This window comes from Brassica rapa, chromosome A07, assembly GCF_000309985.2.
Source record: "Brassica rapa cultivar Chiifu-401-42 chromosome A07, CAAS_Brap_v3.01, whole genome shotgun sequence".
Taxonomy (NCBI): domain Eukaryota; kingdom Viridiplantae; phylum Streptophyta; class Magnoliopsida; order Brassicales; family Brassicaceae; genus Brassica; species Brassica rapa.
The window spans coordinates 9,134,620-9,196,133 of record NC_024801.2 but is presented as its reverse complement, the minus strand read 5'-3'; the positions used below and the strand labels follow the sequence as shown (position 1 = coordinate 9,196,133).

General features: G+C 35.6%; 10 protein-coding genes, 1 long non-coding RNA gene and 1 pseudogene across 20 annotated transcripts; 7 read left to right on the top strand and 5 right to left on the bottom strand.

Annotated features, from left to right (window-relative positions):
- Positions 1 to 5,142: 5,142 nt before the first annotated feature.
- Positions 5,143 to 7,734, top strand: LOC103828701 (UDP-glucuronate 4-epimerase 6). Its single transcript, XM_009104326.2, has 2 exons — positions 5,143 to 6,934; positions 7,542 to 7,734. Exon 1 carries the CDS (start codon positions 5,369 to 5,371, stop codon positions 6,731 to 6,733), a length of 1,365 nt encoding a protein of 454 aa, XP_009102574.1. The 5' UTR covers positions 5,143 to 5,368; the 3' UTR covers positions 6,734 to 6,934; positions 7,542 to 7,734.
- A 2,314-nt stretch (positions 7,735 to 10,048) lies between these two features.
- LOC103828699 (protein ECERIFERUM 26-like) lies at positions 10,049 to 13,372 on the top strand. Of its 2 annotated transcripts, XM_033274486.1 has the most exons (3): positions 10,049 to 10,184; positions 10,218 to 10,609; positions 12,344 to 13,372. In XM_033274486.1, exons 1-3 carry the CDS (start codon positions 10,175 to 10,177, stop codon positions 13,187 to 13,189), a joined length of 1,248 nt encoding a protein of 415 aa, XP_033130377.1. In that variant the 5' UTR covers positions 10,049 to 10,174; the 3' UTR covers positions 13,190 to 13,372. The 2 variants fall into 2 exon arrangements, with proteins under 2 accessions (XP_033130377.1, XP_009102573.1); XM_009104325.2 differs by having other exon boundaries at positions 10,160 to 10,609.
- A 775-nt stretch (positions 13,373 to 14,147) lies between these two features.
- On the bottom strand, positions 14,148 to 17,513 carry LOC103828698 (serine/arginine repetitive matrix protein 2). Of its 2 annotated transcripts, none has more exons than XM_009104323.3 (4): positions 16,703 to 17,513; positions 16,177 to 16,614; positions 15,543 to 16,068; positions 14,148 to 15,447 (listed from the first exon to the last, which is right to left on the bottom strand). In XM_009104323.3, exons 1-4 carry the CDS (start codon positions 17,253 to 17,255, stop codon positions 14,337 to 14,339), a joined length of 2,628 nt encoding a protein of 875 aa, XP_009102571.1. In that variant the 5' UTR covers positions 17,256 to 17,513; the 3' UTR covers positions 14,148 to 14,336. The 2 variants fall into 2 exon arrangements, with proteins under 2 accessions (XP_009102571.1, XP_009102572.1); XM_009104324.3 differs by having other exon boundaries at positions 15,543 to 16,056; positions 16,703 to 17,509.
- Positions 17,514 to 23,868: 6,355 nt separating this feature from the next.
- LOC117126823 lies at positions 23,869 to 25,242 on the bottom strand. The gene has a single exon (XM_033275948.1). It carries the CDS (start codon positions 25,240 to 25,242, stop codon positions 23,869 to 23,871), a length of 1,374 nt encoding a protein of 457 aa, XP_033131839.1.
- Positions 25,243 to 28,570: 3,328 nt separating this feature from the next.
- LOC103828696 (probable magnesium transporter NIPA1) lies at positions 28,571 to 31,265 on the top strand. Of its 6 annotated transcripts, none has more exons than XM_009104319.3 (9): positions 28,571 to 28,792; positions 29,440 to 29,626; positions 29,696 to 29,752; positions 29,843 to 29,933; positions 30,028 to 30,188; positions 30,270 to 30,397; positions 30,473 to 30,610; positions 30,684 to 30,776; positions 30,862 to 31,265. In XM_009104319.3, exons 2-9 carry the CDS (start codon positions 29,497 to 29,499, stop codon positions 31,066 to 31,068), a joined length of 1,005 nt encoding a protein of 334 aa, XP_009102567.1. In that variant the 5' UTR covers positions 28,571 to 28,792; positions 29,440 to 29,496; the 3' UTR covers positions 31,069 to 31,265. The 6 variants fall into 6 exon arrangements, with proteins under 6 accessions (XP_009102567.1, XP_033130387.1, XP_009102568.1 ...); XM_033274496.1 differs by lacking the exon at positions 28,571 to 28,792 and adding an exon at positions 28,832 to 28,989; XM_009104320.3 differs by lacking the exon at positions 28,571 to 28,792 and adding an exon at positions 28,864 to 29,094.
- On the bottom strand, positions 31,240 to 32,721 carry LOC103828697 (F-box/kelch-repeat protein At3g23880). The gene has a single exon (XM_009104322.3). It carries the CDS (start codon positions 32,461 to 32,463, stop codon positions 31,351 to 31,353), a length of 1,113 nt encoding a protein of 370 aa, XP_009102570.1. The 5' UTR covers positions 32,464 to 32,721; the 3' UTR covers positions 31,240 to 31,350.
- A 17-nt stretch (positions 32,722 to 32,738) lies between these two features.
- Positions 32,739 to 36,100, bottom strand: LOC103828695. 2 transcript variants are annotated; one of them, XM_009104316.3, is made up of 12 exons: positions 35,837 to 36,063; positions 35,657 to 35,765; positions 35,536 to 35,584; positions 35,362 to 35,463; positions 35,236 to 35,300; positions 35,043 to 35,123; positions 34,666 to 34,745; positions 34,376 to 34,592; positions 34,190 to 34,245; positions 33,510 to 33,638; positions 33,224 to 33,407; positions 32,739 to 33,086 (listed from the first exon to the last, which is right to left on the bottom strand). In XM_009104316.3, the coding sequence occupies exons 1-12, from the start codon at positions 35,884 to 35,886 to the stop codon at positions 32,961 to 32,963; spliced, it is 1,248 nt and encodes a 415-aa protein (XP_009102564.1). In that variant the 5' UTR covers positions 35,887 to 36,063; the 3' UTR covers positions 32,739 to 32,960. The 2 variants fall into 2 exon arrangements, with proteins under 2 accessions (XP_009102564.1, XP_033130383.1); XM_033274492.1 differs by having other exon boundaries at positions 32,808 to 33,086; positions 33,230 to 33,407; positions 35,837 to 36,100.
- A 7,117-nt stretch (positions 36,101 to 43,217) lies between these two features.
- Positions 43,218 to 45,517, top strand: LOC103828872 (annotated as a pseudogene).
- A 913-nt stretch (positions 45,518 to 46,430) lies between these two features.
- LOC108868969 lies at positions 46,431 to 47,713 on the bottom strand. Of its 2 annotated transcripts, none has more exons than XR_001955199.2 (5): positions 47,366 to 47,713; positions 47,211 to 47,255; positions 47,090 to 47,128; positions 46,760 to 46,996; positions 46,431 to 46,655 (listed from the first exon to the last, which is right to left on the bottom strand). It is a non-coding gene; the product is annotated as an uncharacterized LOC108868969 (long non-coding RNA). The 2 variants fall into 2 exon arrangements; XR_001955200.2 differs by having other exon boundaries at positions 46,760 to 46,828; positions 47,366 to 47,709.
- A 204-nt stretch (positions 47,714 to 47,917) lies between these two features.
- On the top strand, positions 47,918 to 53,725 carry LOC117126475. The gene is made up of 2 exons (XM_033274494.1): positions 47,918 to 53,286; positions 53,351 to 53,725. The coding sequence occupies exon 1, from the start codon at positions 48,170 to 48,172 to the stop codon at positions 49,286 to 49,288; it is 1,119 nt and encodes a 372-aa protein (XP_033130385.1). The 5' UTR covers positions 47,918 to 48,169; the 3' UTR covers positions 49,289 to 53,286; positions 53,351 to 53,725.
- On the top strand, positions 50,009 to 50,827 carry LOC103828870. Its single transcript, XM_009104509.1, has one exon. The coding sequence runs from the start codon at positions 50,009 to 50,011 to the stop codon at positions 50,825 to 50,827; it is 819 nt and encodes a 272-aa protein (XP_009102757.1).
- A 1,044-nt stretch (positions 53,726 to 54,769) lies between the features above and the next one.
- On the top strand, positions 54,770 to 60,981 carry LOC103828692 (bystin). Its single transcript, XM_033274507.1, has 6 exons — positions 54,770 to 55,802; positions 55,876 to 55,955; positions 56,034 to 56,081; positions 56,172 to 56,318; positions 56,395 to 56,467; positions 60,637 to 60,981. The coding sequence occupies exons 1-6, from the start codon at positions 55,611 to 55,613 to the stop codon at positions 60,766 to 60,768; spliced, it is 672 nt and encodes a 223-aa protein (XP_033130398.1). The 5' UTR covers positions 54,770 to 55,610; the 3' UTR covers positions 60,769 to 60,981.
- Positions 60,982 to 61,514: the final 533 nt, after the last annotated feature.

Sequence of the window (61,514 nt, the reverse complement as noted above, 5' to 3'; positions counted from 1 at the left end):
ATAAGACGTTTATTGAAAGAAGCTCACATTTGGATGGGTTTTTGGTTTATAATGGCAATGATAATTCGCTTATTAAAATTATTGGGTTTGCAATATGGTCATCTTATGATATCTTTGTTAACAGGATTGTATATATTAGCTCATCAAGTAAGGTTTCTTCACATCTGCTTATCTAGCCTGGAAAGGCTTTTTCAAATATTTTTTAATGAGAGTACTTAGTTGGAATTGTAGAGGCATGGGAAGCAATTGGACCATCAGTTATTTAAGGGAAATTTGGTATAAACATAAACCAGATTTTTTATTTTTATCAGAAACAAAGCAAGTTTCGGAGTTTGTTTAAAACTTTCAAGCACATATTGGATTCGATAATCTGGTTACAGTGGATCCAGTTGGGAGAAGTGGTGGATTAGCTCTATTTTATAACAATGAGTATCAGGTTAAGATTTTATATTCCAGTAACAGAATGATAGATGTGGAAGCGGTGGCTCTTGGAAAGGTAGTTTATTTAACTTTTGTGTATGGTGATCCAGTTCAAAAACTGAGGGAACAAGTGTGGGAAAGGTTAACTAGATATGGGCTCTCACGTTCTGAGCCTTGGTTCATTGTTGGCGATTTAAATGAGATCACTGGAAACCATGAGAAGGAGGGATGATCTTTGAGAAGCCCAGAATCTTTTATTCCTTTCAATAATATGATACGAAACAGTGGATTATTGGAGTTTCCGGCTCGGGGAAATAAAATGTCATGGCAAGGAAGAAGAGGAAAAGGAAAAGGAGCAGTGACGGTCAGATGTCGTCTAGATCGCGCTTTAGCAAACGAGGAGTGGCACACTCTATTTCCGTCCTCTTATACAGAATATTTAGGGATGGTGGCGTCTGATCATAGGCCGGTGGTGGCCTATTTAGAAGATAAAGTTTCAAGGAGGAAAGGGCAGTTTCGATTTGATAAGAGGTGGATTGGTCAAGAAGGACTAATGGAATCAATTACAATGGGCTGGTCAAACTATAGGGCAGGACAATCTGAAGGTATAGTGGCAAAAATTGGTAATTGTCGCCATGAAATTGCTAAATGGCGGAAAAATAATCCTCCTTATGGAAAGGAAAAAATAAATGATTTACAGAAAGCTCTCGAAGAGGTACAAACAGATAGTAATAGGTCACATGATGATATTTTGGAAGTATCCAGGAAGTTACAAGATGCATATAAGGATGAAGAGGAGTACTGGCATCAGAAAAGCAGGAATATGTGGCACTCATCTGGGGATCTTAACACAAAATTCTATCATGCTTTAACCAAGCAAAGGCGGGTACGTAATAGGATTGTGGGACTACATGATGCTGAGGGAAATTGGATCACAGGGGATAATGGGATGGAGAAAGTGGCAGTAGACTATTTCGAAGATCTATTTAGTACCACTTCGCCATCAGAGTTTGATAGTTTCCTTTCAGAGGTAACACCAGGTATCACACCTCAGATGAATCAACGATTGTTAAGAATAGCGACTGAAGCTGAGGTAAAAGAGGCTTTGTTTATGATGCATCCAGAGAAGGCGCCAGGTCCAGATGGTATGACTGCTCTTTTTTTCCAGCACTCTTGGCATATTATTAAAGATGATTTGGTTGATATGGTGAATAATTTTCTGGTTTCTGGAGATTTGGATCCAAGGATAAATATTACTAATATATGCATGATTCCAAAGACGGAAAGGCCCACCAGGATGACCGAGTTGAGACCAATTAGTCTTTGTAATGTGGGGTACAAGATTATTTTGAAGGTGTTGTGTCAGCGTTTGAAAATATGTCTCCCTTCTCTTATTTCGGAAACTCAATCAGCATTTGTTGCAAGACGTTTGATTTCTGATAATATTCTTATCGCTCAGGAAATGTTCCATGGATTGAGAACCAATAAGGCGTGTCAGGGAAAGTTTATGGCGATTAAAACGGATATGAGTAAAGCATATGATAGAGTGGAATGGGATTTTATCAAAGCCTTACTACAGAAGATGGGGTTTGATCTACACTGGATTAAGCTAATGATGGAGTGTATATCTTCGGTTCAATATCGGGTTCTATTAAATGGACAACCACGGGGACTCATTACTCCACATCGAGGCTTACGTCAAGGAGATCCTTTATCTCCTTATTTATTCATTCTTTGTACTGAGGCCTTAATTGCGAATATAAAAAAGGCAGAGAGAGGGCAACAACTAACGGGAATGAAGGTAGCTCGGGCATGTCCAGCAGTATCTCATTTACTATTTGCGGATGATAGCCTCTTTTTTTGTAAAGCTCAGGAAAAAGAATGCCAAACTATTCTCAGGATATTAAAGGAGTACGAGGCAGCATCAGGTCAACTTATAAATTTTGATAAGTCGTCCATTCAATTTGGCCACAAAATTGAGGAAACGGCCAGCCAGGAGTTAAGAAATATTTTGGGTATCCAGAATTTAGGAGGAATGGGATCTTACTTAGGTTTACCGGAAAATCTTGGAGGGTCCAAGATACAAGTTTTTGGCTTTGTTCAAGACCGACTAAATAACAGAGTTAATGGGTGGACTTTTAGGTTTTTCACTAAGGGAGGAAAGGAAGTGATTATTAAATCAGTGGTTACGGCATTACCAAATCACGTGATGTCTGTTTATCGTTTGCCTAAGGCAACCGTAAAAAAGCTAACGAGTGCGGTAGCACGATTTTGGTGGAGTCCAGGGGGAAGTACAAAAGGTATGCACTGGAAATCATGGGACAAAGTATGTGTAGATAAGGATGAAGGAGGTTTGGGGTTCAAAGATATCACGGATTTTAACACAGCGATGCTAGCTAAGCAGTTGTGGCGGCTAATAGAGAAGCCAAATACCTTATTTTCTCGTGTCTTCAAAGGTCGGTACTTTAGGAATGCCTCACCCCTGGAACCGATCCGTTCATATTCTCCGTCATATGGCTGGCGGAGTATAGTATCTGCTAGATCTCTGGTAAACAAAGGACTAATCAAACGGGTGGGATCAGGATCTTCTATCTCTGTATGGAACGATCCCTGGCTCCCAACCACTCGCCCGAGACCAGCCAATAAAAATCAACACAATTTCTACCCAGACCTTACAGTGGATTCCCTCATTAATACCACTTCGCGAACTTGGAACTTACAGGTACTTAGGGATTTGGTGGATCCGCAGGATGTGAAAATTATAGAAAGTATACCACTGAGCAGGACTCAGATGTTAGACAAAGATGGATGGCACTTCACAAAAAATGAAAAATATACAGTTAAATCTGGATATCAGGCAGAACGAGTTTATCCAGACAAGATAAGACCACCATTACTCATTGGACCTACCGTCGATATACTAAAGGCTTTCTGTTGGAAAATAAGGTGTCCTCCAAAATTAAAACATTTTCTTTGGCAATTGGTGACCGGATGTATAGCAGTTAAGAAGAATCTGCATGCAAGAGGAATACAAGGAGACACATGTTGTGCAAGATGTGGAGCCTCTGAGGAATCAATAAACCATGTGTTTTTCGAATGTCCTCCAGCACTTCAGGTTTGGGCTCTCTCGAAGATACCATCAAATCCAGATATTTTTCCAACCTCTTCTCTCTTCACAAACATGGATCATCTTTTTTGGAGAGTCTTTCCTCAGATGGATGATCATCAGTTTGCTTGGATATTATGGTACATTTGGAAAGGAAGGAATAATAAAGTCTTTAGCAACCTGGACATTGATCCTAGGGACACCCTTAAGTTGGCAGCAACGGAATCAACACTTTGGGCTGAGGCACAGATATTGAACGAACAGCGGACAACACAAACTGTGGAGGATAGGACACCCCCGGCGATTTCAGGCAGATGGTGTTTCACAGATGGTTCTTGGAAAGAAAATGATACCTTCTCCGGACAAGGTTGGTATAGTACGTTAGTAGGATTTGATGGGTTGTTGGGGGCGCGAAATGTTAGAGCTAGTCTCTCTCCTTTCCACGCAGAGATGGAAGCACTAATATGGGCAATGGAGTGTATGAGGAATTTACGGCAGTTTCAGGTCACGTTTGCAACAGATTGTTCTCAATTGGTGAAGATGGTTTCGGAACCAGATGAATGGCCAGCTTTTGCAAATTATTTGGAAGATTTGAAAATCCTGAAAGCAAGTTTCCTCCGATCAGAGATTATCTACGTACCAAGAACGCAAAATACCAAGGCGGATAGCCTCGCACGCAGTGCAAGGACACAATCGTCTTTCGTTGTTCACATGGATGCAGATCACCCAATGTGGTTTACAGAGTCAGTATGAGTCTGTAAAAGTCGATGACAAAAAAAAAAAATCAAATATTTATGGGTGAACCTAAGTTCTGTTCAATATTTATCTTAACTACGTTTAACGTCTTTCGAATACTCCATGAGGTCGTTTCTAAACCTTTAACATAAACTAAGAAAAAATTTAAGCATATTAATTTTTTTTTATTAAATTTAGTTATGATCTTTTCGTTCTATCTATATATTCAACAAATTTTTCTAAGTTGCATTCATCAAAATATATGGTTTTTATGTTAGCCTTGCATTCACTTACAAAAAAAGAGGTAGTCCTACTTTAAGTATACCGCATAATAACTTGAAATAGCTTAAATTTAAAACGTATTACATTTAAATGAGTGAATTAGCTAGGTAGTTATTCTAGAATTCCTCTAGAATTTCGTTTCATCTTTATAATTATGAAAAATATATATTTATATATATGCTAAATGAAAATTTTGATTGAGTACTTGCAACATTTTTCTTAATCTTAACATATTGAATCTATAAAGATCAAAGAAACCCATGAAAACCAAAAAAGTTAAGAAAACGACAAATTTTGATACCTAGTAGCAATGAATAAAACTGCATAGTTAATAAACAGATCTTGACTATAAAATAAGTAAACAACCCAAAGACTTTTTAAAGATTGCAAAAGTAAACTCTGTAAGAAGAAGTGAAATCTAACTCTCTCCAATGTGGCTTAAGCCCTAACTTCCACATCCTTAATATTTTTGGTAAAATCACACTCGTGTTAAAAAACTAACGTCACCATCACAACTACAACAGTACTTTTTGTTTTTTGGGTAAATTTTATTATATTTTAGAAATTAACTCGTGGATTTATATGATATCTTTATTACAGAAAAAGTGGGTTCCGACCAGCTAAATTTCTCTCTTTGTCTTTATAATCATAAGCTCGTTCTTCACTTGGTTTCTCAGGGCTAGAAAGAAAAACTCCCTGAAACCCTCAAGTCTCTTAAAAATCTTCGAAAATATAACATTTTCTCAAGCCTCTTCTTCAATCCAGAGAGAAGAATAATCAACAATCAAATCTAAATCAGTTCGAGTTTCCATCGAAAAGACGAAAATGCCACTGTCGGCTACGGCGGATACAAGCAAGACGGTGAAGCTGGAGAGGTACAACAGCTACCTCCGGAAGATCCACAGCACAAAAGTTCTAAAGGCTTCTTCTAAAGTTCTTTTCCGAGCAACACTCCTCATCGCTCTAGTTCTTGTCCTACTCTTCGCAGTCAACTACCATCCACACTCCGACAGCCACCATCTCCACCGACGCAGCTTCTTATCCACCGGACTCTTCTCTTCCTCCTCCTCGTCTCTAGGCGAAGGAGCCGCTTGGGAGAAGCGAGTAAGACAATCCTCAACAGCAAAACGACAACACGGCCTCTCCGTCCTCGTAACCGGAGCTGCCGGATTCGTCGGATCTCACTGCTCAATCGCGCTTAGGAAACGCGGCGACGGAGTCTTAGGATTCGACAACTTCAACGACTACTACGATCCATCACTCAAAAGAGCGAGACAACACCTCCTAGAGAAGAACCAAGTGTTCATCGTCGAAGGAGATCTCAACGACGGACCTCTCCTGCGTAAGCTCTTCGACATCGTCCCTTTCACTCACGTCCTTCACTTAGCAGCTCAAGCCGGAGTTCGTTACGCCATGAAGAACCCTCAGTCTTATATCAGCTCAAACATCGCTGGTCTCGTTAACCTCCTCGAAGTAGCCAAAGCAGCTAACCCTCAGCCTGCGATCGTCTGGGCTTCGTCTAGCTCCGTGTACGGTCTCAACACCGAGAATCCCTTCTCTGAAGAACACAGAACGGATCAGCCGGCGAGTCTTTACGCGGCGACGAAGAAAGCAGGGGAGGAGATAGCTCACACTTACAACCACATCTACGGTCTTTCGTTAACCGGACTCCGGTTCTTTACGGTTTACGGTCCTTGGGGAAGACCAGACATGGCTTACTTCTTCTTCACTAAAGACATACTCCACGGGAAGTCTATCGACATTTACCGAACTCAGGACAATCAAGAAGTGGCGCGTGACTTCACCTACATCGACGACATCGTTAAAGGATGTGTCGGTGCGTTGGATACGGCGGAGAAAAGTACCGGAAGCGGCGGAAAGAAGCGAGGACCGGCTCAGCTACGTGTCTACAATCTCGGGAACACTTCTCCGGTTCCGGTGGGGAGATTGGTTTCGATATTGGAAGGGTTGTTAGGGACGAAAGCGAAGAAGCATCTGATCAAAATGCCTAGAAACGGTGACGTGCCTTACACGCATGCGAATGTGAGCTTAGCTTATAGAGATTTCGGGTATAAACCGACGACGGATCTCGCGGCGGGGTTGAGGAAGTTCGTCAAGTGGTACGTTAGTTATTATGGGATACAGCCGAGGGTGAAAAAGGAAAACTCTCACGCCGACGAATCCGCTTAATAATCTCTCTGCTTCATCATCATCACATGCCTGTTTATTTTTCTTTTTTTTTTCAAAAAAATATAGTTACAGGGACAGTTTTCTGTACTTTTCCCATTTTTTCTTTATTTTAAAAATGCCAAAAATCATTAATGTTTTTTATGGTGGTCCTTTTTTAGGGGATCAAAGTGGGGAATTATATTGTTACAGCTGTATGTTATAATTTTTTTTTTTTTTTGTCAGCAAACAAACAGACTCATATAGACTCTGTGAACCAAACTGGTAGCTCCGCATCCATATGGACTACAAACGAGGGTTGCTTTTTTGCACTGCGTGCTAGACTATCCGCCCTTGTGTTTAGCGTCCATCGTATATGGATGAGCTCTGAGCTGTGGAAACTTCTTTGTAGGATCTTGATATCTTCCAAATAACTTGCAAATGCGGGCCATTCTTCGGGTTCAGAAACCATCTTCACCAACTGAGAATAATCCGTCGCAAAAGTAACATTATATTGTCTTAAGTTCCTCATACATTCCATTGCCCATATGAGCGCCTCTATCTCCGAGTGCAGTGGGGATTGACCCGCTCTAGTATTCCTTGCTCCCATCAGACTGTCAAAACCTTCTAGAGTACTACACTATCCTTGTCCCGAAAACCGATCATTTTCCTTCCATGAACCATCCGTGAAACACCATCTACCAGAAATAGTGGGCAATGTCGCATCCACTACCATTCGGGTCTGATCAGACCCCTGTTCATTTTTAATTTGCGCCTCAGCCCAGAGGGCCGATTCTGTTTCCGCCAACTTGAGGGTATCGCGGGGATCAATATAGAAGAACAAAAAGAAAAGAAAAGAGAGGGTACAATTTGAAGTATATGTGGGATTTTTATGTAATAAATACGGGTTAATGATCTTGCTGGAAATCGTTTAGAGAGAAGATCTTAGCCGCTGAACTTTTATAACCAAGAGATGAAATCTGTGATCCTTTATCAACTGTAATATAAGTTTTATTCTCCTTTTATCTTTTCTGACTTTTATCTTATATCATTTTACTTGTTCTTTGATATTTCATGCCAAATCCACGAATGTAGAGTAGAGACGAATTGAGCTAAACCCGAACTAAAGAGTAAACCGGATTTGACTTTGGGCACATGATTTTACTGTGTTATTCCGAATCGCAATAAACCAAAAAAGAGAAAAGAAGAGGACCATATATAGGACCTCCTTTTTCGTCATCAATCATCATATTTTGGTTTGAATGTTATTATCATAATATCATCTTTATTTTTTTATGCTTTCTTTTATGAACTTTAGCTTTTATTTTCTGTATCGATAATATAAACTTCGGTAATTATTAAGATATTCCCTTTTGAAGGTGCCATGTTTGCCAATAGCACTTCTAATAGATTTCATATGGTTTTCTCAGTATATGTTAAACACAAAATATAATTATATTTAATTGTATGTATCTTAAATATAAAAACACATATAAAAAAATCTAAGAGATGGTTTTTATCAAATTTTAAATATCCAAAATAATACTATATATATATTGATATTTTTATTTTAATATGTTTACAAATGTTTTATGAGATACATTTATTGAAAATGCTATTGGAAGTAGCATTTTAATTGTAAAAGAATTTCTACATTTATTTCAATTGATATTTTCTTCAAAAAAATAATTACTAAATTTCAGCAGTAATAAAAAATTTCTTCCACAACTATAAAAAACTTGTAAAATAAAAATCTACCTGAAGAACAAATATTGTAATAAAAAAATCTAATAAATTAAGATTAAGTTGGTCCATATAAAAATCATAAGTTCAAGATTCCATTTATGGGCTTCAATACAAATCCCATATGAAAATAATCGTTGTTTTGAATTCGAAGAAACACTTAGGGCATCTCCATCTCCACTTCATAGTTTAGTCCATAAATGGAATAGACTAATCTTTTATTTTTTGTTCATGTTCCATCTTTCACTCTATTTATCGAGTAAATTATAGAGTGAAGACGAAGATACTCTTAAATATAGATTCAAAACATTTAATTAACTAACCGTACCTCTTTTTTTTACTCTTTTTTTAATTAGTTGTTGAGATACCATGTTTGCAATATTGTTGCTATACTAGCCATAAACGGATAAACCTCGATTACGCAAGATATATTTAGAAAGGGTCAAACTAAAATTTATTTGTGCTTTTACACTCTTTTAAACAGTCATTATTATTTTATACATGGATGCCACATATGAACTAAAAGGAAAAAATCGTACGTCTTACTCTACATTTTCAGAACACATAGAATGCTATATCAATTGATATGGTTCTTCAAATAGTTTTGAGAAGTAGGTTGTATTAACGGATGAGTCAGAATATTTTAGATTGGTTGGCTAAGAGTCTAAGACTATACTGGGAAGAACATCTACTTTCACTCCAAAGTGTTGGAAACTTTTGACCAGGTTTCTTCTATGGATCTAATTCAATTTCACAGTTAACACGGACAGTGATGCTACAAATGTTGGACGTATAGGTTCGTTTTCATGTAAATTCACAAACAATATTTATATTTATATTTTGTATATCGTCTTAGTCCTCATTGTCAAAACTTGCCAAGTAGATAAAAAGATCGATGGAGAAATGTTCCGCCGATCCTTAATAGAATGGATGCATTTGCTAATAATAGGGCCACCTTCACCCACTCGTAACGTACATTGTCTCTGTTATATATAACAACATGATTAGATTATAGTGATTCTATATAACAAGGATGAAAGAGATAGACACTTGGACCATCTCCAATGGATTACTCTATTTTTTACTCTTAAATAGAGTATTTTATAATAGAGATTGAGTTTGCTCCAATGATACTTTATTTTAGAGTAGAAAATAGAGTGATGAACAAGAAAAAATAAGTTACTCTATATTTGAAGTAAACCTATTTTTCACTCTATTATAGAGTGAAAAATAGAGTACTCTTTGAGTATTTTTACTCTAAACTCTATTTTAGAATGAAAATAGAGTGGATTGGAGATGCCTTTAAAAGAACAGTAAAATTTTTGAGAAATGGTGTAAATAACCTAGGAATTAATCTGGAAAAGATAAAAAGAATGAGAGAAACTCTATCAAGATAAACAGCTTTATAGTTTTTTTTAATGCTGTAAACAATAAGTTATAAATTCTTAAACCCGTATTTATAAGTTTCAAAACCAAATATCATTTTTGACATAGATATGTTTTCTAAACCGATTAAGATACTTTTTAGTGATACACCGATATTAAGTCAGAGCTAAAATTAACAGTAAATAAATTATCTGTAAAGAAATATATTTTAATGTTTTTTTTTTTGAAAAAGAAATATATTTATTGTTCCTATATATTATTTAGACATGACCGAGCGATCACTCATAATCATCTTTGCCAATATTTCTTACATCTGTTTTCTCTTTTCTTATACACATGCCTCGACTTCAAGAAGAGGGAAGCGGTCCAGTTCATGGCTTCTGGATGTCGACAGTGGGTTCAGCCCGACCGACAGAAACTGGTACAGTTCACCAACCCACCGGTTTAGACCTAGCCATGAAACTCCACTACATAAAGGCGGTTTATATTTACTTAGCCGAGATGACACGTGATTTAACCGTGATGCACGTGAAAGAGACCTTTTTCACAGTATTCGACCAAATCTCATGGATCACTGGCAGGTTAAGGCGGCGTGACTCGGGACGTCCGTTCATAAAGTGTAACGACTGTGGCACGCGTGTTGTTGAAAGTCAGTGCGATCTCACAGTGGATGAGTGGCTATGTGTACCGGACCGGTCCGTTGATGAGTCTTTGGTGTATCATCAACCAGTTGGACCGGAGTTGGCATACTCTCCTTTGATCTATATTCAGGTACTCTCCTTTGACATGTACTAATTTACGTAAAATATATACACGTGTGACGTGTCCCTAAAATAAACAACTGATCAGTATGACTTTTGGTCCATTACATATAATTATACGAAACTAGAGAATATATGTACAGTGAAACCTCTATAAATTAATAATGTTGGGACTAGACCAAAACTATAATTTTTTATTAATTTATAAAAATATTAATTTATCGATATACTAATTGAACCAAAAACTCAATTTGAAATTATAAAATTATATTATTTTATAGAGATTTTTAGTGTATATTAATTTATAGAATATTAATTTAAAGAGGTTATACTGTATATTTATACAAAAAGAAAAAAAAATGAAAAGAAAAACGTGAAATAAGATTTGGCATTGCAACATTGCCATCAAGACTGATTCTAGACTTACTACGCAGATCAAACGGGTCTCTTGCTACCTAGTAAAATTAAGTAAACTATGATATTGTGTTATTTTAAGTTGTGTCTGATTCATGGTTAAAGAAAAACCAAGGAGTTGTGTTAGAGAATTAAATACTATATCCGGTTAAAAATGTAAGATGATCTATAGAGATTTTTTTGGATGTTTCAAAATGTTTGAGATTTTAGAATCACTAAGTTCACTTTAATTTTATTTTGACATCTCTAAGTTTACATTAAACATTTTGAAACATAATGGTTTAGTATTAGAATCTACCCACTATGGATCTCAACATATTGCCTAGCATTTAGTCATTCTAGATATTTTCTTTGCAAAAGTATCCTAATTTCTGCAAACCTTGACTATTAGTACTGGTTTTCGCCAACATCTACCTTGGTTATCCAACAGAATCTTTTAAGTACGTTCAGAAAAAAATCCGTGATAAACAAAAACAAAGCTAATTTACATATGTGTTAGGGTTAAAATTCGTTGTTCAAATAGTTGACATGTTTTTTCTTGACATGGTCTATATAGTTGCATGAAATATCATGCTCATTTAATGAAGGAGTACAGTAAAACTCTATACATAATAACACTGAAATTATGATATTTTATTAATTTTTTTTGATAGCTCTGGTGCGATTTCGAAGGCTTTCTAGGCCCAATGACTAATCACCAAGAAGTACATAGAAATCTGGGTTTTCTTGCCACTTAAGGCGTCTATGAATGGCCAAGGGGAATCGAACCCAAGATATTTCATTAATTTATAGAGTTATTAAGTTACAAATGTTTCTTTTTTAGATTTTTTTTATCACAAATTATGTTTTTTCTAAAATAAGAAAAATATTTTATTTTAGTATATATAGATCAATTAACTTTTTTGAAATTTTGCATCTATATTGGTTCTATTATATACTTTGGTGTATATAAAAGTTGTTTCTTACAGTTTAAATGTGATTTTAGATATAATTTTACTAAATAGTATTAAAATATATTAAGTGTTAAGAAAATATTAAGATAAATTATTATGAATATAAAACAAATAATATAAGGGTTATGTGTATACATATAAATTATTAATTTATAATTTTTATGAGATTATATATTTACATAGGATTTTATAAGAATTTATTATTTTATTATCATATCGATTTGTGTCATATTTTAAACCTAATTCTAAACTATATAAATTAATTAATTTATGTGTTTATTAATTTTTAGGGTTTCTACCGTATATATTGTCATTTGTAAAAGAAAAGTAAAAGTAGACATTAAAACATTTGGTTTAATCCGGTTTTGTTGCCGTAGATGACTCGATATAAATGCGGTGGATTAGCATTAGGCTTGAGCTGGGCCCATATCATGGGAGACCCATTCTCTCTTTCTCATATCTTCAGCCTATGGACTCGGGCCTTAGCTGGAGAAGTGATCTACTGCCCCCAAACCTCTGGTTCGAGAAGAGGCTTCCCAAAACCCAATTCCACTGGCAAAGAACCTAATTCCATCAAACAGGTTGACCCGGTTGGAGATCTCTGGGTCGCTCCGAATAAAACCAAAATGGCAACATATTCCTTCAAAGTAACGGTCAACGATATAAAAACAAACTTTCCCGCGAAAGGATTTGAGTTCGAGATTCTCAGTGGGATCGTATGGAAATGCATAGCGAAGGCGAGAGGAGACTCGGAGCCGGTTACGATCACGATCGTCAGATCTGACCCAAACGAACTGAAACCTAGAGCGGTGAGAAACTGTCAGATGATTAGCTCCGTTCACGTCGATTTCTCGGTGGCGGAAGTCAATTTGGAGGAGATTGTGAAATCTATCGGAGAGGCGACAGATGAGAGGTTCTGGATCGATGAGATCGGAGAGAGAGATGATGGTGTTTTGGATTTGGTCGTCTACGGTGCGGAACTGACGTTTGTGGATCTAACCCAAGTTGATTTCTACGAGGCGAAAATAAGGGAGACGTCGCCGGTGTCGGTCTACTGTAATGTTCAGGGGATAGGAGATGAGGGAGCGGTGGTGATTTTGCCGGCGGCTAAGGAGGGGGAGAGGGTTGTGACCGTGACGTTGCCGGAGGCTGAGATGGATAAGGTTAAATGCGAACTGAAGAAGTGTGGTTTAATCACGCCATTAGTTAACGGAGGAGGATGAACAAAGAAAGTCCCCGTTGTTTATTTTATTTTCTTTAGAAAGTGTGTTTACATTGCTTTCTAATGTATGATGAGTTTGTGTGGAGGAGATTGAAATAAGACAAACAGTTCGTGATCGTAGTATAGGCAATGATGTTTGTTCGAATGATTATGGTAATAGTAATGCATGCTTGATTTTGTGCGAGTGTGTGGAAAGCATATTTGATTACGGATGAATATTAATATTAGTGAACATGATATAGAGAGAGAGAGATGTTTCTACATATATAATATTTTAATGCTTGTTGTTTGAATTGTTGTTATTTTGTATTTTTTTTGTCATCATCAACCCTACTGAGTTTGCGTACGAAATGGACATCTTAAATTTGATTAGATGGGGGCCAAGAGTACATAGATCATACGTCTTGTTCGATGATGCATCATCCCTGGAAGTTGGAGTTTAGGGTTTTCATTACTCGGCAATTTCAAAAGCACATCTTCAATACAAGTAATTGAAGCAAGCATAGAAAGAAATCAGTCAAGAAGAGGGTTAAGTGAGCGGGCTTAGCCAACGTGGAAGCACATACTGTGAGAAGTAGGAATCGTGAGAAACCTCGGCAGGCAGGATATGGAGTCCATGTACTCCTTGCAACGGCCAAATCTCATAATGAAGACGTCCATAGACACGTTCTTGATCCTCCTCCTTGTGAAGATTAAACTTGCAAGTCCTCAAGTTTAACAAGACCATACCGTTTTTGTATAAACCAACCCCCAACAAAAACTCAGTCGTGTCGGTCTATAAAAATATATAGAAAAGCGCAAATACGGAGACCCTCTCCAACATGAGCTGAGACACAGAGTTAAACTTATAAAAATAACTAATGACTTTGAGGTTCTAATTCATCACTAACCTAAGAAACCCACCCAATAGATAATAATTTGCTCTTTTCTCGGTGCTTTAATTCCTTAAATAGACCATGAATATAAAGTTACCTTGCTCTTTTACTTGAAAGCTGAAAGCCTGAAACAACAACCTCGTTCACATTGGAAGTAAGTAAAGTAGAAACAACTTTGATAATTTTAAACAGATTACCGAAAGTAGCATTGACTTAAATTTGAAAAAGTAGATGGTTTCAATTGGAGAAAAAGGCTGTTATTTAAACAGCTGATCATTCAGAACTAACCGGAGAGGATCTGTCGCCTCGTCCTTTGTCGTCACCAGGAGAAGCTGACCTCAATCTTTCATGACGTTTTGATCTTTTATCCCTTGAACTGTTCCTCTTCTCTCTCGATCTAGACCTCGAGTGTCCCTTTTGTCTTGATGATTTCTTTTCATCAGGGGATGACCTTCTCTCTCTCCTATGCGTACCCTCAGAAGACACTGACCTCGACCGCCTTCCACTGCGTCGCTTAGACTTTCTGTCCCTGCTCTGAGTCTCCTTGGTGTGATGACTACGCTTACCTTCCACTGATTTTGACCTGGACCTCCTTCTACGTGATCCTGTCTTTTTGTCATCATCCACCTCATTTCTCCTAGAAGATCTGTGTTTAGTTTCCAATGATCTAGACCTTCCCCTCCTCTCCTCCTTCATATTGTCGTCATTGTCTTCAGCACCATCAACTTCCTCATGAGAGCCATTGTTGATTTCCAATGATCTAGACCTGGACCTCACCCTGTGTTTCCGTTCAGTATCATCAGAACTTCTGGATGAGGCTCTGGTTCTTTTCCGATCTTCACGAGATCTTGACCTTGCCCGGTTTTTGTGATGTTTCAGTTCCTCATCTCTAGCTTCATCCTTCTTATCTGCGGAATCTTCCACTGATCTTGACCTTGAACGAGCTCTACGTTGGTGTTTTGTTTCTTCATCATCTCTTGGTGTTGACTTAGTTTCCTTATCTCGCCTTGGCGATCGTGAGCCAGTACGAGATGATTTCTTATCCCCACGAGATGAGCTATCACGTCGATGTCTTGACAGCTCTGAATCATCCTGCTTGGATTTTCTCTTCTTGGGGCTTACACTCCTACTTCTCCTCGACCTAGATGGATGCTGCTCATCTGATCTACCGTATCTCCTACTTTCAGAAATATCCCTAGAATCTCTATATGACCGCCTTCTCTCCTCATAGGTTGATCGCCGGTGAAATCTAAACGGTGATCTTGACCTATGACTTCGAGGGCGACGAAAGGGTGGTGAATAAGTCGGAGATCTCCTCCTTCGCCTGTAACTAATTGGTGATTTTGACTTTGATCTAGACCTGGCAGGAGAGTTGGATGGTGACCTGCACAAGAGTGGTGACTATCAGTTCAGCTCTCAAATAATATGACAATGTCATCAAAAAGAGCAAAGAGCAAGCCACAGGTCATGGAAGCCCACCTAGGTTTCTTGTCGTCTTCTTTCTCATCATTTACAACTCCATCAGGATTCAGTTTCCTGCTTATCTCTGCAGCTCTAGCTGCTGCAAGCTCGGTGGCAGACTTCATGGTGGCAGCCCTATTCGCAGCCTGCTGAGTAGCCATGGCTTGTTGCATCAGTATAGCCTGTTGGAACTGCATCTGCTGCATCGCGACGGCCTGTTGCATCATCATTGGTAGTGAGGACGAAGAAGAGTTATCCGAAGATGGTTTTCGAGGAAGCGATTTCGCAATCTCAACATTCAAAGGCCTACCACAGACTTCCATATTATTTAATGCCAAAGCAGCGGTTGCTTCTTCGGTCTTTCCGTATTCTATATAAGCAAGATCCTTCGAATCAGTTATAGTACAGTTAACCACTGTGCCACAGAAGCTAAACAGCTGCTTGAGCTGTTCAGTTGTAAGCAGTGGACTCAGGTTGCTAACTTGGAGAAATTTCTTCAACGCTTCCCCCGTTACTTCTTTTTCCGGGGAACCTAAACCAGAAACTACTTCAACTCATGAGTATCCCAACAGGAAGCAAACTAAATTTCTATGTAATCATATACCAAAATCGATAATATATTATAGAGACAAAGAATGAAAGGACAGAATACCTAAAGAGCCTTTGTTTGATCGAGCCTGTGCTTGCATCTGAGAAGCATGGGCTTGAAGGGTTTGTGCGGCAACAATAGCCTGAGCAGCAGCCATTGCTGCAGCGGAAGGCGCCATAGGTACCTGACTTAGATTACCCATGCTAGTTGTTGCAGCTATAGCAGTCATGAGCAAATTCTGTGGAGGGTGATTCAACTTGCACATAGTGTTTGCACATCTACCATTAAGATATTCCCGGCACACTTCCCCAAGAGAAGCTCCAACCCCAGGCAATATAGCACCACCGGAAGGACCAAGGGAAATGCCAGGAACCATCCCTAACATCCCGGGGAAAGCACCCGAAACAGAGCCAGTGTAGTTCGGCATGTTTGGCATTGTCTGGTTGATGAGGTTTGAGTATGAAGCTGGAGCAGAACCAATCAGTCCGGTGGAAGAAGAGCCTGTTACAGTTTTTGATAAAGACAGAAGCTTTTAACATCAAACGAACAATGATAAGTTAATTACTTGAAAGTGAGAACAAGATCATACCTTGGCTAAAGAAAACAGGGAAAGGACTTCCCATGATAGCAACGCCATTGCACTCAACGCTCACCATATAGTTACCTCTCTTAGGCACAACGTAGGTAACAAAATAACTCCCATCTCCAACATCTTTCACCACTCCTTCCTGATCAGTACCACCAACACCTACACCAGGAGACACTTTGACCCTAATCAAAGCCCCACCATTCGGAACTTTTCTTCCATCAGAGTCCTTCGTTATAACTATAAACGTTGACGGAGCACAGGCCGTTCCTCCACCGATGCCAGCTCCGGAAGCCGTGGACTTACTCGGATCCACAGGACCGATTGGTTTCCTCGATAGGTAATCAGATTCGTCGTCTGAATCGCTGTCGGATTCTGGCGAAGATTCCGGTGCCGCGGAGGATGGGGCAGGTTCAATCAACGGCGTTTGTTGGTCGACGCCTTTGAAAGTGGCGTCGAAAGCTGCTTTTGCGGCGGCGTCTTTCTCTCCGTCGTCTTTGATTTTGGCGTCTTCGGCGTGTTTCATCCAGAAGGGCTTACCGGCGTTAGAAGCCATTGAAGCAAGCAGCGCTTCACAGCAGTTTCGGCTTTCGTCGATCTGAGATGAACACCGGCGCGGAGGTAAGTCAATTTTGGATAGAGCAGAGGCTAAGCTTCCATCACCAAAACTAGAGAGAGGCAGAATGGGGGGAAATCGGAGGTAGATCCCGGCGGGTCTAGGGTTTGTAGATATGCAATCGAATCGAAGAGGAAAGAGGACAAAGTCGAATCTTTTTATCTATGCCGCAAGTGGACGATTTCTTTAATTATTTATTTTTTCTTTTCTTTTCTTTTTAGGCCTAGGCAAAGAACTATAACCCTCTGTACGAACAAGCGGCTCTTCGAGTTTTAGGTCCCTATTTTGATCCACATTTAGAAAGCCCAGATTTATTTTTGAAATTAAATAAAGTCTTTTTATATAATTTTTATATAAGATAATGTATAGGTTTGAATACATTTAATTGGGAGCATTGCACCATACCAAACTGAAAAAAAAAAATTAAGCTGAATTTCATAAATAACCGAACATATCCTATATCTTTGGAATAGAAAAATAGAAACCGAACTGAGAATCAAATGAGTACTTAAACTTTTAAAATACAAATTATATATCTACAAATATTAATTATATTTAATTTCTAAATCACCAAATATCCTAAAAATACTATTATAAACCAAATTATGCAAAAAAAAATTAACGACTCAAATATTTTTTATTCAAAAAATTAATAGTTAATTATTTATCCTATATTTTTTTCCAAACAGCCTAAACTACCTGATTTAAAGCACAAGATATTTAACATTTGTGAAAATTCAATAAAACATATCAAATGCATTTTTTTAGAATTTGTATAGTAAATAACATGTTTTATTTAAACCAATCTTTTTTTTTACTAATTCCATTTAAATCTCCAACCCATTTAGACCATTTGATATTTTTTATGATAAAATTAATCATTTAGTTTATATATAAGAATGTAAGATCAAATCTTAATAATTGATTGCATGTAATTAATTAAATTAATGTTTCATAGTTGAATAGTTGACATTAAGGCTTTTAGTTTCTAATTCACGTAAAAATGAAAAAGAAATGTTATACACCAGAAGATTCTCCATTATAACATATATTAAACATAACTAAACCATTGAAATTTTTATATTATTAATGAAACTATATGTGGTAATGATTACGTCATGTGTAAATATGTTTGAATAATTTGTCTTTATTGTCAAAATAATTATATAATAGATTCTGAGAGAATAATAAATAAGTTCATTTAAATTATGTTAAGTATTTATATAGTTAGAGAAATATAAGGTAAGACAAAAAATAGTTAAATCTAATAAAATGGTCTAACAACTTTGTTTAAATAGATTTTTTAAGAATCATTCCATTTTAATAGTATAGATAGGTTTATTATCACAGCTCTGTTTAAGATATTGAGACCAAAATTACAAAATAACATTGTATTGGATTTTTTTTTTTTTTTGTCATCGACTTTTACAGACTCATACTGACTCTGTAAACCACATCGGGTGATCTGCATCCATGTGAACAACGAAAGACGATTGTGTCCTTGCACTGCGTGCGAGGCTATCCGCCTTGGTATTTTGCGTTCTTGGTACATAGATAATCTCTGATCGGAGGAAACTTGTTTTCAGGATTTTCAAATCTTCCAAATAATTTGCAAAAGCTGGCCATTCATCTGGTTCCGAAACCATCTTCACCAATTGAGAACAATCTGTTGCAAACGTGACCTGAAACTGCCGTAAATTCCTCATACACTCCATTGCCCATATTAGTGCTTCCATCTCTGCGTGGAGAGGAGAGAGACTAGCTCTAACATTTCGCGCCCCCAACAACCCATCAAATCCTACTAACGTACTATACCAACCTTGTCCCGAGAAGGTATCATTTTCTTTCCAAGAACCATCTGTGAAACACCATATGCCTGAAATCGCCGGGGGTGTCCTATCCTCCACAGTTTGTGTTGTCCGCTGTTCGTTCAATATCTGTGCCTCAGCCCAAAGTGTTGATTCCGTTGCTGCCAACTTAAGGGTATCCCTAGGATCAATGTCCAGGTTGCTAAAGACTTTATTATTCCTTCCTTTCCAAATGTACCATAATATCCAAGCAAACTGATGATCATCCATCTGAGGAAAGACTCTCCAAAAAAGATGATCCATGTTTGTGAAGAGAGAAGAGGTTGGAAAAATATCTGGATTTGATGGTATCTTCGAGAGAGCCCAAACCTGAAGTGCTGGAGGACATTCGAAAAACACATGGTTTATTGATTCCTCAGAGGCTCCACATCTTGCACAACATGTGTCTCCTTGTATTCCTCTTGCATGCAGATTCTTCTTAACTGCTATACATCCGGTCACCAATTGCCAAAGAAAATGTTTTAATTTTGGAGGACACCTTATTTTCCAACAGAAAGCCTTTAGTATATCGACGGTAGGTCCAATGAGTAATGGTGGTCTTATCTTGTCTGGATAAACTCGTTCTGCCTGATATCCAGATTTAACTGTATATTTTCCATTTTTTGTGAAGTGCCATCCATCTTTGTCTAACATCTGAGTCCTGCTCAACGGTATACTTTCTATAATTTTCACATCCTGCGGATCCACCAAATCCCTAAGTACCTGTAAGTTCCAAGTTCGCGAAGTGGTATTAATGAGGGAATCCACTGTAAGGTCTGGGTAGAAATTGTGTTGATTTTTATTGGCTGGTCTCGGGCGAGTGGTTGGGAGCCAGGGATCGTTCCATACAGAGATAGAAGATCCTGATCCCACCCGTTTGATTAGTCCTTTGTTTACCAGAGATCTAGCAGATACTATACTCCGCCAGCCATATGACGGAGAATATGAACGGATCGGTTCCAGGGGTGAGGCATTCCTAAAGTACCGACCTTTGAAGACACGAGAAAATAAGGTATTTGGCTTCTCTATCAGCCGCCACAACTGCTTAGCTAGCATCGCTGTGTTAAAATCCGTGATATCTTTGAACCCCAAACCTCCTTCATCCTTATCTACACATACTTTGTCCCATGATTTCCAGTGCATACCTTTTGTACTTCCCCCTGGACTCCACCAAAATCGTGCTACCGCACTCGTTAGCTTTTTTACGGTTGCCTTAGGCAAACGATAAACAGACATCACGTGATTTGGTAATGCCGTAACCACTGATTTAATAATCACTTCCTTTCCTCCCTTAGTGAAAAACCTAAAAGTCCACCCATTAACTCTGTTATTTAGTCGGTCTTGAACAAAGCCAAAAACTTGTATCTTGGACCCTCCAAGATTTTCCGGTAAACCTAAGTAAGATCCCATTCCTCCTAAATTCTGGATACCCAAAATATTTCTTAACTCCTGGCTGGCCGTTTCCTCAATTTTGTGGCCAAATTGAATGGACGACTTATCAAAATTTATAAGTTGACCTGATGCTGCCTCGTACTCCTTTAATATCCTGAGAATAGTTTGGCATTCTTTTTCCTGAGCTTTACAAAAAAAGAGGCTATCATCCGCAAATAGTAAATGAGATACTGCTGGACATGCCCGAGCTACCTTCATTCCCGTTAGTTGTTGCCCTCTCTCTGCCTTTTTTATATTCGCAATTAAGGCCTCAGTACAAAGAATGAATAAATAAGGAGATAAAGGATCTCCTTGACGTAAGCCTCGATGTGGAGTAATGAGTCCCCGTGGTTGTCCATTTAATAGAACCCGATATTGAACCGAAGATATACACTCCATCATTAGCTTAATCCAGTGTAGATCAAACCCCATCTTCTGTAGTAAGGCTTTGATAAAATCCCATTCCACTCTATCATATGCTTTACTCATATCCGTTTTAATCGCCATAAACTTTCCCTGACACGCCTTATTGGTTCTCAATCCATGGAACATTTCCTGAGCGATAAGAATATTATCAGAAATCAAACGTCCTGCAACAAATGCTGATTGAGTTTCCGAAATAAGAGAAGGGAGACATATTTTCAAACGCTGACACAACACCTTCGAAATAATCTTGTACCCCACATTACAAAGACTAATTGGTCTCAACTCCGTCATCCTGGTGGGCCTTTCCGTCTTTGGAATCATGCATATATTAGTAATATTTATCCTTGGATCCAAATCTCCAGAAACCAGAAAATTATTCACCATATCAACCAAGTCATGTTTAATAATATGCCAAGAGTGCTGGAAAAAAAGAGCAGTCATACCATCTGGACCTGGCGCCTTCTCTGGATGCATCATAAACAAAGCCTCTTTGACCTCAGCTTCAGTCGCTATTCTTAACAATCGTTGATTCATCTGAGGTGTGATACCTGGTGTTACCTCTGAAAGGAAACTATCAAACTCTGATGGCGAAGTGGTACTAAATAGATCTTCGAAATAGTCTACTGCCACTTTCTCCATCCCATTATCCCCTGTGATCCAATTTCCCTCAGCATCATGTAGTCCCACAATCCTATTACGTACCCGCCTTTGCTTGGTTAAAGCATGATAGAATTTTGTGTTAAGATACCCAGATGAGTGCCACATATTCCTGCTTTTCTGATGCCAGTACTCCTCTTCATCCTTATATGCATCTTGTAACTTCCTGGATACTTCCAAAATATCATCCTGTGACCTATTATTATCTGTTTGTACCTCTTCGAGAGCTTTCTGTAAATCATTTATTTTTTCCTTTCCATAAGGAGGATTATTTTTCCGCCATTTAGCAATTTCATGGCGACAATTACCAATTTTTGCCACTATACCTTCAGATTGTCCTGCCCTATAGTTTGACCAGCCCATTGTAATTGATTCCATTAGTCCTTCTTGACCAATCCACCTCTTATCAAATCGAAACTGCCCTTTCCTCCTTGAAACTTTATCTTCTAAATAGGCCACCACCGGCCGATGATCAGACGCCACCATCCCTAAATATTCTGTATAAGAGCACGGAAATAGAGTGTGCCACTCCTCGTTTGCTAAAGCGCGATCTAGACGACATCTGACCGTCACTGCTCCTTTTCCTTTTCCTCTTCTTCCTTGCCATGACATTTTATTTCCCCGAGCCGGAAACTCCAATAATCCACTGTTTCGTATCATATTATTGAAAGGAATAAAAGATTCTGGGCTTCTCAAAGATCCTCCCTCCTTCTCATGGTTTCCAGTGATCTCATTTAAATCGCCAACAATGAACCAAGGCTCAGAACGTGAGAGCCCATCCTTTTCCTTTTCCTCTTCTTCCTTGCCATGACATTTTATTTCCCCGAGCCGGAAACTCCAATAATCCACTGTTTCGTATCATATTATTGAAAGGAATAAAAGATTCTGGGCTTCTCAAAGATCCTCCCTCCTTCTCATGGTTTCCAGTGATCTCATTTAAATCGCCAACAATGAACCAAGGCTCAGAACGTGAGAGCCCATATCTAGTTAACCTTTCCCACACTTGTTCCCTCAGTTTTTGAACTGGATCACCATACACAAAAGTTAAATAAACTACCTTTCCAAGAGCCACCGCTTCCACATCTATCATTCTGTTACTGGAATATAAAATCTTAACCTGATACTCATTGTTATAAAATAGAGCTAATCCACCACTTCTCCCAACTGGATCCACTGTAACCAGATTATCGAATCCAATATGTGCTTGAAAGTTTTGAACAAACTCCGAAGCTTGCTTTGTTTCTGATAAAAATAAAAAATCTGGTTTATGTTTATACCAAATTTCCCTTAAATAACTGATGGTCCAATTGCTTCCCATGCCTCTACAATTCCAACTAAGTACTCTCATTAAAAAATATTTGAAAAAGCCTTTCCAGGCTAGATAAGCAGATGTGAAGAAACCTTACTTGATGAGCTAATATATACAATCCTGTTAACAAAGATATCATAAGATGACCATATTGCAAACCCAATAATTTTAATAAGCGAATTATCATTGCCATTATAAACCAAAAACCCATCCAAATGTGAGCTCCTTTCAATAAACGTCTTATTTGACAAGCTCCATAAAATTCATATATATTCTTGTTTGAAAACAGTCCCAATCGAGCTTGCCCACAAACCTTTACAGTTACTTGACGTGCCGTACAAGTCATCAAGAAATCCACACCAACATCCATGCTCCAAAGACAAACCTGCCCTAAAAGAGACGTGGAAGAGACCAATTCCCTTCCTTCTCCGCTCTCGATCCTCACCACAGTACAAAATACATACCACATGTCATGACATAATGAGGTCAAACTGCAAGAGATGTCATCCCGTGCTAACCATAGAAACGAACAGTTTCGAGTCAAGCCCTCTGCGACACCTAATTTAAATTCAAACACCAATAAATCTGTATCTTTCCATTGCTCTTGTACACAGCCAGAGGACACATCAACATGATTCTCCTTAACTTTGCACAACCAAAACCATCGTTGACCATAGATCCATGAACCAAAAACACCAATTTTATTCCTTAAAAAAAAACTTGACCAGAACACTAGACCAGAAAAAAGAACTCAAACGACTACTTAACCATAAACACCAGATATTGCTCAGTGAGCTTACTTGAAAAACAGAATTAAAAAAACACAAACTGAAAACCATCACACAAACCCGCGCTTCTTCATCTTCGTAATCCATATAAATCTTCAATTCTTGTTAATGGGAGGCTTGGGGTTTGAAGTACCCTGCTCCGCTCCATTCTTCATGTCATCGCCTTGCTTCATGCCATCACCTTGCTTCGTGCCATCACCTTGCTTCGTGCCCTCACCTTGCTTGGGGTTGGACTTGCTCGCAAGACGTTTGCGCGGTGAAATTAATGAATGCACCATTCTCATCTTAGAAGTTCCCACTACAAGTGGCCCTCCTCTGAAGAGCTTCTTTTTAACTCCCTTGTTCTTTTCTCCCCCGCCCACATTCTCAGCCTTTTCCAACTCTCCCTCTTCACTCATCTTAATGTTATCGCCAATATCACCTTGTGTAACAGCCTGATTCCCAACAATCTCCTCATCCGTAACATCCTGGAACTCATCCTCTCCACCATTAGTTACCTTTCCCTCTTTCAGTGAAGAATTATTCTCGTCAGTATCCATGTTGTCTGCTTTCACCAAGTTCTCCTGTTCCAGCATGCCCTCGTTGACTACATCAAGTCCATTTTCTACCTCCTCATTCCCCATACGTACCTGAACAGACCCTAGCCCGTTGACAGGTGCCAATATCACGTCACCGTCCCTCTGCGAATGCACTTCCTGTTGTGTTTCACCCGCCCCTGACAATTGAGTAGACCTCATGGTACCTTCATATGTGCGCCCCTTACTCCTCTCCTGTTCTGGAAAGTGATCTCTGGGACTACGTTCTCTTCGCATACCTCGATACCCTTGAGACTGGTAACGCCCCTCCTGAAAGGAATTCCTTGTAGGCTCATGTCTGGGGCGACGATGGCGTGAATCTAGCTCCTCTCTCCTGAAACGACTTCTATCTGCACTCATTTTCTTATCCTCTCTTCCTGACACACGGACCCATTTTGCCTCATCTTCCTCATACATTTTCCCCTTGCCCTTTCCTTGATGATCCCTATCCTCCTTGTTTTGTTCCTGGAGACCATCATGACCGTTGATGACTACCCCCTTGTAACTTGCAGCTCGCTCTCCTCCCCGTTCAGCTCTTGCCTCCCGCACCTCCATCTTCTCCTGCGGACTTTCCTTGTTCAGTGAACACCTCTTCACGTCATGACAGAGGCTGAAGCACTTAGAGCAATAGCCAAAGAGCTTCTCGTATCTCAAAGCGATCAGCTCTTCCCCTCCTCCATAGAATTCTCCACCGCGAAAATCAACTGATGTCTCAAAACAGAGACATTTTGTTCCATCGACGACCACTTTAACTCTCCCGTAGTCAAGGTCCACTTCGACAACATTGCCTATAGCTCCTCCAATACTCTCAAAGGTCGGCTCTGCCCAATATTGGAGCGGCACTCCCAAGACACGAATCCAAAACGTAATCTCCGTTGGGTAACTCTTTTCCATCACCGGCTTCACCTCACAAGAGAGATCATCCAATAATCAAAGTGGTACGGCTGCATCTTCAGGACCTCCTCGATATCTTCTTCATTGTGGAAATCGAACTGAAACCTTCCAAGACCAAGATCAGCACCAGCAACTTTATCTTCCACCTTCCAGATTTTTGGCAACATAATGAGCAAAGCCGTAACGTCTTGCTCCTCTGGGTTGAAGCACTTGCCGATCAGAGTTTTGTCATAGTTCTGGATGAGCGCGGAGTTATCAAAGTGAGGCACCGTGATTCTCAATGGCTTGCGAGCTGCTTCACCACCATTTTTGTTCCCAACCGTAGCAAGAAGCTGTCCTTGAGTCATATTAATGAAAATCGCACCGAACTCCACCAACTGGAAAATAGGAAATAAGGAATTGTTTTTTTGAAATGTGATGATGTGAAACGTTGCCTCTCTTCCCCTTTTATAGATCTTCCCCTCTTCTTGAAATCTGAAGTAAACACATTGATTACCAAATATTGTACCACCAATCATATTTTGCTGAAAATAATCTAAAAATCTCAAAGTGATACACCAAATCAGACCAAAGAAACCTGACAGTACATGATTTCGGTATAATTGAATCAGAGATCTGATCCTTGAAACGCACCAATCCGCCCCCTTTGACCCAATTCTCTGAAGAATCAAAAAGATCATACCTTGATAACTCCGAATCTTGACAAAGTTAGTTTGGGCAAGTCTGAACAATCGTAATCGAGCAGCCCACATCTTTATTTCCATAATCTCCAAAATCCAACCAGATCCCTTAAAACTCTTCTTCGAGATCGACTCCCATTGACACCACCTTACAATATCCATATTTCCTTCCCGTAATCTTCCAGATCCATCCACCCTAAGAGTATCTCCATCATTATACCCCGATTCTAACCGTGAAATCCCAAAAACTGCAAAGAAATCTATCATCAAACCCTAGATCTCCTTTGTCGTCGCCATCGCCCACTATAATCTTTTTATAACATTGTATTGGATTTGATAGTGGAATTAGGAGAATAAGAATATAGATCAATAATGTATACTAAGATAATTGGATTACTAGTGGACTTGTAGTTTTCAAACAGAATATGCATCGATGATGTTTTTTTTATAAATATACAACTTTTTTCAACCATGTAATGTCCTATTTTCGCATACCAAAAACGATAAAGAAAAAACTGAAAACATACCAAAAACGGTAAAGAAAAAAGTAATGAGTGCAGTGGCATAATTTTAGTGAAGTCTAATGGGCCATATTAGAGGTATGCACTCGAAATCATGGGATAAACTATTTAATCCTAAGGACGAAAGAAGCTTAGCGTTTAAAGACCTCACATATTTTAATACATCTTGGGAAACAATTTTGGAGATTGATAGAGAAACTGAACACATTATTCTCTCATGTGTTCAAATGACAGTATTTCAGAAATACATCACCCCTCGAACCAATTAGATCGTACTTGTCGTCCTACAGTTGACGCTGATACCATGTAGAGTTGTAAAGAGTATATATCCCTTATGAAGAGAGTACATTGGAGCCTTATATACACGGCCATTAGATAGGGCATTACAAACAGAGTTAATGCTAATATATTTTGTATCCTTATTTACAAAGATTCCTAAATCAATGATTGATATGATGATTCCTTAATAAGTATTATCGATAGAGAGAGAGAGAGAGATCGATGGAGATTCAGATAGAGATCGAAAACTTAGCTTAGGTTGAGCTGATTGGGATCGTTGGTACGCGAGCTGGTACTTGTAGTCAAAGAACTCGTAGATTGGGACAGTTTGATCACAGACTGGAACAACCTGATCGTACAATCTGGAATAGTTGAGGCGTACTGAAACTTGCAGAGATCAGTCCACAGATCGATCTTGTTGAGATCAGTGGTCGAATACAGATCAGGGTCATGATCAAAGAGAGGTGATCGATAGAGATTAGGGTTTTAGCAATGGAGAGAGATTTAGGGTTTATGGTCGATATTTTAGCTTAGGGTTTTAGAGATCAATCGTACTGATAATGTGTTGTGAAAGTAATAGAAAAGTCTACCTTTATTCATAACATAGAGGTTCCTTATATATGAGATTACACCGTCATAGATAAATGAAAAGAGTACAAATCATAATCCAACTAGGAAAAAAGAAAAGGAAAAGCTGGCCGACTCTCTCTTTCTTGGGCCGCTGATGGTATAATCTCTTGGTTATGAGCCATCCACATTCTGGTTCATAACAATAACTTATTTTTCATGGAATTGCATTTGCACCAAAATAAAGGCTTATTTCTTATGGAAACAATGTGGTACGGTTAAAGATTGTGAAACTCCATAAAATCATCAAAGCCAGGATAGGAAGAAGAAGACAAAGAGTTCCTCGTATGGCGAGAAGGACTTTCTGTTTATCTCTGTCGCCGTCGCCGCATACATGGACTGAGGTAATGGTGGCAAAGGGACATCGACTATTCTCCCACGTTTTCATCAGTTGATCACTTTGGTAATTGTGGCGCTGCGGCCTGAATCTTCCTCGAAATGGGACATTCCTGTGAGTTTATGAACAAGAGCCATGCAATCTTTAGGATTAGTGTGTATAGTTTTTGGGGTGTTTGTGTAGATGATCACCAGCTGGCGATGCTTAGCTGCTGTGGAGGAGGAAATGGATGGAGAAGGAAATAGATGGAGAAGGTGTTTTTTTTGTTATGATGTGAGAGTCTATGTTGTATAAAATAAATGCTTGGATCTGAAGTATATGGACATCTGAAATTATAAATGTTTCATAGAAATTAAGTTAAGAAGAAAATGAAGTATTTTATCCTTAAAGACTATGCTTTTGTATAAAATAAATGGTGTCATGACGCATGTTTTAGGTAGGTTATAAAAAAAGTCAACAATAGACTATAACCAGTGAAGTGAATAGTCATTGATTTTAATGTTATTATAAACGATCTTGATCTCTCTTTACATACGACATGAGATGGAATAAAGTAAAATCTATAATATAATAAGGCAGTTGTCTTATTCCTGTGCCGCCACGTCAGCAGTTTGTGGGACATTTTTCATTAATTAAAGGTTTTTAAACATTAAGTTTAGGTTTACTATTAGTTGACTTCGTCTATAATATTTTTGAAACTGATTTTATTTAGGTTAGAAAATTAACAAAATAAAAAAAGTTAATATAAATAAAAGTGTATTTTGTAAAAGGAAAAAATAAAATAAAAGTAAGAATGAAGAAACTTTGGCATAAGTAAAAAAATGGAAAAGAAAAGAAAAAAAGGAAATAAAAGAAGGTGGAGAGCATGAAAGTATAAAAATTGGAAACAAATAAATGTGGAGTAGCAAAATATCTGAGCTGTTGCGTTACCAATATCCGCTGGATTCTTAATGCTCCCTCTGAAGCTTTAGTTAAATCAAAACCCTAGTTTTCTTTTATAGAAATTTGTTAGAAAATCAGTTGTCTCCTTTCCCCCCCATGGCCTCTTAGACTCTCACATTCTTCTTTTTTGGTTTGGGGAAGAGAAGGTGGCAAAGCAGATAAAGGTACCTTTCAAATTCGAATATTCTAATAGAGGACACGTTCTTGCTCGCGATATTATTCTCCCTCACCACCTTTTAACTCAATCGTTTGTTTCTTTTCGCCGTAATCGTTTTCTTTGATTGCAATCGCGATTTTAATCTAATATAGCGTCTGAGTTCCGTGTTTGATGATAAGTGAAGCGATTGGATATAAGTGTTTGGCATGTTCTTCACTTGCTTCTTGTCTCTCCTTCCATTTATATATATATTTTTTTATATTAAAAAATTGATTGGAGAGAATTAATAGTTAAATGGGAATTTAAAAGGTAACGTATATCAGAGGGTTTTGAGTTCTCTCTTACGTTTTTTTTTTGTTTTCTGTTCATAATTCAGGGGAACAAGTCCATCAATGTTTTCTCTAAAGCATCGATTTTGATTTTATTCTTGGAGTAAAATTTTTGTTTCTTCATTTTTTTCTGGGTATAAAGATTTGTCCTTTTTTGGTTGATGAGCTCATCATTAAAGTAATCAGTCATCATTTGCATTTTGTAGGAGCTCTTTATATTTCTACAATCTATCAAAAATAAAAATTAAAAAAAATCGAATTTTTAGTTGTAGTAAGAAATCTCATTTGATCTTGTTCATAACCTGTTTTCTTTTTAAATCTGCAGGTGGAAATTTTTTATATCTTAGGCTGATTCATCTTTGTTATATAAAAACAAGACAAGATGGATCAGATGTCATCTGATAACATAAATGGACTCATATTAGCAGTCTCCTCAAGTATCTTCATCGGCTCTAGCTTCATCATCAAGAAAAAAGGTCTCAAGAAGGCTGGTGCATCCGGAGTCCGCGCAGGTCTGTTCTTGAATTCAGACTTCAGTTTTTGCAATATTGGTTGTTAATGTTTTTCTTGTTGATTATCAGGTGAAGGAGGGCATGGATACTTGTATGAACCATGGTGGTGGGCTGGAATGATTACAAGTGAGTCTTATCAGTAATGTTCTTAAAATCTCTCTTTGAATTGTGCTGAGAGAGATTTAACCGAGTGTGTTTTGGTTATCTTTATTTTAGTGATTGTTGGGGAAGTAGCCAATTTTGCAGCATATGCATTTGCACCTGCTATTCTAGTCACACCTTTGGGAGCTCTTAGTATTATATTCAGGTATCCTTTAATAACTACATTAGTATCATCATCATACTTAGATTATATAAACTATAGGTTATCTTGAAAACGAAAAAGCACATGTTTTATGCAGTGCAGTGCTAGCTCATTTCATTTTGCAAGAGAAACTTCACATATTCGGAGTGCTTGGTTGCGTTCTCTGTGTTGTTGGGTCTACAACGATCGTCTTACACGCCCCTCACGAGCAGGAAATAAAATCTGTCAAGCAAGTTTGGAAGCTTGCTATTGAACCAGGTATGATCACTAACACAAGCTTCGATGTGCAAGTAGATTCTTCTTGTAAAGATTGATATTGAAATTTTGCTGTTGGATCAGGCTTTCTAGTCTACTCTGCTGTGATCTTGATTGTGGTGCTTGTACTCATCTTCTACTATGAACCTCGCTATGGGAAGACTCATTTGATAGTTTATGTTGGAATCTGCTCTTTAATGGGTTCTCTCACTGTAAGCTCCTTCATCTCTCTCTCTCTCTCTCTCTATTAAGTATATTTCCTCAAGCTTTGTCTCTTGTGTTGTTAGGTTATGAGTGTGAAAGCTGTGGCCATCGCCATAAAGCTGACGTTTTCAGAGATGAATCAGTTCAAATACTTCCAAACTTGGATTTTTATTATAGTAGTCACGGTTTGTTGCATCTTGCAAATCAATTACTTGAACAAGGTAAACAAAAAGCCTTCTAACTTTCACTGATTATCTGTTTCTGAGCTTCTTCTCTGTTGTATTTTGCAAAAAGGCATTGGATACGTTCAACACAGCGGTTATTTCTCCGGTTTACTACGTTATGTTCACAACTTTCACCATTATAGCTAGTATGATCATGTTCAAGGTCAAATCCTTTTCTTCCCTCCCAAGTTAAACTCCATCTAACATGACAAAACATGTTCTTAACCTCTCCTCTATGTGATTTATAGGACTGGGCTTCGCAGAGCGGGTTAAAGATCGCTACACAACTGTGCGGTTTTGTGACTATTTTGTCAGGAACGTTTCTGCTTCATAAGACTAAAGATATGGGAAACAGTGCAAGTGGTCGTGGAGCTTCCTCTACGCCTAGAGACAATCCTGTCTTCACCAGTCCAGGATCTGGTCGGAGCTCCACCTCGGATAAAATAGCCTCCTGAGAATTTTTTTTTATCATCCAACTGTTTGATCTAACGGTCAAGATTCTTCCATGTACGTAGACACAGAGCAAAAGGATGTGTGTGTTGGTATGGTGATGATTTTGTTAGGGAATATTTGACTGATTGCTTTTTTTATGTATTGTTTCCCACATGAAAAATGTAACTTTACGATTAAAGAAAGAACAAAAAATACTTTTAAGTAGACGTATAACAATGGTGCGCAGATAAACTGAACCAAATCCAAAGTGAAAACAATGTGTATAGATCTGGTTGGAGCCAATCTTAAAGGTCCCTTGGAGAAACCAATGTCTTGACATAGACTTTAGCGTCCCGACAACCGCTCAAGCTGTCTTGAACTGGGTACTGGAACTTCCCATTGGCACAGTTGTATAGAGCTAAACCGGATCTAAATTCCAACAAAACCACCAAACCTCTTGAGATCCAAAGCGGTCTAACAAACTCAGTCAAACCGGGAATGCTCAATAGTTTAGACCAAGAATCTCTTTCTCCAAACTCCTTCATCACCCAAACATCTGCTTTTGCTCCTTTGCAATAACACACCATCGAAAGACATCCTCTCAAATCTCCAAGTGTCATTGTAAAACATCCTCTCTTGCAAGAACCTGGTCCATGAAGCTCCTTGAACGCATCTCGTGACATATCGTATGATATGATGGTAGAAACTGATGATGAGGAGTGAGTGGCTGCCCAGTTTAGTGTTCCATTGATGTAGATGCCGGATCTTGATTTGTTAGCAAGAACAACTCCAGATGGAAAACAAGTGTTGCTGCTGCTTCTTCTTCTCCATAGCTTCTGCCTCGTTGAGTAGATCATTGCCTCTGTCTTCAGTTGTTGTCTTTGCTGCAACAATGCAACTATCTTATAGTCATCTTCAGATTCATCATAACCAAATCCATAGTTTACAACAACCTCATCTCCCGTTTCAAGATCCGAACCACGCAATCTTTGTTGAAGCTTGATGGTGGGGTTCCACAAGTAGAAGCTTTTGTTGTAATCTACATGGAAACAGACCAACCCATTGCAGGTCCCCACGACTTGGTAGTAATCTCTGCCTAAAAGCTCACCATCATGCTCAAAGACGTTGGCCATTGGCTCATTATACAGAGAGTGGACGCAGCAAGATTTGAGATGGTACCGAGACGTTGTGATGACTCCGTATGGACTCTTCTTGTACGTGGTTGCCTTGGACGCGTCCAACATCAAAGCGTGTTTCAGAGTAAACAGAGTCTCTGAGATCAACGACCTCCATGAGGTGCAAACGCATTTGAATCGCTTCAGTGACTTCACGGGTAGTCTTAAGAGAATCTCTTCCATCATTTCAGGAGGAAGGTTAGTTGGAGAGAAGAAGAAGCTCTCTATGATGGGTTCCTCCATGAGTGTGAGCAGAGGAACCTCTGAGCTTCTTGGCTTTCAAGCAGTAGTCTTGCAGCAGTTAAATATATAGGAAAAAGAAAGTGGAGATTGTTTCTTTCTTTAGTTATATGCACAAGTGGGTGTGGGAACAGCGGAGATGCGTGTATGAAGATAATGTAAAATATGAATTATAATGGTACATATACATACATTATGACATAAGTATAGTGGGTAAAGATGTTGACATTTGAAGGCAACTTGAGGATAATAAGGCTAATGGGTAGGACCAGAAGAAGTTATAGGACAATAAAAGTTTGGCTCTTTCATGTCAAATCTGTTAATCACATTTGCTCTTTTCATAAGCATAAAGCAAAACAAAGCTTCATCATTAGATATGATTTGACCCGGGGCAGAAGTTATGTCAAAAGTATTACAACAAAAGGGTTGCAGATAGCAAACACGCAACAAACTTCTCAAAACATGTTAGGTTATGGAGGTAAGGACGTTTTCTTGGTAACTCACTTTTGGGAAGGTTCACTGGAATTGAGTTCCTCACGACTTTGCTGCATAAGTATCTTCTCAATAGCATCCATGAAGCTTGATAAGTTTTGCCGGGTCTGTAAATCCAGTGAATTCGCTAGTTCCTGACATATATTAGATTAAGTGATAAAATCGTTAAGCTGATTAAAACCAGAAACTAACATCCAATCATTATTTTTTAGCAAACAGAGATTTTCTTATGGTGAAATTGTTAAAATCGAGAAGTATTGAAGGGTCTTACTTCTACTTTGCAGATTAGGCTCAGCGAGATTCCATTTGAATGATTCTCAGAGTTCTTGAGAGATGCGAGCTTTAGTGGAGAATTCAGCAGCGGCCAACCATCAGAGACTTTTAAAAATGCATCGATACCTCCGGCTATATGAGCCACAATTGTTTCATCTTTGTCGTAGTATTCGAACGTGTGCCTGTCATAAGATTATGCAGTGAATTGGCTTGCTTAAAAAAATGAGTTTACTATCGGAAAAAAAAATCATCTAGTCCCAAGCTACTGGAAAGGAAAGACTCACCTGATTGTTTTCGAACTTTTCGCCATACATTTTCTTAAAGTGGCCGAAATAATTCTTTCTGTCACCTTGGCGACAAGCCACTGGAGTGAAGATCTTGTGTCTAGCAATGCAGAGTGTAATCTTATCTGCCTGCAGTTTTAAGATATTTTATGGTACACAAGTGTAATCTTATCTGTCTAGCAATGCAGAGTGTAATCTTATCTGCCTGCACTTTTAAAGGATACCCTTTTTTGTTTATACATTAATTCAACTTACTGAAGCTATGTTACCAGAAGAAAGTTAGTATTAACTGAAATTTAGAAAACTGCAGATCCGGCAAAAGGGCTAGAAAGCCATAACGTATATACTGAAACACTGTTGTCCCAAAAAAAAAATATCTATACTGAAACACAAGACCTAGATGATAGAGAACAGTCATCCCAGGGTTTTCTTGCCATGTAATTACATGAACTAGTTTAGCTCAAAAGGTTCATACAATTGGAAACACTCAAACCAGAGTCTGAGTAACCTTTTGAAAACCAACAAATTTATCAAGTGCAAGGTTTTGATAGCAAGAATAGATAGAAAAATATCATCTTGTCTATGATTCCTTATTAATCTAATAACTTAAGTAGCAGTAAAATTCAAGATTGATAAGCAAACCAAATTTCAGGACAACACAAAGAAGCCAGAGCACAAACCTGAGAGAATCAGCAGCGTCAATGATGTCTCCTATGTATACATCATTTGGAAGCATCTGAGGGAGAAAAACAGATTTTAGTATTATTCACGAAAGGGAATAGGAAGTAACAAAACTGTTCATTTATATTCATGCAAAACTCAAACAAAAACACGTCGGTGGTAAAAACTCGGAGGCGTGTTCTTACCTCAACTTTTGTTATCTCTGTAGTTTTATCCTTGAGATGAATTAGCAATTCATGGATCAATTCAGATGGTTCAGTAGTGTGCACAAGGTCGTGCTGTCCAAGCAAGCCATCTAGTTTTGGAATACATGTTCGCAGTTGGAGCGTAATGAAGTTTTCATCAAACTTGAGAACCCTCAAGCCTGTGAATGCGTCCTCAACCTGTTCTGTAGCATCAAGCCTGAAGGTAGAAAAGGTGAAGAACCCAAATAAAGTCATTGTAAGGACGTAAATCTGAAAGCACAGTGCATTACCTTTCACGTACAGAATCCAGATCTTCTAATGACTTGAGAATCACCTTTTTCTCCTCAATCTGATTCTCAAGTTCAAACATCTGAAAAACATGTGAAAAAGGGTGTATAGAAACTATGCAGAGAAGTGGTAGAGGTCTAATCTAAAAACAAATATGAATTCATCTCTGCACAACATAAAAGAACATGAAGACAAGCAGGGATGACATTTTGATGCTAACCCTTAACCACTAGGAAGTTATTCAAGGAAGGGGAAACTAGAACTGTAAGGACAGTACGTACTTTCTGCCACATCAATCAGAGTACGCAATAGTTGGAAAAAGTGGAAGATCATATCTCAGAAAGATGAAACTTTGTTGCGATTGTTCACAGACACGCACCTTAAATTTCTCGTCATAATCCACATCACATACTTCCATTGAGCTGCTGGACGGCAGGTTCTCTTTTGACTTGTCCACATCCTAAATGAAAACCACAGAACCCTCAAACTTGGGACTTTACAAGGAAAGTTCATGTATTCAACTCAGTAAATAAGTTACAATGCAAAGGGGAAAGTAAAGTAAAGTAAGTAACCTGAGATGAGAGAAAATCAAGTGAGAATAGAAGACCTTCAAGATCCGATTCCAGCCTAGTAGAGTCTAACAAAAACTCATATTATAAAGAAAGATAACAACAGGACTTGGAGATGTAATAACAAACCTTCCGCATGAGCTTTGGAAAGACGCTCAATTTCTTGAGAAACCTTGGCAGTTTCAGCCTCAGCGGAATGAAGCTCCTTTCGTAAATACTCCAAGTAAGCCTCTGTAAGATTCATCTTTATAAAATCATATTCATCTACTACTCATTAAACAACAAGAAAAAAAGAAGGCATACCTGACTCTTCAACATGGCAATAATCTTCAACAATCTCTTTCACCTTTGTCTATGCAAAATTCCCATAACACAAATTAGCATTATTCTACAGTGAAGAGTTCTCACACAAATTAGCAATTACCTCAAGCTGAAGAGCATAATCTTGTGCCAAAGCCTCGAAACCGCAAGGAATCGATTCTCCAGATTCGTCTATGCAATTACGGTGACGGTGCTCGAGCTCTTTTACGCGGCTGAGAATGGCGGACAAATAAATCAAGGAATCAACAACAAGAGAGAAAGAGAGAGAGAGAGAGATAGAAACCTGTGAATCTCTTGAAGATGGAAGGATTCGTCATGGGGATGATCTTCCATGGCAATAAGTTTTCTATCTGCTGCTAGTGAGGAAGTGAAGTTGAAACTTGAGAGAAGAAAGACGATTGCGACTTTCAACTTTCAATTTTCAATTTTCAATTTTCAAATGGGAAAGGGGATAGACAGAAACAAAACCTTTTAAAATTCGGTGCTAGGTTATACCTCCTTTTAACATAAAACCCCGAAACTATTTTTTGTGTCAATCAGACCCAGAGAATTCGATTTATAGCGAGCGATACTGGTTCAATTTATTGCCAATTGCAATTCCCGTTCAGTTCACTCATGTCTAAAAACGTCAAATTTTGTACATCCCTTGTATATTAATTGAGGAACATTTGAAAAGATGTAACCTCAATTTTATATTAATTAAAAGAGGCCCCAATGCATAGGTGGCACTCAATTAGGTAGTCAATTACATTCAATTGAAAAATAAGTAGGTCCACATTCGATTTTTATATGTTGTTAGATACATAAGTTGGTCAAACTATATGATATAATGATATGATATGATATTTTCTTTCCTTAAATAAAACCTACGAAATTACCATAAATGACTAATATATATATGACAATTAATGATTTTAATAATAAAGATTTGATAACAATGTATATCTCCTCCATCATTTTTTGTTTAATTTTATATTATTAAAATAAATTAAACAATCAAATTAGCTATAAAAATAAAATTTAGATTTTTTCGTATATGTTATATTTTGAATTTTTAAAAATGACAATAAATGACTAAAACTATTAAAATTATTATGTTAAAAATTAATGATCAATGGTTTAACATTTTTATTATAAGAAGATACACATGATTTTAAAACCATATGAGTAAAAAATATCGTTTAATAATAATAAAAAAATATATATATATATATATATTAAACACTATATACCATAAGATTACATAAATATTTTAATATTAAAACTTTCAATGAATTTTCAAGAACATTTATAAATTATAAACTTATTAAAGATTTCAGATTGAAAATTTTGTTATCGATGATTTAAATATTTTGTTATAAAACGATATGAACGATCATAGAACCGTATGATTATAAATTCTTATTTAATAAATAACTATATAAAATATACTATTCCAAGAAAAATAGGTTGGTCCATCTTAACTTATATTACACTTTTTATTAAACTAACTATCGAATTGATAAATAACGTACCAAAAAATATTTTACACTTTCCTTAAATAAAAGCTACGAAATTACCTAATATGATTAACGTATATGTGAAAATTAATTATAATGAATAATAAATATTTGATAACAATTTTTGTATCTTAGTTCTTTTTTTAATTTTATATTATTAAAATATATTTAAAAATCACATTAAATATATAATAAAAACATTTAAAATTTTTCTTATATGTTATATTTTGAATTTTTCAAAACGTCTATAAATTATTAGAAATTTGAAGATCTCCACTCTGAAAATTTTGTGATCAATAGATTATTTTTTTTGTCATAATAAGTTACAAATGATCATAAAATTGTATTAATATGAACTTTTATTTAATATTATAAGAAGATACACATTATTTTAAAACCATATGAGTAAAAAATATCATTTAATAATAAAACATATATATATATAGATTATACTATATACCATAAGATTACATAAATATTTTAATATTAAAACTTTCAATGAATTTTCAAAAACATTTATAAATTATAAACTTATTAAAGATTTCACATTGAAAATTTTGTTATCGATGATTTAAATATTCAGTTATAAAATGATATGAATGATCATAGAACTGTTTGATTATAAATTCTCATTTAATAAATGACTATATAAAATATACTATTCTTAGAAAATAGGTTGGTCCATCTTGACTTACATTATATTTTTTATTAAACTAACTATCGAATTGATAAATAATCTACCAAACTTTTTTTTGCACTTTCCTTAATTAGAAGCTACGAAATTACCTAATATGATTAACGTATATATGAAAATTAATTATTATGAATAATAAATATTTGATAACAATTTTGGTATCTTAGTTCTTTTTTTTTAATTTTATATTATTGAAAGATATTAAAAAATCACATTAAATATATAATAAAAAACATTTATATTTTTTCTTATATGTTATATTTGAATTTTTCAAAACGTTTATATATTATTAGAAATTTGAATATTCCCACTCTGAAAATTTTGTGATCAATAGATTATTTTTTTGTTATAATAAGTTACAAATGATCATAAAATATAACGCATATGAATTTTTATTTAATAAATATTCAAACTAAATAATATATATATATATATATATATATATATATATATATATATATAAACACTAATGATTTAAAGCAACAAGATTGGCTGATCAATTTAGTCGTCCAGTTGAAATCTTTCAAAAGTATGTGAAAGACTAAAGCCAAAATAAATATGGATTTAGAATAGTAGTTATATTTTACTAACCAAATACCGAAAAAACCGAACCGAACCGAAACCAACCCGATATCCGGATTGAACACCCGTAATCCAAATGAAGCCAAACTATTGTTTCATTCTCCAAAATATAATAAAAATAATAACTTAATCCCGCGCAAGGCGCAGATCTTATCCTAGTGGCTTTTTAAAAAGAATACCTTACATGGTTTTTTTCTTACTACTAAAAATATAAAATTTAGTTTGGTTATCCCATTTAAAACACTCTTTATTTTATATTATACTTAACTAATATCCAAACATTTATCAGGTTTTACACTGACCAGTTCTATAGTTTTATTGTGCTAGAAAAAAATACAAAAATACATGATATAATTTTTATTTGCTATAAAATATCAAAATTATTTTAGTATCTGAATATTAAAAAAAAAACTCAAAATTTTTACACCATAAAATTAATAGCGTCAATACATTGATAAGAAACCTTTTTTTAAAACACACTGATAAGAAACTTACGAAATTCTTTAAAGTTTTCCATTTTCTCTTCTTGACTACGAATCTGATTTATCTCCTTCAATAAGCTCATCTTGTAGCACACTAATTTCATTTTTATCAGCCCAAACAAGGAGTTCAAACACCACATTTGTTTTTCCAAAAAAAAAAAGGTTTCTTATCAATGTATTAATTTTTATTACGAAAAAATACAAAAATACATGATACAATTTTTATTTGCTATAAGATATTACAACTATTTTAATATCTGAACCAAAATTATCATCTCCTATAACATTAAAAGAGAAAAATTACAACATTTTAAATATGACACGTGACATCACTAGAATGATTCTTAATGTCTCTAGAGAAATATGTTGGTCCACTAAACATATTTATATACTTTTTATTAAATTAACCATAAATTAATTTAAAATCTACAATTAATACTTTTCATTCTTTCTTTGAATAAAAACTACGGAATTACCAAAAGTGAATAGAATATATATTTGAAAATTAATAATTTTAATAATAAAGATTTAATAACAATTTACATATCTGCAATTATTTTGTTTAATGCCATGTTTGAAACTACGCTAGGCGCTAGTCAGACGGTAGTGCCGAGCCTAGCGAGTTATCGAAAAATCAAAGAGTACTCAGAAATTACGCGGAGCCTAGTTTTAAATACAATTTAATATATTTATAATATATTTAGCTAATTTTAAACATGATGACATAAGTACTTAGACATAATTATATAATTTCTTATATATAATTTTAAACATCCTCTTTTTGATTCGTCGAACATTTAGATTATGGTGTTTTTGGTACGAAAAATTTCTAAATACAGATGTATGTGTTTGTTTTGGGTTTTATAGCTAATTGTAATAATTTAGTAATGAATAATTACACAAAATATATCAATAATGAGTAAAAAATAATCAACCGTGTTTCAACTTTACACGGACGGAAAAAAAAACTTAAGCAGTAAACGCGGGAATTAGGCGGAAATTAGGCGGTCAATACATAAATTTAGCGGTTTTACGCGGATCAACGCGTATCAATGCCTGACAACATCGATTTGGGCATATTCACCGCGGTCAACCTCCGAACAGCGCCTAGACAGCCGCATTTTTTGAGTATGAGTTTGATGTTATATTATTAAAATAAATTAAATAATCATATTAACCATATTATAAAAATTTCGTATATGTCATATTTTGAATCTTAAAAAACAACTATAAATTACAAAAACTGTTAAAAGTATCACACTAAAAATTTTGTGATCAATGGTTTAATATTTTGAAATTGAGAACTTAGTATTTTAATTTCGAAATTTTTATTTAATTTATTAATGGTTTAAATTTTTATTACAAAATACAAATGATCATAAAATCATATGATTAGCATCACACTGAAAATTTTGTGATCAATGGTTTAAAATTTTGAAATTGAGAACTTAGTATTTTAATTTCGAAATTTTCATTTAATTTATTAATGGTTTAAATTTTTATTAAAAAATGCAAATAATCATAAAATCATATGATTAGAAATTTTCATTTAATAAATAGTCATATTTAAAAAATATACTATATATGTATGTTAATATTATTTAAATTTAATTACACACAATACAAAATAGAGAAGATAATTGCTTAAATGTATTTACCACGAAATGACTGTAAATAACCAAAAGTGATTTCTTTAATTTAGGGAAATTATCTAAAATACCACAATCATAGTAACGCTTTTCATGTTTAACTTAACCATTTTTATTCTTACTTTTAAAGAGAGAAAAAGAAAATTATAACCTTATGGTCAATTAATCTAGAGTTTTTAGAATGTGAAGTTTAGGATTGTATTAAATATATAAATAAATACTTTAAATTTTTAATTTTTTCAAAAATAGTTTCAAAAATAATTTTCAAATTTCAAAAAAAAAACAAAAAAATTCAGAAAAATATTTTATAAAAAAGTTTAAATTTGAAAAGGTATAGTTTGAAAACTATAAAAAATCATTTATTTTAATAATTAATTATTATATATATAGAGCAAGTGTATAAGTGTTTTTTCCTAGGTTGCATGGAAACTCGGTTAAAGGTACGTTTCACGTTTCGGAAACGTTTCGGAATCGGAATCTTTCAGAAACTCGCGGAAATGCATTGGAAACTCGTTTCTTAAATATCTCAGTTTGGAAACTTAGTGGAAACTTGTGTTTCTATTTTGGAAACTCGCGTTTCTGTTCTGGAAACGCTAAAACTTTCCAATTAGTTATGATTTGTTGTTATGATGTTTATTTTAGTTAAACTATTTAATATTTAAGTACTGGGTTTTTGTTATTTTAAATTTTTTATATGATTTGATGTTTAATAATTATGACTTATTTTTTCGTATGATTATATAGAATGAATATTTGTTTATTTGTATTCTAAGATATAGTAAACATAATAAAAATGAATGCAAATATTAATCAGTTATATATAGATATATATATATTTATAGACGTTTCTAAAATGTTTCCAAAGCATAAAAAATTAAAAATCACGTTTCCACGTTTCGAAACGTTTCGTTTCAACGTATATGTTTCCGTTTCCATGCAACCTAGGTTTTTTTCTCTTAATAAGTAAAGTATTTTTGGAAATGTCTATTTAATGAAGGTAAACATGAATAATGGTATCAACAATGTGGTAAACATGAAAATTTATCAATTTATGTGTTTGTGTTAATTTAATTATGCACGTAACATTTAATAGTTTTAATTATTCAATATATATATATATATATATTTGTTGATTTTGACATAATTGTTGACCTCGAAGAGTAACAAAATGGACTGTTGCTCTTTTTCTCATAATTCTGCAAGAACGAGTTCGCATCTGAACTTGAATTATTCAAATCTATTTTGATATTTTCACAGATATGACACAGAGAAAGGAATTGAAAGAGAAAAAGAGAAGTGAAGTGAAGAAAGTAGAAAATTTGTTAGTTTGAGTTTGTAGTGAATGGGTTTTTCAAAAAGAAAAATCTCTAATGAAAACAAACGAGGTTATGCATATTCTATTCTATTCAGTGTGTAATGTCATTAGTTTTACTTTATTACTAGGAGTTTTGCCCGCATGCGGGCATAGTTATTTAAATAAATATTTATTAATAAATACATTATTAGTTTAAAGATAAAAAAAATTAAATAAAAAATTAAATTTATACTATTTTATAATTTTTTCAATTTCTTAATTTCTTGATTTTTATTGATTTAAAAACATTATTTTTGAATAACAACACTAATATCTTGTAAATATGTTGTTATCTTGAACAAATTTTATTATATTAATTTATAAACAATAATATAATTAAAAGCACAAGAATGTTAAAACAAACTCAGCTTTACATATTATATTAGTCAAAGTAAATAAGAATATTGATATATGTATAATTATATTGTAAAATACTTCCTATAATAATTGAATAACACTCAAGCAGACCAACTATTTTGACAAACAAAACATTAATATGTAATGTATATTTGAGAAAATTTTAATTTAAGCAAAGTTATAATTCTTTAAAACTCTTGAAAAATTAATAGTAAATAAAGTAAATTTTAAATTTTCATAAATATAAGGTACTTGTTGTAAAAAATATATTTTGAAAATATTCTTTTTTTGAAAGTTACAACTGGATGATAACAATAAATATTTAGTAAAAATAAAAACAAAAAAATATTAAATTTTCAACTTAAATAACAAATACAAGTTATTTTTGCAACTGAATGATAAGAATAAAAATGAAAATATCACGAAAATCACGTTAACAAACAAATATAAATCAAATTTATTGTTATTGTTTATATATTTCTTTTTACTATTTTAATACTAAAATAAGTTTAATAATTTTTAAAAATATGCCATGACATATTATGTTTACAAACAAATATAAATCAATTTTTTTATTTGTATAAAACGATTTATAATATTTTAGTATAATGATAAATCTAATTATGATAGTGTATATATAACACTAATTATAAAAATAAATAAATAAATAAGAAATAAAGATGTAGATAAACACAAAATAAATACATTGAATTATCTTCTTCTTTTTTCAAAAGCGTTTTCCATTTATTTTTGAAATACTTTTATGATATTAGTTTGTAATCAGTTAAATAATGAATTATATAATTTATTTATTAGATATTAAAACTTTAATTAGTCAAATTAAAATTAAAATTGTTTAATGACTAAGCCTAAAATCACGGTGAGCATGATAAATAAGCAAATTTACTCCATAAATAATAGTATATATAGATGGGGGAATTGCCACTAATACCACTTTCCTAATACCACTTTTTAACTTTACACTTTTCAATTTTACCATTAAAATTTTAATTGGCAAATGACTATTATGTCCCTAATTAATTAAATCAATTAGATAAGTTATATCTTCTTCCTCGATGTGAGATCCGGCAAGCTCCGGCGAGCTCCGGCAAAAAAGACGATGATTGGAGATTGCTTTCGGTTCATACACAGACTGGAACCGCAGAAAGGTTTGCTAAAGTGAGTTGCTTTGAGAATCTGCTTGGCTCACCTACTTTCGTGGATATAAGAAACGGACGGCTCAGATGCGTGGAGACTGGTCACGAAGTTGTAGCCGGACACAAAGAAGCATACGCTCGTAACAAACGGTGTCGTCCGGGACTCATCGATCACGCTCTATCTCATGGGAAATCTCCTCTCACCATGTTCTCGCAGTGCCTAATTTCTCGGTTAGCCAAAAAGTGAAACCTTTGTAGTTGATTGTGTTAGCTTAAGTTATCTATGGCTAAAGTATTTACCTTTCTTCTTGTTTTTTGGCTATGTTCTTAGTTTGAAGCTCGTGTGCAAGCTTATTGGGGATACTATGAACAAGAACGAGGAGCATATGGGAAGAGATTTCTACACAGATTAGGTTAATGAACATGATATCAGATTCATTGACATCTTGCACTGATTCCAATTTTGTCTCGTGCTTGTTATTCCAGGCTTTTAATGTTTTGGTGTTGATGTATCTGATAGAGCAAGTGGAAAGAGGAGCTGGAACAAGCGGAAAAACCGAGAAAATACAAGTAACCAACAAACACAAACGCGTTAAGGAAGAAACTGACTCCAATGATTCAGAGTTTTGGATGCTTATGTCAAGTTCTGGTTCAGAGTCAGAGTCAGAGCAGGAGAGTGATGAAAAAAACTGCAAAGGTACCTCTTTTTTTTTTGTTGGTTCTACTTTCATCTCTCTATCGAAACTTAAACTAGATTTGTGTCTGATCTTGGTACAGGTTCTCATTGTGATGCCAAAGAATATGAGGAGCTCTCAGAAAGGTAAATGTATACATTTACACTTATTTCTGTGTATTTTTTACAAAAATTGCGGATTGGTTTTTATGTTCACCTCTAGTTGTTTTGTCTCTTCTACAGAACAAAGAGGATGTCAATAGAGATTGGACCAAGTATGATCATTACGGCAGCGCCACTATGATCATGAGGCTCAAGGCTACTATTCAGTCTTTGAAGAGCATATGAGTTCTGTTACTGAGAAGAGTGCTAAGTATGCTCAGATTGCTGCTGAGGAAGTGCCCAAGAGTCTTTACTGACTTGGTGTTCATCTCACTACTGAGTGGTTTCAGAACTCTGAGTTACAGGAGAAGCTTGCGGAGAGAAGCTATGCTGTGGCTTCTAAGATCACCGATAACAGTCTTTACCATTTCTGTGTGTTTTCTGATAACATTGTTGCTACTTCAGTTGTGGTTAACTCCACTGCTCTCAACTCCAAGGCCCCTGAGAAAGTCGTCTTTCATCTTGTCACTAACGATATCAACTACGCTGCGACGAAGTCATGGTTTACTATGAACATGGACAACCTCAGAGGAGTCACTGTTGATGTTCAGAATTTTGAGGATTTCAAATGGCTTAATGCTTCTTATGTCCCCGTCCTCAAGCAGCTCCAAGATTGATACACAAAGTTACTATTTCCTGGATACAACGACGATGTACGCACACCGATCAAGTTCAGAAACCCCAATCTCAATGCTCAATTATACCTTTTTATAATGGCTTATAAAAGAAACTGTAAAAGAATGATTTTCTTTAATAAGCAAAGAAATGGTGGAAAGTTGGTTAATTTGGTGATTTATAAACTTTTATAAATAGATTTATAAATCTTGTAAATTAGTTTATAAACACTTATAAATAAATGTATAAACTCTTATAAATAGCTTATAAGTTCTTGTAAATAATTTTATAAACCTTTATAAATAGTTATATAAATATTTATATGGTTTTAGAAACCTTTATAATTTTTTAACAACCCTATATAAACTCTTCAAAACCCATTAAAACCTTTTATAAACCCTTACAAATCTTATATAAACTTTTTATAAACTTATTTAAACCATTTATAAAACCTTATAAATTCTATATAAAATCTTTATAAACACCTGTAAGTGATTTTTCAAACCCTTTATATAGTCTTATAAACCATTATAAACATTTTAAACATTTTGTGATGACTTGAAAACAAAACTTATGGGAGCTACAAAGCAGTTTCAAGAGATTCTTGCTGTGAGATCAGAGATTAGATTTGTAGTATTTGAGTTTCTGACATTAGAGAGTATCTAATTGAGATATGCTTTGTCTTCCTGCAGAACATGAAGCCTCATGAAAATCAGAAACAACCGTTTTCCACAAACAAACAAAAAAACGCAGCAGTAGATCATTCCTTAGAGTAATGCAAGATTTGTACCTGAGCTTCTTATTTTGGAGATGAAATGTTTAAATTCTTTCAGGAGTTATGATAGTTAGAGGTGATCTTGCAGTAGAATGTGGATGGGGGAGATTAGCTAATATACAAGAAGAGATTATAGTTGTTTGCAAAGTTGCTAGTGTACGTGATTTTGACGACTCAGGTTATTTGAATTGCTTGTCAATGGTTTTCCAGCTCGAGCTGAGATCACATATGCTGCAAATGATTTATATAGTGTTATAAACTGTTTATATAATTTTATAAATGATTTATAAAACCTTATAAATGATTTATAAAAACTTATAAATGATTTATAAACAATTGCAATTCATTTATAAACAATGTAATGATGTGGGAATCATGATAACTTTGACTCCAATGGTTTTTAGTAAGAAAATAAATGTTTATAAGATTCTATAAAACATTTGCTAACTTTATAAAATCAATAACTTACAAAATAATTTATAATTTGTTTTATAAATTATAAACATTTATGGTTTCTAAATGAACATTTGTTTATAAATCATTTTATAAAGGTTTATAAATTAGTTTATCAGGCATGATTCATAAACTATTTTATAAATGATTTATGGTTTCTTTTTAATTTAAATTAATTCATATTAAGGTTTATAAATTAGTTTATGGTTTCTTTTTCATTTAAATTACCCAAATTAGTTTATAAATTACCCAAATTAGTTTATGAATCATGCCTGATAAATGATTTATAAGTCTTTATAAATCATTTTATTTGAGTTCATAAATATTTATGAATCATTTATAAGAGTTTAGAATTCAGTTATAATAATTTATAAATCATTTTATAACAGTTTATAAATTAGTTATAAATATTTAGAAAGTAAGAGTTCTTCTGGCTTTCCTTCGACTCTATATAAATATTAAGACATAAGGGTTCTTAAGTAAGTGATGTTACAAAGTATGTACCCAAAGCAATCAAAAGAGGTTTGGTGTTAAGCCAATTTACACTATATTATATACCCTGAAAATGAAACACGCTCTCCTGGTTTAGCTCCAGCAGGTGGTAGCAATGGTTCCACCACTGAGTGGTCTTCATTTGAAGCACAAAGAACCTGTAGCAAAGAAACCATTAACAAAAAAGAAGCGCAAGTGTGAAAAGCTTACAATACTTTGATCGTTGATTAACTGGATTGATGCAGATAGAAGAAAGTCTTACCATCCTCCTGACATAACATCTCGTAGCTATTCAGGTTTGACATTTGTGATGAGCGCAACAAGCCGGTTCCTCGTCATCATAACAAATCAACCAAGGAACAAAAGATAAGTACTTTTAAGTTTCAAGAACATGACCATTATATCGAATGATAAACCAAAACTATACGCATACAACCAAAGATTCTTTTATTTATAGTAAATTAAGACATCACTATACCATACTACACTCACACAGCACCTACCAAAACATACAAGTAAAGCGACGTATCCATAAGCACTTCAAATTCACAAAGTTTTATACAAAGAAGAGTATACACAAACATATACATACCAATACATGACCATTCTTTTGTTGGCTTTTGTATTGAATCTGAACGAGAGCATGTATACAATTAAACACAGATAAATAAAAGCATGCATCACCAATCTTAAGAGAATGAGTAATAGAGTACCTCTCTTGGGCCATAAACAGCTGCAATTACTTTTGAATTACCAATCTAGAAAACAGCAGAATTAGACAAGAACAACAACAAAAGTTTGAGTTTTTAATTCATGCAAGTGCCAAATTAGAACTGAGATGAAAGATAGGAATAAGATCCATGTTTACCAAAATTGTTTGTGAGATTGGGGCTGATCTCAATCAAAGCTTCTAGTAACAAAATGAATACTCTTCTAGTATTCTTCCATCGATGGCTATGGCAGAAGGGAAACAGTGGTAACAGCCTTCAATCGCTTCAAGAACCAAAGTTTTTGGATTCGATGAGGATCATATCGCTCATGGAAGCTTCGGTTTTGATTGATAATCGCTTCTTCGAGCTGTTAAGTATTGAATCTTGTAAAGGAGTCAATATTGTAGAGGTTTTGAATTGGGATTCTCTGCAATCTCTTTCGTCGCTGCTGCGTGAGACAAAGAGACGGCAGATCTCGACAGTGACTCCGAGAGAAGATATATCTCAAAAAGAGAGAAGAATCGATGATTAAAGAGAAGATAAGGTAAGGATAGTATTGTCTTTTGTTCATTAATGAAAGTGGTATTTGTGAAAATGTCCCTTGATTGATGGTAAAATTGAATTGTGGTATCAAACAAAGTGTATAAGTAAAATTTCCCATAGATGGATATATAGACTTTCAATTTTAAAACAAAGGAGGTTTGCCCAAAAAAAAAAAACAAACAAACGAGGTTATGCATATTCTATTTTGTACTTTTTAATTGAAAAAATAGATAAATGAAGATACACGTCTACGAAAAGGAAAGACTATTCCAAAAACTATCCTGACTAGGAATTTTCCTTTTTACTATTTTGCTGTAAATATGGGAGTTTTTCAAGCTTCTCTTCGGGTAGCAACCACACAAATAGAGCCAAAAAAAGTTAGCTTGAGAGAGAGAAAGGTAGAAGACGACTGAGAAGCGATGGGGTCTATGGGTGAGGGTAAGCTTGAGTCACTCAAAAACTTATGTACGAAAATCACTGAGAAACTTGGTCCCCGGGGAATGGAAACGTTACGTTCCTTGTTTGAAAATTTTAATAACTACAGAACCGAACATACCGAGTTCCGCAACTCTATTCAACTTTTGTTCGACAATCATGCAAAGACACAACAACACCATGTTGATACCGAACTTGAAGACGGTGAAACCCGAGAATACCATGCTTTTGCTGTTAGCGCTAAAGTAGATGATAGCTTAAAAGAGTATCCTATTCATCATGGTAATATAAAGATAGGAGGAGCCCATGTTGGAACTAGGTCTAAAGTTGATGAGAGCACTGAAAATTATTTTACTCATCATGGTAACCTAAGGATTAGAGCCGATGTTGGACTAAGGGTTAAAGTAGATGAAAACCCTAGAGTAGATGTTTCTGAGGAGCGAGAGTCTGAGAAACACGCTACCAGTGGGCTCTTGAAGATGAACTTGGAGAGAAATAATGGAAGCAACTTGCACTCTGATGAACAGATTGGGAGGAGTCTGATGAAGAAACGTAGAACGTATATGCGGTTAAACAGAGAGACACCGAACTATAAGCTTATCCCCGAGGAAGAACAGTGTCCTGTCAAGTACGAGGTGCTGAACAACAAAGTCTCCCTGGTGAAATTTGATGCTTGCGGACATAAAAACCTAACTGAGTACGAAAAAGCAATGGCGAAATGTGAAGAAGAGATGTGTAAGGCTGATGTGTCGATGGAAAGTCTGAGAAGTGCAGTGGAGAAAGCGGAGAAAGTTATAAAGGGAGAGATGAGAGTGAAAGACCTTGGAGTAATGTTCTACGCGTGCATCAAAAAGCTATGTCATCTTGATGTGTTTGAACGTGTGAGACAAGACTACAAGAAGGCTTTACCTAAGATCTTACCCCGGTTGAAGCAGAAACTGGATAAGCTCACAGTTGCTCGAGCAGAAAAAAAGTTTCTCTTGAAGCAAGTCATGGAAGACAACACTGCAAAGCAAAGAGATTCCACTGCACAAGGTCAAGGGGAGAAACAACACACTTTTGTATCAGATTTTATATATCCACTGCACAAGGTCCCAAGATAAAATAACATTTTTTTTAATAATCTCTTTTGTTTCAGTATATGAAACTATATATATTAGGTTAATTTCGTTTCGTTTTTTTTGTTTTGTTTTAACTTTTAATATATCTATGTAGAAAGTTTATGAATTTCTAAAAGTTAGATTTTAACACAAGCATGTCAAAGGTTTTCAACCAAGATCACTTCGTACGTACGTACCTCGCTTAAACCTGTATTTCTTCTAGACAATCTGCTAACTGTTCCAGCTTGAAAGCTCAACAACGATGACAAGTAAATCCGAATTTTTTTTTTCTTTTCATTTACACTTTCAGCTTAATTCCCTGGAGCTGTGAAAACTATCAAAGTAACTTGTAATCTGACCATACATTACTCTTCAACTATCTTCTCAAAAATTTTGTCTAGTAAAATTCCACAACATCTATACTTTTGTTTTCGTTTGTTATTGTGATGCATAGTGACATGAACAGTTCTTATTTCAATTAATGCAAACTATATATATATCTACATTCTGCATATTATTATAGTTTTATCTCATATAATATGTCCAAAAAATGTCCAGAACTGTCATAAGTTGTATTCAGCCACAAGATGCCACATTTTACGAGACAAATCCAACTTTTCATTTAATAAAAAAATTATTAAGAAGGGAATTATAGGTTATATAGTCTTTGCACGGGGGGAAGAATAAGAAACAACAAAGAAAACAAAGATTGAGAAGAGAAAGATGGAGGACGATTCAGAAGCAATAGATAACTTGCGTGAGACCATCAAGATGAGTTTAAGTCCGTCGGCAATGATAAGTTACGATTCCTTGGTTCAGGACTTTACGCTCGATCGAATCGGAGTGGCCGAAATGACTACATCGCTTACACGTTTGCTGGAGAAAGACGAGTTTCTTCATCAGCGCTTCCTTGAAGCTACCAACGAACTTAAACAAGAACAAGAAGATGCCAATGGAGAGACCCAAGATGTTAAAGTCGACGACGAGAGCGCGAAAGAAGATCCTCATGTTCATGTTGAATCAAATCTTGAAGCCGATCTTGAGAACCCTAAAGAAGATGTAACTCTGGAGATCACACCCAGCTACGAGCTCATCCCCGCGGAAGAACGGTCTCTGGCCGTCGTCTCAGGAACGGTATTGAACAACGAGTTTCGTCAGGTGAAAGTTGAAACACCACGACCTAAGAAACTAATTGGCTACAAAAAAGATGTGGCGGATTACGAAGATGTAAGGTATCAGAACGATATGATGATAGAGTATCTAACGAGTGCAGTGGAGCATTGGGAGAAAGTCATGAGGAAAGAGATGAGAATAGAAGATGTTGAAGAAAAATTCTACACTTGCATCGAAGAGTTAGATCGTGGAGGTATGATCAAGAAGCTGAAACAAAACTACCAAGAGGCTTTACCAGTGATCTTATATCGACTGAAAGAGAAGCTGACTTACCATATACTTACTCGGGAAACAAAGAACTCTAGATGGAAGCAAATAGAATCCACTGAAAAAGCTCGCCGCAGAAAGCAAAGGAGATTAACAATCTGATTCAGATTTTAGACGGCAAGAAATGTATAAAGATTCAGTTTCCTTTCGGTTTAGTTTTCTAGTATTCTGTTGATTGTTCTATAGACACAACACACAAGCAGCTCAAATCTCTATCTTACTATATGTACGTATGACAACATAGTATAGTAGACTTATATTTCTCAGGCAGCAAAATATTCGTGTACCATAGTTAGGTTTTATGGATTAAATAGATGATAGATTGTTGACAAAAAAAAAAAAAAAGAGGATAGATCACATATGATTAGAACGCAAGAAAATTTTGTTTATGTGACACTGCTAGTTAATTATGTCTTTGCACAAGAACATATTATTAAGCGACTAGACTCAGAAGATCCACTTGTTGAGGTATACTAGTTCAATTTCCCACATGTATATCAGTATGTGTTTGATGTTTTATATATAACACACTATTACAAATAAATGACTTGAAGTAATAGTTCTCAATAAACATGGCATGATGGTCTCGTCATGCTAAGCAATAACAACGCCAAATCAACGGTATAGCTCGACTCTGAATCTTCAATTTATCTATTGATGTTTTCAGTTCGTGTAATTATTTGTGATAAGGCAGCTACAAATAATTTTAGAAATCAAGGTACTCATAGATCCAAAAACATTAAAGAAAGGTGAATTGGAAAGTCTATCAAGTGATCAGGTGACAACCAAATAAAGCAACTCTATAACCACACTATGCATGACTGCATGTTATTGTAATGCCCAGAACCGTCCACGGCTAATAGGCCGTCTACGTCCACCTTCTCGGCCCATGAGTCCCATTTCGTTCCAACGATTGGTCCGTTAATTTTTTCAAAGGCTCGAAATCATTGTTTACTGACCCTGCAATCACCACCTGACATTTCATCGTGCTTTGGCCTCACTCACACGGTATCGCAAATTAATTTTCGATAGGTCACCCATCCTTTTACTACTCCAAAGAAGCCCAATCACGCTTAACTCTAGAGTTTTAAATGGATGTATGACAGAAAAAGTATGTCAACTTTAGTGACATATCTTAAGTATTTCCATATTCCATAAACCGAAATGTTACAGTTATCATTAACCAAAATGTTAATCTTTTCAATTGTACCTAGTACCTACCTATTCGCATTGGGTTTTAGGTTTAGTTTGGCTTGTTATTTATTTATTTCTTTTAGATATAAAGATAAAGATATAAGAACCGTTGGATACTAATAAAATTCGATTCAGTTTATTTTGTTTATTTCACATAATAATGTCGGAAATTGGCTAATAGCGAAAAGAATTTGGGTCCAACTCGGTTCCGTTGCATTTTTTGGATATATCAAATATTTTTAAATAATTCAGATAAAAGGTCAAACAATTCATTTTTTTTTCTGGATAACTTATTAAGTAATTCAGGTTATTCAAATAAAAATATTGCGCAGTTTGGATAATTTCTAAATTTTCGTATGAGAAACATGGATATTTTTGTTGTTAGTAATATTAATTGGATGTCATCATCAACAAGGAAGTCGAAAATTTACTAAATGTTGGATTCATAAGAGAAGGGCGGTACCAGAATGGTTGGCCAATGTCCTAGTGGTATGAAAGAAGACCGGCAAATAGCAAAATTTGCATAGACTTCACTAATCTTAATGTTCTATAGAGTCAAACACTTGCAACATTCTGGTTCACACTAAACTAAAAATAACTACTTCCTCATGTCAAACATTCAACGTTTTCAAGAAATCAGCCACAATCTTGTGTTTGAAGTAGACTTACCAATCATGTATACTTGATTTCTGTTAATCTCATGTTGAAAATTATGCGCTGTGTCTATCCAAATTGTAAATTGCATACCAGAATATTGAAGTTATTATGGTTTCATCTTATCCCACTAATTAATGTTACAAAATTAACAAGAATATTTTGAATAACCGAGAGGTGATCCAGAGGCCCGACTAGTCCCCCAGACCGGACGCAGCGGTTGTAATACCGAGATATGGTGTAAACTCGCCTATAGGTGACTTTTGGGTAAAAAACCTATCCCATCTTAAGTATATAACAAAAAATTAAAGTCGTTATCTCTATCGTAGCTGAATATGAATCAAGTGTGTTTTTGGAATAATTTTCAGTATCCAATATTTTGGGACATTTTTTTAATTTAGACTTAAAACTTGGCAAAATTTAGTAAATCACGTAAATTATGATGTATAAAAATGGGCTGCAAAGAGTCATATATAGGAGATTTTTATCGGGTAAAAAAACTATCCCTCTTTTATAATATACTTATAGATATTTGGGGGTGGTGGTGAATTAGTAAAAGAGGCAGCCACAACAACAAGGCTAGGTCAGCGCGAGAGCAGTAAGGTGATTCTCTCTGCCTTCTTCGACCGTTTCGAATGGCGACAAAGAGGAACTTTAAGGCAATCTCCGTCGCTGCCGCCTCCTCAGCGATGAATGGTTGCAAAAGCCGGAAGGTGAGAAGTGTCGGATTCTTTTTGTTGACTGATGGAGTTTCTGTAATAGTTTTGTTTTGTTCAGCTAACGGAGAAGATCCTGAAGGAAGCAGCAAAAGGAAGTCGAGGATGAAGAAAACGCCCCCATGAGCGCCTTCTCCTTCAAGCAACCATTGTATGAGTTGGAAGATGCTATTGATGATGATGTTGATGAGATCCAGAGCCAACTTGATTACCACGTAAGATTTTTTCTTCGCAATCGTTTGTGTTTATATGACACTATATATGTAACATTAACTAGCTGTGGTTATGTGATTGACATTCTTATTGATGTTTCCGATAAAATTGTTCAAGGATGATATGGAGAAAGAAGAGAAGTTATTACTAGATGCCTTCTTTCACAAGGATGGGGCTTCAATAGCAAAACGTCTCTCTGATGCTATTACTTCTTCGCTTGAAGATAAACAACATATTGCTACAGGTTTTTGCTTGTTAAAGTCCTTTGCTTTTTCTTTTTCTTCTTCTTCTGAATGATGATTAACTGGCTAACTAGATTTTGACCCGCACTTGAAAGCGCGGGTTTGGTTTTGTTTTACTTTTCATAATTATGAAATTTAGTATTTGAATCATATAATTTTGAAAATTATTTCACTAATGAAATTTAGTGTTTGAATCATATAATCTTACACCCAAATCTTGTATAAAGCTTCTATGTAGTGTAGTGTCTTACATGTAACGTGTTTTGTAGTCGATGGCAGTATATGAGGGAAATGAATATTTCGTTAACGTAACAGTTATAATAGGTTGTGCTTTGGTTTTGGTTCATGTAATGTATTTTGTTTGGGTAGGATGATTTAGCAATCGGTTTTAGTGGTATGTATAAATAATAATGTATACAGTTCGCATGGTTAGAGTAATAATCGGGGGTCTATAGGGTAAAAAAGGTTGTTAATTATTGTTATAATATACATGGTAAGTTCAAAAAAATTTAAAAATAATAAGTCCAAACAACTTTCATAGGTAGATTTTTTCAAAATCCTTCCCTTTTAATAGTATTGATTCTCACTCGTAGGCTCAGCTTGTGTTTCAGAAACTGACTACTATCGAAAGTAACTCCTCTTGTCCTTGAAAAAATCACTTTTTTTTTTACAAATTGCACCATCTTACAATTGTCTCTTTTGATAAACTATTGCTTGCAGACTGGGAGAGTTTATGAGTCTATACACACACGGCAAAATGCCGAAAGCTCTGAACCATCTTATTAGAGCATCTCCAATGTATTACCCCATTTTTTACTCCAAAATGGTGCAACACCAAAATGGAGTAAGGTTTTACTCCAATGTATTACTCCATTTTCTACTCCAAAAATAATATTTCTTAAATAATTTCATTTTTATTTTATTAATAATTGCAAATAAAATCTTATACTTATAAGAATTTACCAATTAACCCCAATTATTTTATGTTTACGATAATAATTAAAATATAAATCATTTGAATTAAATATTTATTATTAAAAAGTACAAGAAATCATTAAAAAAGACAACATATATATAGGTTCAACAATGAGCATTAGAATATTTTTCCCACAAATGATCAACTAATGCATTTCGTAATGAAAAATGAGCTTCTTTATTTTTGATAAATGAGCTTCTTTATTTTTGATATTCCTAAATCGAGCAAGAAAATTTTGAAATCGGACATTTTCATCTTCTGCAATTTCGATATCTGGAGGTGGAGCTTCTCTTCCAAGTTCAATTGGTGCATCAAGTTCACGCTCATCTTCAGTTATCATGTTATGTAAAATTATACATGTAGTCATAATGTCATGTAACACATTTTTTTTTCCAAAAACGAACAGGTCCTTTGACAATAGCAAAGCGCGACTGTAGAACTCCAAATGCACGTTCAACATCTTTCCTGCATGCTTCTTGTTGCGTTGCAAAATATTTGTTTTTAGGACTCCTTGGCTCTTGAATAGTTTGTACTATGGTCGACCATTTTGGATAAATACCATCCGCTAAATAGTAACCCATATAATATTCTTTGTCTTGAATAAAATAATGAGCAGGAGGAGCAATACCTTGAGCAAGATTGGAAAAAAGATAAGAAGAGTCCAACACGTTGATATCGTTATTAGTGCCTGGTATTCCGAAATATGCATGCCATATCCAAAGATCATAATCTGCGACAGCTTCAAGAATTATAGTTGGTGATCCACTATGATTTTATTCCATAATGATGTTTGGAGTTAAAAATGGAGTAGGGTTAGAGATGCCCTTAGACTGGAAAATTGGGAAAGCTTATTGAAGTTGACTCAACCAGAGAGTTGGTCTCCAAATGCAATGTACAAGGCTACAAACATGTTTGCCTCCAGCACCAAAGCTGAACGCTTCTATGAACTTTTTCTTCTTCCTAGGGTCAGAGAGGATATCAGAATCCACAAAAGGCTACATTTTTGTCTCTACCAATCTTTGAAAAAGTCACTCTTCAAGCCCAAAGGATTCTACTGTGGGATTCTACTTCCCCTCTGTAAGGTGTGTTTTTTTCTTTTCTTTTCTTTTGTCCTGACTTTTCTTTAATATTAACTTGCATATTTTTTTTTGTTAGTCTGGAACATGCACCATCCCCGAAGCTGTAATTATAGGGAGTATAATACACAAGTTTTCTATTCCTGAAAATTTTTCAAGGTACCAAGGATTTACCTTTATATAATTGCAAATTATTGAGAACAAAAAAACAAAATTATTAATGCACATGAACTGCAGTGCCGCCTTGTTATGTTTGGCGGAGATGGAATTTCTAGGCACAAGAAGGTAAAAATGCCAGCCTATACCTTACACGTACATATGTTATATCTTGTGCCCTTTTTTGGTTACATTGTGTTTTTGTTTGTGGGTGTGTAGTTACTTCATGAAAGCTATCCTGGAGAAGAAATATGCGCTGGCTCATCTGGCCATTGATGCGGTCGCTGCTCACTTCTTGAGATTTCGTAAGGAGACTAAAGTTATGCCGGTCATTTGGCACCAAACTCTTCTCGCCTTTGTACAACGGTAAGGAATAATAAGAAAAGAAGATAAAAAGAGTCTCACTGTAAGTCATGTCAAGTGTCCACCTCTTCTTTTGCAGGTACAAGCATGAACTAAGAAAGGAGGATAAAAAGAGTCTCACAAGTCTACTTGAGAAGCAAAATCACGAGCTAGTATGACCACTTTCCCTTGTCTAATTAACGGAGCGGAAGTACCGTTTTAGTAACCGATAACACGATGATCCTATTTAGTCTGCGAATGCCTAAGATCAAAGTCTTCTTGTGATCGTTGAGAACACCTATGTTCTAGCCGATTGCAAGGATTTCAAGAGATGTTTGTAAAACAAAGCTCTAAGTTTTATAAAATATTAATCAAAGTTGTGACTCTTACAAATCAAGAGCTCACTATTTATACTAATAAGAAAAGACCTAAGTCCTTAAGGATTAGGATCTAACCTTCTATCCTAAAGTCTTTAATCATTATCTTTCTAATATTAAGAATACTAATTTTATCCAGAACAAGAATAAAAAGGAAATTAGAAAACTAAACCCAATAGATATAAGATGCTACGCTGCATCAGGTCCCTCCCCCTTTGAAAGATTCGTCCACGAATCCGGACAGTAACACATCATCTGGCTCAAATTTTAGCAAATGTTTGACGTTAAAAACGTCAGTTGTATGCACACGCGGGGGCAATGCAAGACGGTAAGCGTTTGCATTGAACTTCGCGAGGATAACCACGACGAACGCAAGATTCATGAGAAGCATGATGTCGAACTCTCTTTTAAAAACTCTCAGGTGTAGTTGATGTAAGGATGAGACGGAAGGCAAAAGGTGAACAGTCGGATACGCCGATCCTAAGGCCAAAGAACTCCACGATTGTCTCACCAAAGAAAACATTTTTCCTTCCTTGATCACAAAGAACGTGCGACTACCACATTGATAGGCCACCCAAACGCTTTTCTTTTGTTGCACTAGCTGTAGTTCTCCATCGTATATTGCTAATCTCCTGTGAAACACCTTGTCTCTCAGGTCAAGATTTTCAGAAGAGACTTCAACCGAATGAATAAGATCCCATCCCACGTAAAACGTGCACCTCGTTACGTCGTTCAAGAAAATATTTCGAGTGTTCTTGTTAGGTAATAGGCGATGTGTTGACTTGAAAATTTTTAACACGACACCACAAATGAGCTTATGACCCACTGATCTTGTCATAGCCCACATAACCATAGAGAACTTCGTGCGAGATGACGGTGAAAATATTTGCTTGACTACGGGAAAGTATGTAGCAGCTTCACAAACACGTTGAAAGTCTGAGTTAGGATACTCCCCCAAGTTTCTTGACTCACAAGAAAAGTCACTCCAACAAATTAATGCCACAAATATGCAACCTAAACCCGTATGTGGACTATGCACAACCTCAACTTTCCTCTTAGATACTCCCCACTGCAACTCAATTTGTGGCCACTGAGAAGGAAAGACTACTAATGGCACAGTGACGTCCATGTGAGAAAGAGGCCACACAGCTGAAGACCGTAATATGCCGTAGATGGAAACAACATTAAAGTGGATACACAGGGTCCATAATGGAGTTGAACGTTGCAACTCAAGAAACGCGACGGTCTTATACGCTCCAAACACCCAAACAAATTGAATCATATCAAAGGCTTCTATTCGTCCATCTAAATGCTTATGTTTCCACCTGATTGGCGAAGAGATTGTAGAGTAAACCAACACAAACCTATGTTCCACCATGTATTTAAAGACTAAGACCACATCTGAGCTAAAAGACGTCAACACACACCGAGAATAAGCGACGAAATAAAGATAGCTTTGTACTCTCTCAAACTCCACTTTGATCAGATCCACTGAAAGATCAACATGAGAGACAGTGGCACGAAATATAAGACTCCAGCATAACTTGTTCTCCTGCCTCACCCATTCAAAAATCCACTTCACACTCTGCATACGGCGAAAAGACCAACGGCATGACCGTAAGCATGAGAGACTGACCAAACAAGTAATTATTTGGACTTTCACTTGCTCATCTTTGCCTATTGCCTTTAAATCTCTTACGTAAAACACCACACTACCCATAAGAGGCAACAAATTTACTCGTCTCTGCTGCTTCTTTTTTTCCAAAAAAAGATTGTCAGAATGCATGATAGCACATACGTGTTGATGGCGACAATAAGACATATCAACTCCAAGAATGACGAAATTTTGCAATGATCCTCTTGAGAAATACACAAGCCAAGTAGAACTCGTGGGATAAATCACAAACATTACGTCCATAAAGGAAACTTCACCAGATAACTTAGCCACTGTTTGGAACACTACCAACTTGTCTAGGCAAATTGGAGTATACAGATGAACAATTTCCTTGTTTGGTATCACTGGATCCATTGTCCTTTCCCTAGAAAATAAAGGACCTTGTATGCCTCTGAACGAAACAGGTGTAACTCCAAGGCTATCGTACAATGTTCCTCCGCCGTATTTCCATGAACGTTCACAGACTCTTAGGTGTGCAACCATTGACTTCGCATCAAGATATGTTGCTGCGAGATTTATGTCCTTCGAACCAGTCAGCTGACTGGCAGTGATGACTTTATACAACCCATTCTCTGTTCCTAGAGATTTTTTTGAAACTATCCATTCCAGCAGACCACTCATGGTATCACAACAAAACTCATCATTCAAAACAACCCTTGTTTTATTTTGTTCAGCAGATTTACCCCGAACAAAAACTGTTTGTGAATTTGATGACTCTCCTTGATACCCAAGACCAATTGTTGACTTCTCTGTTCTTCCCATGCTTAGAATCTTATCTAAAGTTGAAGATCCTTTGTTTAACATACGGATTTGTTTATGTATTTCGTTTAGTTCATGCTCCAAATTCATGTTTTTCTCTTTCTCCAAGGCAACAGCTTCCCTAAGATAATTGATTTTGTACTCCATTGCATGTTTCTCCATGAGAAATAGTTTACTTAAACAATCATGATGACCATGATCCAACTTCAGAACACTCCCCGTTTCTTCTAACAACTTCGTATACGTAGAGCCAATGCTTCTTCTTTCTTGTGTTTCAAAAGTACCTACATATGAGGTCTCTTTATTTTGATCACGATCAGGTGGCTTACGACGCAAGTGTTGCGGACAATCCTTTTCTCTCAAACCATAATCTATATGTTCCTTGCGGACACATATATTACTATCATCAACTACCACGTGAAAATCACCTCCTTTGTTGGAGCCTTGAACTTCATCTTCATCAATGAAAAGCGGATCTCTGCAGTAGTTGGAATCTATAAATACTTCATCATCAGAAACATCATAGATAGGCTCGTCCGTCAGGTTTGTGATTGGAACGTAATAGCTCCCCACGTTGCTAGTGACGATAGGTCTATCAAGATGGGTCTCTCTCGTCATATTACCATTAATCTCATGAATATCAATTAGAGACATGTCTTCTTCTTTTCCCATCATGTCTGATTTGTGACATGGCTCCCTGCAAAAATTATCGTCATAATCATCATATATTGGCGTCCCGACGAAGTCTCTAACTTGATCGTGAGGTTCCTCCAATTCATGAAGTAGATTCTGGCTGCTGTTTGTATTTGCAGATAAATTGTTGCTAAGAACATCATCTTCGTCATCCTCCCCAAAAATTTGAGTAGTACGCCGTCTTTGCTGTCGAATAAAAACACTGGCAGTAGTTTCGATGAAATCACGTAATAACTCTCGCTGTTTATGCTGATGTTTAGCTAGTGCACCATCAACGGCAGATGTTATAGCTTGCGATATTATGGAGTTTATAGGATTACGAAGTGTCATCATCTGAGATGACATTGGATCGAGCCCTAATTAAAAATTAAAGCTCCTGGATTCTGATACCAACTAACGGAGCGGAAGTACCGTTTTAGTAACCGATAACACGATGATCCTATTTAGTCTGCGAATGCCTAAGATCAAAGTCTTCTTGTGATCGTTGAGAACACCTATGTTCTAGCCGATTGCAAGGATTTCAAGAGATGTTTGTAAAACAAAGCTCTAAGTTTTATAAAATATTAATCAAAGTTGTGACTCTTACGAATCAAGAGCTCACTATTTATACTAATAAGAAAAGACCTAAGTCCTTAAGGATTAGGATCTAACCTTCTATCCTAAAGTCTTTAATCATTATCTTTCTAATATTAAGAATACTAATTTTATCCAGAACAAGAATAAAAAGGAAATTAGAAAACTAAACCCAATAGATATAAGATGCTACGCTGCATCACTAATCAAAATACGTTCCTCTCTTTTTTTATTTTTATTTAAGCCGTGTTTACCATTTATGCAGATTACTCCTGAAATTGTGAGAGAGCTTATTAGTAGCAGAAACCGTGGAGAGATGGAGGATAATTCACATTCAGCTTCAACGATCAAAGAAGACTGGTTTGACATGCCACAAGTTCCAATGGAAGAAGACTAGTAAATTAGTAGTTGTGTTATTAATCTTGAGTGAACCTCTTTTGTTTTGTGTCTAAATTACTATTTATGCTATAAGACTTCTGCGGGATTATTGACGTTATATTTGTGTTTCGGTGAAAGTTGGTCTAGCTGATTTTACAACGGGGGGTTATTAATGGTTTCTCATTTTGTCACAAATGTGTTCCATTTAACCATTTTGTTTATTTGGAACGTCTATGTGTTGTCACAGAACATGTGCTATATGAACATTTTTTCAAATGTCTTTAGTTTGAGATGTTCCCAGAATCCCAGGGAGTGATTATAAGTAGAACTAGATTTTGACCCGCACGCCTGTGCGGGTGTATTTTTTTAAAGAATATATGATGCTATTTGATTTTTATGTCACTATTTAGGGTTGGGCAAAAAAACTCGAATTCAAAGAATTGAACCGATCCCAATCCGAATAAGTAGTACTAAATCCGAACCGGAATTGATTAAATATCTGAATTATTCAAAATTTGGTATTTGAAGAACTGAAATCTAATCTGATCTGAACCGAAGTATTTTGGGTATCCAAAATAGATTTATATACTTATATATATTAATTATTTTTAGATTTTATATATATAAAAACATCCAGAATATATATGATACTTTTAAGTTTGCTTAAATGCTTGAAAATATATACAAATAATCAAACGTAAATATCTTAAATAGTTAAAATATACTCAAAAATACTTAAATAATTATTAATTCTCTACCAAATAT

What these genes read in the sequence shown, in the direction of transcription:
- LOC103828697 (XM_009104322.3), bottom strand. Translation starts at nt 32,463, where the DNA reads ATGGAGGAACCCATCATAGAGAGCTTCTTCTTCTCTCCAACTAACCTT.
- LOC117126475 (XM_033274494.1), top strand. Translation starts at nt 48,170, where the DNA reads ATGGGGTCTATGGGTGAGGGTAAGCTTGAGTCACTCAAAAACTTATGT.
- LOC103828870 (XM_009104509.1), top strand. Translation starts at nt 50,009, where the DNA reads ATGGAGGACGATTCAGAAGCAATAGATAACTTGCGTGAGACCATCAAG.
- LOC103828698 (XM_009104323.3), bottom strand. Translation starts at nt 17,255, where the DNA reads ATGGCTTCTAACGCCGGTAAGCCCTTCTGGATGAAACACGCCGAAGAC. An exon ending in CCCTGTTTTCTTTAGCCAAG is followed by an intron (nt 16,615 to 16,702) that starts GTATGATCTTGT and finishes AAACTGTAACAG; the next exon opens with GCTCTTCTTCCACCGGACTG. An exon ending in ATCAAACAAAGGCTCTTTAG is followed by an intron (nt 16,069 to 16,176) that starts GTATTCTGTCCT and finishes GAGTTGAAGTAG; the next exon opens with TTTCTGGTTTAGGTTCCCCG.
- LOC103828696 (XM_009104319.3), top strand. Translation starts at nt 29,497, where the DNA reads ATGGATCAGATGTCATCTGATAACATAAATGGACTCATATTAGCAGTC. An exon ending in GTGGGCTGGAATGATTACAA is followed by an intron (nt 29,753 to 29,842) that starts GTGAGTCTTATC and finishes TCTTTATTTTAG; the next exon opens with TGATTGTTGGGGAAGTAGCC. An exon ending in AAATCAATTACTTGAACAAG is followed by an intron (nt 30,611 to 30,683) that starts GTAAACAAAAAG and finishes TTTTGCAAAAAG; the next exon opens with GCATTGGATACGTTCAACAC.
- LOC103828695 (XM_009104316.3), bottom strand. Translation starts at nt 35,886, where the DNA reads ATGGAAGATCATCCCCATGACGAATCCTTCCATCTTCAAGAGATTCAC. An exon ending in TTGCCATGTTGAAGAGTCAG is followed by an intron (nt 35,464 to 35,535) that starts GTATGCCTTCTT and finishes TGAATCTTACAG; the next exon opens with AGGCTTACTTGGAGTATTTA. An exon ending in GCCTAATCTGCAAAGTAGAA is followed by an intron (nt 33,087 to 33,223) that starts GTAAGACCCTTC and finishes AATATATGTCAG; the next exon opens with GAACTAGCGAATTCACTGGA.
- LOC117126823 (XM_033275948.1), bottom strand. Translation starts at nt 25,242, where the DNA reads ATGGAAAAGAGTTACCCAACGGAGATTACGTTTTGGATTCGTGTCTTG.
- LOC103828692 (XM_033274507.1), top strand. Translation starts at nt 55,611, where the DNA reads ATGTACAAGGCTACAAACATGTTTGCCTCCAGCACCAAAGCTGAACGC. An exon ending in ATTCCTGAAAATTTTTCAAG is followed by an intron (nt 55,956 to 56,033) that starts GTACCAAGGATT and finishes CATGAACTGCAG; the next exon opens with TGCCGCCTTGTTATGTTTGG. An exon ending in CTTCTCGCCTTTGTACAACG is followed by an intron (nt 56,319 to 56,394) that starts GTAAGGAATAAT and finishes CTTCTTTTGCAG; the next exon opens with GTACAAGCATGAACTAAGAA.
- LOC103828701 (XM_009104326.2), top strand. Translation starts at nt 5,369, where the DNA reads ATGCCACTGTCGGCTACGGCGGATACAAGCAAGACGGTGAAGCTGGAG.
- LOC103828699 (XM_009104325.2), top strand. Translation starts at nt 10,175, where the DNA reads ATGCCTCGACTTCAAGAAGAGGGAAGCGGTCCAGTTCATGGCTTCTGG. An exon ending in CTCCTTTGATCTATATTCAG is followed by an intron (nt 10,610 to 12,343) that starts GTACTCTCCTTT and finishes TTGTTGCCGTAG; the next exon opens with ATGACTCGATATAAATGCGG.